Source organism: Leptonotus elevatus, chromosome 15 (assembly GCF_054856555.1).
Source record: "Leptonotus elevatus isolate MCC_2025b chromosome 15, RoL_Lele_1.0, whole genome shotgun sequence".
Classification (NCBI taxonomy): Eukaryota; Metazoa; Chordata; class Actinopteri; order Syngnathiformes; family Syngnathidae; genus Leptonotus; species Leptonotus elevatus.
The window spans coordinates 17,075,125-17,136,776 of record NC_141253.1 but is presented as its reverse complement, the minus strand read 5'-3'; the positions used below and the strand labels follow the sequence as shown (position 1 = coordinate 17,136,776).

The 61,652-nt window shown below is 38.0% G+C and overlaps 4 protein-coding genes across 8 annotated transcripts; 2 read left to right on the top strand and 2 right to left on the bottom strand.

The window, feature by feature from the left end:
- Positions 1 to 11,647: 11,647 nt before the first annotated feature.
- On the top strand, positions 11,648 to 15,571 carry ntmt1 (N-terminal Xaa-Pro-Lys N-methyltransferase 1). Its single transcript, XM_086097443.1, has 4 exons — positions 11,648 to 11,787; positions 12,452 to 12,611; positions 13,116 to 13,368; positions 14,888 to 15,571. Exons 1-4 carry the CDS (start codon positions 11,783 to 11,785, stop codon positions 15,142 to 15,144), a joined length of 675 nt encoding a protein of 224 aa, XP_085953569.1. The 5' UTR covers positions 11,648 to 11,782; the 3' UTR covers positions 15,145 to 15,571.
- A 133-nt stretch (positions 15,572 to 15,704) lies between these two features.
- On the bottom strand, positions 15,705 to 25,527 carry ndor1 (NADPH dependent diflavin oxidoreductase 1). 3 transcript variants are annotated; one of them, XM_086097437.1, is made up of 15 exons: positions 25,433 to 25,527; positions 24,197 to 24,336; positions 23,784 to 23,861; positions 22,187 to 22,284; positions 22,010 to 22,108; positions 21,819 to 21,920; positions 21,490 to 21,684; positions 21,036 to 21,163; positions 19,778 to 19,989; positions 19,538 to 19,645; positions 19,114 to 19,228; positions 17,865 to 18,011; positions 17,677 to 17,795; positions 17,416 to 17,510; positions 15,705 to 17,336 (listed from the first exon to the last, which is right to left on the bottom strand). In XM_086097437.1, the coding sequence occupies exons 2-15, from the start codon at positions 24,329 to 24,331 to the stop codon at positions 17,192 to 17,194; spliced, it is 1,776 nt and encodes a 591-aa protein (XP_085953563.1). In that variant the 5' UTR covers positions 24,332 to 24,336; positions 25,433 to 25,527; the 3' UTR covers positions 15,705 to 17,191. The 3 variants fall into 3 exon arrangements, with proteins under 3 accessions (XP_085953563.1, XP_085953562.1, XP_085953561.1); XM_086097436.1 differs by lacking the exon at positions 25,433 to 25,527 and adding an exon at positions 25,169 to 25,229; XM_086097435.1 differs by lacking the exon at positions 25,433 to 25,527 and adding an exon at positions 25,111 to 25,227.
- Positions 25,528 to 25,760: 233 nt separating this feature from the next.
- lrsam1 (leucine rich repeat and sterile alpha motif containing 1) lies at positions 25,761 to 44,607 on the bottom strand. 2 transcript variants are annotated; one of them, XR_015097302.1, is made up of 26 exons: positions 44,330 to 44,607; positions 43,345 to 43,526; positions 42,784 to 42,840; positions 41,332 to 41,376; positions 41,132 to 41,209; positions 40,663 to 40,731; positions 40,490 to 40,574; positions 40,281 to 40,402; positions 40,075 to 40,165; positions 39,095 to 39,204; positions 38,966 to 38,995; positions 38,434 to 38,556; positions 37,647 to 37,786; positions 35,991 to 36,035; positions 35,713 to 35,783; positions 34,610 to 34,709; positions 34,421 to 34,508; positions 33,199 to 33,273; positions 32,288 to 32,368; positions 31,689 to 31,784; positions 29,397 to 29,495; positions 29,184 to 29,315; positions 28,630 to 28,696; positions 27,749 to 27,948; positions 27,090 to 27,655; positions 25,761 to 26,956 (listed from the first exon to the last, which is right to left on the bottom strand). XR_015097302.1 is itself a non-coding variant. In XM_086097426.1 (25 exons), exons 2-25 carry the CDS (start codon positions 43,414 to 43,416, stop codon positions 27,533 to 27,535), a joined length of 2,199 nt encoding a protein of 732 aa, XP_085953552.1. In that variant the 5' UTR covers positions 43,417 to 43,526; positions 44,330 to 44,607; the 3' UTR covers positions 25,761 to 27,532. The 2 variants fall into 2 exon arrangements, 1 of the variants encoding a protein (XP_085953552.1); XM_086097426.1 differs by having other exon boundaries at positions 25,761 to 27,655.
- A 1,908-nt stretch (positions 44,608 to 46,515) lies between these two features.
- Positions 46,516 to 61,189, top strand: LOC147162274 (LIM domain transcription factor LMO4.1-like). Of its 2 annotated transcripts, none has more exons than XM_086097444.1 (5): positions 46,516 to 46,757; positions 52,410 to 52,647; positions 58,078 to 58,174; positions 58,311 to 58,469; positions 59,925 to 61,189. In XM_086097444.1, exons 2-5 carry the CDS (start codon positions 52,415 to 52,417, stop codon positions 59,931 to 59,933), a joined length of 498 nt encoding a protein of 165 aa, XP_085953570.1. In that variant the 5' UTR covers positions 46,516 to 46,757; positions 52,410 to 52,414; the 3' UTR covers positions 59,934 to 61,189. The 2 variants fall into 2 exon arrangements, with proteins under 2 accessions (XP_085953570.1, XP_085953571.1); XM_086097445.1 differs by lacking the exon at positions 46,516 to 46,757 and adding an exon at positions 47,527 to 47,599.
- The last annotated feature ends 463 nt before the right edge of the window (positions 61,190 to 61,652 follow it).

Sequence of the window (61,652 nt, the reverse complement as noted above, 5' to 3'; positions counted from 1 at the left end):
GTACTTGTCCTGTCTCTTAATGGTTCACGTTTTTCTTGTGACAGCAACACACAACTCGTTCGCAGGTTCGAAGGCAGTACAGGTCTCCTACAAGTTCACATATACACGGTTTAATGTCTATCGGGACTGGAAGGAGAAACAAAAGAAAAGTTGCGGTATTAAGTTTAAATTAAGCTGTATTCCACGTTATATAACCCGATTGGCCATGTGACCACATGGCAAGAAATACACTGAGTGGCCAACTAGGTATACACAACCAATTTGCTTCTGCTACAGGTAAATGGCGGAACCCTTTATGATGATGTAAGAACTTTAAAAATTTACAATATCTTTTGTTTTGCGCAATATGTCTTCAAGAACTACCAAAATGACAAAGTATTGTATTTGTATAATTAGATGATGAAATGACATGTCATCATGTGTTTAACTTTTGTCTGAAGACACCAGCCATAAAGAAAACATTTTAGCAAGTTTGACATCATGCCATCCAAACGTTTTTTTATGCTATAGTTTTTATAGAATGGAAGTGCCCGAACAATTTTCCAGTTTTGGTCACATGATAGTCTGCATATATCAAAATACTACGTTTTTTTAAATGTATTTATTTTTAACGCTGGACTGTTTTTTTATTTCTTGAGTTATATGAGGGGCCTGTGATAACTGCACTTTACATTAGTGTTTTGTTATGCTATTACATTATTTGTTTTACATTATTTATTCACGCATTAATTTCAAATGCCCAATTAAACATGTGTAGCTGTGTTTAACAATATGATGTGCATGTTTACAAAGGTCATTTTTGAGTAATACACATTTTTCATTGTTCAAAGAAAGAAAGAAAGAAAGAAAATTAACTAACAAGGACTGAAAGAAGCCGTCTATTTTAATAATCGAGTAATCGTTTGGAGAATTTATTTTCATTTAAAATGGTCCAAATCCTCTGATTTCAGTAACAGTAATTGTTCATTGATTTCTGTAGAAGACATGAACAACGCACACAGGGAAACATGACATAACAAGAAGCAAAACTAAATGTAATCTAAAACAAAAACAAAAGCTCATGATGAGAGTAATCATAGTCATGACTTGGCAACAATAGTAAAAAAGCGTTTAAGAATCAATGTTCTAGAGTAGGGATGGGCAACTTTGGTCCTTGAGGGCCACTATCCTGCATATAGGATAGTGGCCCTTGAGGATGAGAGTTGCCCACCCCTGTTCTAGAGTCTAGAGTCCGGTCCTCAAAGTCCGGAGTCCTGCAGATTTTAAATGTTTCCGACCACTAACACACCTGATTCATATAATCAGCTCATCAGCATGCCTGATAATGATCCTGATCTTTAGTATCAGGTGTGTTGGTTGGCGGAAACGTCTCAAACCTGCAGGACTCCGGACCTCGAGGACTGGAATTGGTGAACCCCGGTCTAGACCACTTATCTTGTTTACGGTTGTCAGACCCTACAGTAGTAGGCTCAAGGTGAATGATAAAATCCCAACGTAATCGAGAATGGGACATGAGGAATCCAGACCTTTGAATTTTAGCTATGTGCAAGCTTCACTAACGATATGTTACTGGATATGACTAGATTTTAAAATATCCTTTACTGAACTTTTTCAAACCAAAATCAGTTGCAGAATTGATTTTTACAACGGAGTATTTCCTGGATGCTTTTCTCTTGTCCTGCAGCAAGTAGGAGCTGGAAACAAAGGTGCATGAAGGAAACAAGTCCCAATAGAGAATATTTCCCTAGAGTGACAAATAAGAACGACTAAATGAAATAGAGGGAATCTCCACAAGTGGAGGACGGTCTCAAAACTAGTGAGTGTGGGTGGAGAATGAGATAGAGGGATCAATATCTAATTTCAGTGCTGGACTCACTGTGGACATTTTTCCAATAAGGCTCAGACAAAACAGCAAAGTTTGAATAGCAGTGTACAGCTTTGTCTGTCTCATTGTCTTTTCCTTTTCTCTCCATCTTCCTTTCTGCAGCCATCTGCATCCATACCTGCTCATACGTCTTCAGTCCTGGGTCAAAGAGATGCAAGAAATGCCAACATTAAGGCGTGCTCATAACATTTTTGTTTGCTCGTCATCCTTTTAATGTTTATATATATATATATAGAGAGAGAGAGAGAGAGAGAGAGAGAGAGAGAGAGAGAGAGAGAGAGAGAGAGAGAGAGAGAGAGAGAGAGAGAAATATACAACCAATTCATTTAGGGAGGGCTTAAGAACATTTTTAGGTAGGCTTGAGCCCTGTAAAATAGGTCTAACTACGCCATTGCCTCAAGCATTTATTTTCCTTCTAATTCAAACCTTGAAACTGTGGACCATGCATATGTGATGGAAAGTGGGGTACACACACAGTCAGGACAAATTTGAGCAAGCCCTCAGATATGCTAACAGTTAGCCTACCTACTTCTATTAATTTCTTCTGCCACTACTTTATTTGATTATTTTTTCTTTTTTTTTAAAGGGGAAATAAAAGTTTGCCACTACTCTTGAATTCAGGGAAGGTATTTAGGGAGGGTGACCTGGACTGAATCTGGATGATGGTTCAGCAAGAGAAGCCAGTTAGCTGGAGTTTCTGTTTTTGGGCAACTCTGGGAACTTTGTGAAATGTTCTTGTGTGGTGATAAGGCTTGTCAGATAGAATGGTGTTTGACTATCTAGAACCAGTGACAGATGAGTGGTGTCAGGTCGAAATAACTCATCAGGGGATTTCTCCAAATAGTCAGACAGTAGAAAAGTGGTATGTCGGGCAATTCATCTACATTATCTGGTATGTCCACTCAATGATTAACTCACTTTTGATTTCTGGTTGACTGGCATGCATAGTAGCCTCTTCTTCTTCTTCTTCTTCTTCTTCTTCTTCTTCTTCTTCTTCTCTTCCTTTCGGCTTTTTCCCTTGAGGGGTCGCCACAGCGAATCAGTTGCCTCCATCTAACCCAGTCCTCTGCATCGTCTGCTCTCACACCAACTACCTTCATGTCCTCTTTATCTATATCCATAAACCTCAAATTTGGTCTTCCTCTAGACCTTCTACCTGGCATTTGGAAACTCGACATCCTTCTGCCAATATACTCACTATCTCTCCTCTGGACATGTCCAAACCATCTCAGTCTGGCCTCTCTCACTTTATCTCCAAAGCCTCTAACATGTGCCATTCCTCTGATGTACTCATTCCTGATTCTATCCATCCTGGTCACTCCCAAAAAGAACCTCAGCATCTTCATTTCTGCCACCTCCAGCTCTGCCTCCTGTCTTTTCCTCAGTGGCACTGTCTCCATAGAGAACAAGAAGGGGCTCAGAGCTGATCCCTGATGTAGTCCCACTTCCACTTCGAACTCCTCCGTCACACCTAAAGCACACCTCAACACTGTCTTACAGTCCTCATACAAGTCCTGCACCACTTGAACATACTTCTCTGTCACTACAGACTTCTTCATACAAAACCACAGTTCCTCTCGAGGCACTCTGTCATAAGCTTTTTTCAGATCTACAAAGACGCAATGCAGCTCCTTCTGACCTTCTCTGTACTTCGCTATCAACATCCTAAAAGCAAATACTGCATCTGTGGTACTCTTTTTTTTGGCATGAAACCATACTTACTGCTGCTCATAAATGTTCACCTCTGCCCTCAGTCTAGCTTCAACTACTCTTTCCCATAGCTTCATTGTGTGGCTCATCATCATTATTCCCATGTAGTTGCCACAACTCTGCACGTCTCCCTTGTTCTTAAAAATGGGCACCAGCATACTCCATTCCTCAGGCATCTTCTCACTATCTACGATCCTGTTGAACAACCCAGTCCGAAATTCTACTGCTACCTCTCCTAGACACTTCCATACCCCCACAGGTATATCATCAGGTGCCTTTCCACTCTTCATCCTCTTCAATGCCCTTCTCTCTTCGTCCTTACTCATCTTTGCTACTTCCTGGTCCACAACAGTCACCTATTCTACTCTCCGTTCTCTCTCATTTTCCTCATTCATCAACTCTTCAAAGTACTCTTTCCATCTTCCCACCACACTACTGGCATCTGTCAACACACTTCCATCCCTATCTTTATTACCCTAACCTGTTGCACGTCCTTCCCATCTCTGTCTCTTTGCCGTGCCAACCTGTATAGATCAGTCTTTCCCTCCTTACTATCCAACCTAGCATACAAGTCATCGTAAGCCCCTCGTTTGACCTTTGCCACTTCTACTTTCACTTTACGCTGCATTTCCCTGTACTCCTGTCTACTTTCTTCAGTCATCCCAGTGTCCCACTTCTTCTTAGCTAACCTCTTTCTCTGGATCCACTTCTTCACCTCCTCATTCCACCACCAAGTCTCCTTATCTCCTTTCCTTCCAGATGACATACCAAAGACTATCCTACCTGTCTCCCTGATCACATTTGCTATAGTTGTCCAGTCATCTGGAAGCACCTCCTGACCATCCAGAGCCTTTCTCAACTCCTTCCTGAAAGTCATACAACACTCTTCCTTTTTCAGCTTCCACCATTTTGTCCTCTGCTCTGCCTTTGCCGTGTTTGTCTTCCTCACCACCAGAGTCATCTTACACACTACCATCCTATGCTGTCTGGCTACACTCTTACCTACCACTACTTTGCAGTCGCTGATCTCCTGCAGATTACACCGTCTACACAAGATGTAGTCTATCTGTGTATTCCTACCTCCACTCTTGTAGATCACCCTATGTTCCTGCCTCTTCTGAAAGAAAGTATTCACGACAGCCATTTCCATTCTTTTTGCAAAGTCAACCACCATCCGTCATTCTGCGTTCCTCTCCTGGATACCAAACTTGCCCATCACCTCTGTTTCCTGCACCAACGTGTCCATTGAAGTCTACACCAATGACAACTCTCTCACTTCAAGGGATGCTCTGCATCATTTCATCAAGGTTCAACCAAAAGTTGTCCTTCTCCTCCAGTTCACATCCTACCTGTGCCGCATACCCACTAACAACATTGATCATCACACCTTCGATTCCTAGCTTCAGGCTCATCACTCTATCTGACACTCTTTTTACCTCCAGGGCGTTCCTAACAAACTCCTCCTTCACGATAACTCATACTCCATTTCTCTTCCTATCTACACCATGATAGAACAACTTGAACCCTGCACCTAAACTTCTAGCTTTGCTCCCTTTCCACCTGGTCTCCTGAACACACAGTATGTCCACCTTCCTCCTCTGCATCATGTCAACCAGCTCTCTACCTTTTCCTGTCATAGTTCCAACATTCAAAGTCCCTACTCTCAGTCTTAGACTCTTGGTGTTCCTCTTCTCTTTCTTCCTACGAACACACCTTCCTCCTCTCCTTCTTCGACCAACACTAGTCCAGTTTCCACCGGCACCCATGGTGGTCGTTGTTAACCTGGGCCTCGACCAATCCGGTATGGAAGTCATATATTTGATTTGCATGTTGGATTTGGCCAAAGTTTTACGTTGGATGCCCTTCCTGACACAACAATCTGTATTTATCCGGGCTTGGGACCGGCACAAGAAGACACTGGCTTGTGCCCCCTTGCGGCTACATTATGTATAGTAGCCTCTATGTACCGTATTTTACGGACTATAATGTACTCTGCACTAGTCAAAAAAATGCAGCATGAATAAAAGAAGAAAATATATTGCTCCGGATTTATAAGTCAAATTTTGGGGTAAATGTATTTTACAAAAACTGATAACAAGAACAGTGAATCTTGGACTCCCGCCCAGGATCCCTGTTCCCTAATCCTGGGTATGTTCGGAAATATTAACTGAGTGTACACGGCTTCAATGGCAGGGGAGTGTGCTCCGCCTCTTCAAACACAGTGTGTGATAGGGCGTCAGAATTTCTGAACGCACCACATGTTGATGATCGCATCAAACAAATACTGGTTGGACGAAATTTCCACTTCCAACTATGGAAAAAATAATGTTTTGTTTAAAATGGCTTACCTGATCTATTATCCCAGATCGCATTGTGGTCAAAGGTAGAAGCCTGGTTGATTATTTCACCGTATAGTACTGTAAATCCTTGTTGTAGCGTAAGGAAGCCACATGCTAAACTAGCGATACGTCACTCATTAATTGCCTTGACTACTACTTCTTTTGCAGTGGGCAGATACTTTTGCTGCATTATCACCACCTTTTTAGCATGCTAAAGAAGATAGCCACCAGCGGTAATGCATGACTACTTTTCTTCTTTTTCTTCTTCTAACATTTCTTGTTCTTCTTCTACTACTATTTTCTTTTACCACCACCTTCTGGCCACCTGTGGTAATCAACACGATTAGAGAGTGGTGGTTTTGTGGGACCAGCCAAACTGAAAAAAAGAAGGGGAAGGGTTTGTGCACTGTGGGCGGGAACAATCAATCATGTCCAATCAAAGCGGCTCCTCTCATTCCCCTTAAAAGCAGCACATTGACAGTGTCAAACAAACTGTATGAAAACGCCGGACACCTTTGGTCCCTACCACAGGTGCTGAGCCCATGGGAAGGGGGACGCTCTTCGGACTGCCCATGGGTGCTAGGCAATGAGCCCCATCTCAAGGCCTGACTCCAGAGAGGGGCCCTTGTGACCCGCATCTAGGCAAGAGAAAACCAAGTATAATGTTTGAATTCCTCATTAGGGGTCTTCGAGCTGTGCTTTGTCTGGTCCCTCACCGAGGGCCTGTTTACCATGGGTGACCCTGCCAGCCAAAACACCAGACAACTTCGCTCCTAGGATCATAGGGACACAAACCCCTCTACATGATAAGGTGACAGCTCACTGAGCTCAAGGAAGGGGAAGAAGGGTTGTACAGGTTAAATCATTGAAATATAGATATTTGTTAAGGATATTTTGTTGATATTTTAAAACACATTTTACTGTATTTCGTACAGTTCGTTGCATCACGTAATATAGTCTGAAACTTTCTGGATAAATGGGCTATCACTTGTACTGTACTTTGTATAGTACTTTTCCACCTACAAGGTACTCAAAGCACTTCACACTGACTCCCCATTCACCTACTGATGACGCAGCATCAGGAGAACCTGGGAACCCAGGTTCAGTATCTTGAGTTGAATCCCTCTTGTTTTTTTTACAGGGTTTTTTTTCTCAATCATTTGTTGCACGCATGAAGACAGAGGGGCGAACGTTTGCGCAGCTAGCAAATGTTGATTTCTCGTCAAGGTTCGTCAGGCTTTGTTCAAAGTCGCAACATTCGTTCACCTAATGTTTTTTTTTTCTCGTCGCAAGGAAATTTTGACTGTGTTCAAATTTTCAAAATGTAAAACTGTTGGTGAACATCTAGCGAACGTTTAAAGACGAATTGAATCATTCAATTAGTCCAATAGGTTTAATTTAATCTATCTGAAATGGAAACTAACCAGTTCAGGGTGTACCCCGCCTACTGCCCGATGCCAGCTGGGATAGGTCCCAGTGCCCCCCGCGACCCTTGTGAGAACAAGCGGTGAAGAAAATGGATGGATGGATGAAATGGAAACTCATATATCACATTTTGCTTGACCACACTAGAAGCTATTTTGTATTCTATAAATGTATCTATAGAATGACCACTTGTTAATAATTATGACATTCATTATTTATTTGTTAATACAGTGCACTTTGTCATGTAAATTAATTCTTGCTCAGGGTGGTGGCCTGGACCCCCGGTTAATAAACTGATAGCTTTTTGAGGCGTCTTTTTTCACAATTCAAAAAAAAAAATTTATTCCGTCGAAAGAAGACTTTGTTGATCGCACGGACGTGTAATTGTATTCATGACTTGTGTGATATTGTGAAATAAACAAACAAACAACAAAGAAGGTTTAGCAAACACATTCGCAAGCTTCACAAACGTTCACCTCTCAGTGAGATACAACTTTAAACCCCCCTGCATTGCCAGTTCCAGGTTTGCCGCTGTACTATTTCGCAATTGTTTTTTTTTGTTCGGGTGCAACTAATTTTGTTCTTTATTATGTGTGTAATTACACTTTTGGTCACTAGGTGGAAGCACAAATCTCTCTGTCTCTCCTCTCTCTCTCTCTCTCTCTCTCTCTCTCGATATATTACATGTTTTTGAATGGGTTAATATTATTTTAAAGTGTGAAAATAACATGCCTATGTATTATATAAATAGGGTATTTCTATATCGCGGATTTCAACTATACCGCAGGGGTGAGGAGGGTTTACTGTATTAGCAGTTCAGGAACACCAAATTATCATACTGAGCTGAGTATACTGCTCTGGAGCTCCCCTCACTGGTGACAGATGACTGACATTTAGCTGATATCTCAGCTGTAAGCCACTGCACTCTAGAGAAAACTACAACACTTGATGCATTTATTTGAACGCAGGGCTACTTTTCATGCTTGTCAATTGATAATGTCTAAGCTAAATGCAAAGTGAAGCGCAAGATGCATCAACACTATACATCGTTACAGTTTGGTGAATGTAACATGCGTGTATTTGGTCTATTGGTATTCTCATGACAGACAGCACTGTTGCCTCAAAGCAAGAAGTTTCTGGGTTTGAATCTCTGCCTGGGGATTTCTGTATGGAGTACACATGCTCTACCTGTACTTGTTAGCTTTAGCTTGTTATCGAAGTTTTGATAAGATTGGATGGCGCACCAGTGACAAATCACTTTCATATATTTCATATATTGTCATTTGTCTTTATAGTTTACTGTTTTTACTTTTTACTTTGAACAATGTTTCACTATTTATTTATTTATTTATTTTACATTTGTATGGCCAAACTATACCATTATTTAATATGGGAAAAGTGGAGTGAAGCTATTATATGTTGTTCACTAAGGTACTCATGAACATCAAATAACCATAAAATATTTATATATTTTTTAAATGCATTAAATGAAAAAAAATATTTTGCATGAGGACGTAAGATTGATTAAAAAAAAAAAACTACACAGCAATAGGCATTTTGCCTCCATCTCTGATCAACGTAGTAGCAGTGTATGTGGCAGAATGTGCTTTCACTGTTGTGTGTGTGTTCTGCAGTTACCATGCCAACTGGCCGGGCTCCTTGGCATCAAAGCCGATGTATAGATTCTTCAATCCACCAAATGCTGATTCAGGTTCCTCAAAGTATGGTTTCAGAAGTGAGGTGGCTTGCTGGGAGGCTTTTAGATGTATGTGACCAGTTTGAAAGACCCCTGGGGGAAAAAAAACTTCCCTCTTTTTGTTTTTCTTTTTTAGAGACGCAAAACCAATTTAGAGGATTGGGCACCCTGTGTACCCTGTGACTTCCTGTAGCAAAGATACTGTGATGACCCGTCCTGTCAAGATGGGAAGATTTGACACGTTTCTGTGAGGATCAATCATGAAGCAAATCTTCTCATAGAAAGTAAAAATTAAAAGAATTCTACATACTGTGGAATCGAAATGGATATTGTTTCTTGGAGCACAAACTCTTATTTCATCATGCCAGTTGTCATGGAAACACAGTAAACTCTTCTTTTTTGTGATATAGCTGAAACATTTGTAATAAATAAACATTTGAGCTAAAAAGAAAAACTGCTTGCTTGTCCTACAATTATTAATGAAACAAACGTCTAGCAAGTGTTGGGACCCTCTGATAAAATGTATTACACCAGCTTACGTAATGATTTCTAAATGTGTTGTTCTTTTACAGTAGGCCTATTTGTTAATGCTGTTTGTTAATGGCAATTTCGTTACCTGCAATTTTTGGTAAAGTTGACCTACATGGTTGCTGATTGTTTTCAACCTACAGACATAATGAATGTCCTATCATCAAACTATAGGTGATACTGAAGTATTATTCGATTTATGTGACTCATGACCAGAAATAGGAATGACTTCAACTTTGCAAGCGGACCCACTGAGATTACGTCAGCGCCAGTGCAATGAGTCTTTTTCATGATCTTCGGTAGCTCTTTACTGCCCTCCAGTGGTTATGAGAGCAACTGTCGACACACGTTTGAAGGTTAGAATGGCCTTTCACCCCTCCCCCTGGGACGGACCCCAATTTACAGAATGACTTATAGAATGTGCTGCTACTGAAATTGAGGAAATAAAAGATTGAAATGCCTCTAAACTATTAATAGGAAAACTAATGTGGAAGGACAGAGGTAACTTGTGACCATTTTTTGGAGAGATGCTGACTTGCTTTGTAAGCACAGACGTGGCATGACATGAGAGCCCTTCTTTAGGGCTACAGTACAAGTATACACACACACACACACACACACTGCTTTTTAACATCTTATCTGACGACCCCCCCCCCACACACACACACACACAAACACTCACAGACACACAAAACACACGTTTAGTGTTACACTAACACAACTTATAAGTACTGTGATGTTCTATCAATACTGCCTCTTGAAATCATTATACCTTATTACTTTTCTGTTGCAGAAAAAGTCCAGTTCTTCAGAACCACTAATCCATTGAGAAATAAATGTTAAAATGGTAGTGGAAGAGGAATGAATCCTGACTTTAAAAAAAAAAAAAGTATGTATCTTTTTTCATACCTAATATGCAGGTTTGTAAATACAAATTAGCTTGTTAGCAAAAAAAACAAAAACATTTACAATTGTTTTTCTTTTTGTGTGTGCTGGGAAATGTGTTAATGAATGAGCCATCCTCTCTTTCATCCTCATAATGAATGAGTCATCCTCTCTGATATACTGTGTACATATATTTTACAAAAAAAGATTGCAGCAAAAATATAATAAAAATAATAATATCATCAACATAATGATAGAAAAATAAATAGTTCTGTTCCAGATGATTTGCCACAAGCCTCTTCCATTTGTAAATATTTAACTTTAGCTTGGTTTCAAGTTTTTGCATGACATTTTTTGTATTTGTATTAGGTTTTTGTTTACTTGAAGTTATTTTTTTTAAATATATATATTTAATTTGTTACATATTTTGTTATTGGACTTATCATTGTTGGTTATTGCGTAACTACATTTTTCACTTACTCATGCATGTGTGACCAGTAACTGATGATTAAAAAAATATATATATATATGAATATTTTTCACTGCTACCAGTAAGTTACTTCTCCTCCACTCTTCTGCCCATTCATCAGTAACACTGTGAAAATAAGTAGAAATGTGAATATTTACTTCGTAAGGTAGGTTAATTTGTGATTCACGTGTGCCCCTACTTTTTTTTTGTGTGTCGCTAAAATTTCAGGTTAGGTTCAAATCTGATCCTTGTATTTAAAAAAGAAAATCAGCCGTGACATTCAGCTTTATTGTTATTATTATCATTATTATTATAATATAATATTCAACATCCCACTTAGTGCTTTTTCAGTGTTTTGCAAATCTACTTTGGAAATCTTGGAGCTGAATGTGCATTAGTAGGTGTGTGAATGCTCGTTACTATAACCATTGGCAGAAATACAGGGCCACAGAATCGAATTTCATCGAGGGCCCCCATGAAGGCGTGGCAGACTCTGCATGAATACACACGCACACACACAACAATTTGACACACGGACACAAATGGGTTTGGATTAATGTATGGGATATTCATTCTATAGAATAAATGTTTCAAGACTTTGCACTTGTGACGTTTACAGAAATCAAGCAATGCATTTTGGTAAAGGACAAAGTGAAGGTGAATGGAGGCTTACTAAATACGGCCAGCAGGGGGCGCCCGTGTTGTCCCATGTTCTGTAGGACCCAAATAAGGAAATGACGTCCAGCAAATACAGCGATGGTTGCAAATAGAAAACTCAAGACCTGACACCGGCACGCGTGGACGACGGTTCGAGAGGGCTGGTTGGATTGTGGAGCTGACAGAGGATGAGGTAAATCTTGATTCCGTTAATGTGTTGAACGTTGTTCAGAGTTGATGTTTTACCGATGAAACGGTTTGCTATCGGCTAACGAGCTAGTTGCTAAAACCAATGGCACAAAAAGTACTGCAAGTACTACTTATCGTTACTTTATTTACGATAAGTCAGACAGTAATAGGTGTGCTTTGAGACTGTGATTTTAACTCGATCAAACGTATGCCTAAAAAGAATGTGCACCAGTGGTAGTTGTGTCGTTATTACCACGTGTGTGGAAATACTTTCCATGTTCCATCCCTACTTGAGTGTTCTTCCATTTTGATTTATATTAATTAGTTTGTGTAGATGTGGTGTCCTTGGCGATGCCATTGTTGTTGATAGACTTGTAACATTTTGTATTTGTTGCAAGTTGCAAGTGATGTGATCACAAAGATAATAGGGGGGAAATAACATTGCGAGTTGCGATGCACTTTTTCTTATACTGTATATATTAGAACATGTAGATTACTATTGTAGTACCGGCACACGATGCCGCCCTGTCAGCTACCCCGAAATTACAGTGGGAAGAAAACCTATGTCAGCCCTTTATAACTATGGCTGAATGAAAATGCAATTTCCAAATCGCAATTTTCATGATGTGTGAAGAATCCTAAACCAAGTTTATTTTGCCTTCTTCCAGTGGGATGGGTGACACATCAGGAGAGACACACTTCTACTCCAATGCTGAGGGCTACTGGAAAGAGGTTCCGCCCACTGTGGACGGCATGCTGGGAGGCTATGGGAAGATCTCCAGCATCGATATAAATGGATCCAAAGCTTTCCTTCGCAAATTCCTCGGAGTAAATTATTTTTTTAATTTATTCTCGTTGCACTGAAGACACATTGACATCCTGAGTCCGCTTACACACAATAGTTTGTGTGCCGGGTTGTCTTCTATATATTGTTATTGCAGTAGTAAAGTCATAATAGTATTTGTTTGAAAAACACTTCCAAACCATGAGCAGAATATTGTAATTTGTGACAATATAAGCAATCAAAATCGTATGTGAGGGGTTGATTTGACTTCGGGGTTGATTATTATTTCGGTGCGACTACATGGCTGTACAGAAGGATTGCCGAACAGTCATTTGGAAATTGTAGTTGTAATCTCAAACAAAGCATTTTCGAGTAAATAAAAAAAAAAACCTCCCTAGAAACTAATTTTAATGAGGTAAAATAAAGAAAAAAAAGTCAAAATACCAAACTATTAAGACCCCATTTCCTTTCCCTCAAAAAGTGGAAAAAAGACAAGCTTAGACAGATGATAGATGCTGAATCTTGCATCTTGCTTGTCACTGCTGCAGGAAGGAGAGGGCAAGACGAGCGCAGGCTGCGCTCTGGACTGCGGCGCTGGTATCGGGAGGATCTCCAAGCGTCTGCTGCTGCCACTCTTCAAGACGGTGGACCTCGTGGATGTGACGCAGGAGTTCCTGGACAAAGCTAAAACGTACCTGGGAGAGGATGGCGAGAGGGTGGGCAACTACTTCTGTAGTGGCCTGCAGGACTTTATACCAGAGACTGGACGCTATGATGTCATCTGGATACAGTGGGTCATTGGTGAGTGCGGTCATTGTGTGTTGATCAACAGACGCAGAGAAAAATTACAAACTTTGTGTTTCGACATCATGAAAGGCTAAAGACTTTTCTCAGTAAATACCTGTAGTAGGAGGTCTTTAAAATGTGATCTTGTCAAAAATGGGACCACGTTTGAAAGATAATTCAAAACGGCGGACTTCCTATTAGAATTAGCATATGGCTCCAAGAGAAATATTTGCAGGTTTTAGGCTCTTACATATGCCTCCAATGTTTCGTAAATTTTGTTGTAAGGTGCAGGGCAACAGTACAACAGCGCGTTGCCACGGCAAACAGATTTTAACTAATAATAACAAACTTCGTATTTCACCATCATGAAGGCCTGCACAGTATTCTGTGCAAATCTGAGGTGGATGTGGTTAACCCTACAAGGTTCCCCAATCTTCGCCCTCGAAAGTTTTAGATGTTTCCATCCTCCGACACACCTGATCCATATAATGAGCTTATCAACAAGCTCTGTAGAACATGATAATGATCCTGATCTTTAGCATCAGGGAGGACAGAAACATCTAAAAACTGCAGGACTCTGGCCCTCGAGGACCACGGCTGGGGAAGCCTGCTCTAGGGAAAATGCTACTTCATTTATAAAGCGCTTTTCGACCTCACAAGGCTCTCAAAGTGCTTTACATTCAAATACTCATTCACCTACTGATGATGCAGAATCTGGAGCAACTGGGGGTTCAGTATTTTGCTCAGGGATACTTCGATGTGGTCACAATGGCATGTGATTGAACCCACAACCTCTGTGTTGTAAAATGACCACTCTACCACTGAGCCATGCCACCCAAGACAAAAAAAAAAATCTAAAACATGTATTTCCTTTAGCGAGTAGATGATGCTATCACCAAATTAAAAAGTAAGTTTGTAGATGTCTTCAAGCCTGGACTCTCATCAAATATGCAACATTTTGACAAGATATAATCATTTGGGTCAAGTTGCAGCAGTTAATGTCACGCTGATGTCAAACTTGAAACAAAATTCAAAATGGTGGCCTAGGTTTAGGATATGGCTCCATGAGACTTTTTTTGTAGGTCATAGGCTGCTACATATACTTCAAATTTTGTAGATCTTGGTGAAACGTACAACTGGGGCTGCTTAGTTAAGAATTTGTCAGGAGCTGCAGAAAAAAAAGTTGTTTTTTAAACTTATTAAACTATTAACTTATTAAATTTTGACCGGCCTGATGTGTGTGTAAAGTTTCATGAGTTTTAGGGCATGCTCATGCCCTCAGCAACAGCGCTTCGTGAAGACTCACAAACTTAATTTCTTAACACCATGAAGGCCTAAACAATTCTGATGCATTGTTATAATTATTATTGTACATTTTCTTTCAAATCTGGCCTCATTTTTCACCTTTTCTGTCACTTCTTCAGGCGCTACGTTATTACGTACTGTTGCTCTATCAAAGCCAGTGAATTGCAATGTTCATCAAGACAGAAATGCCGATTTTGGAGTCCCTATGCAATCCAATGCTCCTCTGCAGGCCACCTGACCGACAACCACCTGGTGGAGTTCTTGCGGCGCTGCCAAAAAGCCTTGCGGCCCAACGGCTTCATCGTCATCAAGGACAATGTTTCATATGAAGGGGTGGTCCCGGATAAGGTGGACAGCAGCGTGTGTCGAGACCTGCAAATAGTCCGCAGTCTGGTGAGCACAGCAGGTCTAAGAGTCGTCTACGAGGAGCAACAAGTTAACTTTCCAAAGGAGATCTACCAAGTCCACAGTCTGGCTCTCCGCTAAGAAGTGCTCCTATGTTTGCAAAGTGCCATTTGTGATATTTAATGAGGTGTTTTTAGTCAACAGTCCTGAAATGAACCATGAGTGTTAGTGGTTTGCTTCATCTCGCCTTACCGCCGGTCTTATTTATTTTTTATTACACTTGTTTGTGCTTGTCTAAATCATCACTCAGATCATTTCAACTTGAAGCTGACCCTTTTCCAATAGGACTGGCCTGAGCCATTGCTACTATTTTGGAGCAGAAACCTTTATTGACCAATAACGTCTGTATCTTATATCTGAAAAATAAGAACTTGTATAATTCACTGTTCATGCAGGCCTCCCTCTTTCCAGTCAATGTTTGAATCATGCATTTCAGACCACTGAATGTTTTTTATCAACATATATACCAAGCTATCAGCTACATTAAAAAGCAGTCGGTTTCTCAGTACACCATTGTTTTTGTTTTTCTCTCTATGTTGCAGCTGAATTAGCAAACTAAACTATTTTTCACAAACATTGCAGCTGAAAAACACTACTATATCTATAGATTGTGGGAAGGAGCCAAGGCAGGAGATTAGAAACATTGTGCTCAACAATTGGCATGATCTTTTAATATGAAAAATATTATATATTATTTGATTAACTTTCCCCATGGGCAATTGAGGACGTACAACTTTACTATTGCACAACCAGTAGATGACATCGATGCCCCATTTTAGATATTTGTGAGTCCACTAGCATAAACAGCTGCATATTGTTTTTTCCATTTTTTCTGCTGTAGTTTATATAATAAAAAAGAACAGAAATTTACACACCATGGTTCAAATGGCATGCATCATAGCAGTGTTGAGGTCAAAATCACAGTAGCATGTTATCATATTTCCTATTCAAAACAACAGTTTAAATCACAGCGAAAGCAAATACCATTAAATAAGGTACATTTATTTTTGTTGCCCACTTGTTTTCCATGTAATTCAGGTATGCTTGCATGTAGGCTGTTGAATGGGTTCATTGACGTAAACACCGTGTGTCACTATGGGAGGATCTCCAAGCGATCTCCAAAACTACATGAAATAAACTTTGACTTAACTTTAGGTTTTGGTTCTTAGTTATAGTTGCAATGGTGGGTTTGAAATGTCCTTTCATCCTTTAAACCTTCTAATTTTAATAAAATGCATAGACATGATAGTTCAGGGGTCACCAATGTGGTCAGGCACCAGCTTGTTCTAAAAATAGCTCACCAGTGATGAGACAGATTTTCTATGAATGTTGTAGAAGTGGTTATTTGAAAATGTGAACACTGGCAGATTTATTAATTTAAAAAAAAGGAAAAAGTGTGGCTATTGATATTTATCAGTTTTATAATTATTGAGAGACACTTTTAAAGGGGGAGTCAGCCCGCCAAATAATTTCTTGACAATAATATGTTTTATGCAGCCCCACTAGTCTAAATATCTTATTCTGTTTAATATTGCGTTCGCGAAATATGAGTTAAGCAGCAAAATCCAGTCATTTTTATTCATCTCAAGGGGCGGCCATTTTGCCACTTGCTGTCGACTGAAGATGCTGTTTTCTGAAGTTGAGCTGTCATTGGTCGTTACCTGAGACCTGAGCAACTGTGATGTCATCATCAGTTGACAGCAAGTGGCAAAATGGCTGCCCCCTAAGACAGATGAAAACATCTGGATTTTGCTTAACTCATATTACACAAATTTAAAATTAATCAGAATGTGATGTTTAGACTTGCGAGGTCACATATTGTAAAGAAATGTTTAAGGTTGACTTCCACTTTAACATAATCAGTGTCTTCTCACAAATGAATATCATTAATTATTAATAATAACGTACAGTATAAAGGTAACACGATCAAATGTGTTACTTCAGAAGTGTGTACTATCAAACTGGTAGCCTTTCACATTAATCAGTACCCAAGAAGTATTGCTCCCTTTCAAAAATGTTGGTGACCCGTGGTAGATGCTCCCTTCCCCACAAGGATGTTGCAGACTGCAGGGCTTCATTCAGTCCTTGCGCAATACAGCAATGTGGAATGTGATTGGACACCACCTGATCAGGACCAGGTCTCACTCTGGAATTTTCCGGACTTCTCCATGTCAGCCAGCATCATCTCGGCATCCTCAGCGGAGATGCGTCCCTCCTGTTGGAACATCGCTTTCAATGCGTCACACACACCATTTGGCATGTCTTTAGCATTTCTGTATAGACAGACCAATCACAGTTAGAGAGCATTCATGTACATTACAAGTGTGACCAACAGAAGTTGTAAGTTCTCACCCAGCGATGTAGAAGTAGGCGCCTTTATTTGCAACCAGGTCCCAAATGAGCGACGCGTTCTCTCGCAAACGCTGCTGCACGTAAACCTTTTCCTCCTGGATTGACAAATATGTTTTACATGACACTGCATAGCTTTGAATTGTGGGTATGAATGAAGTTTACATGTTTGTTTGTTTTTTACATTGACTCTATCACGGAGTTTCACCAGCAAGAAACTGGGGTAGTATAAAATAAAAACTCAACAAAAAGTAATGTTGTGACCTGGTCACGAGAGAAGGCGGTGAAGAGGGTCAACTGTCCAGTGTTTGTCATCTCCTTCCACTCAGACCGAAAGTAGAAGTCTTTGGACTCCGATCGACAGCCGAAGAACAGGACATTGGCTGTACAGCGAAAACATCATTAAGAAGTCACATCGCAATATCGTAACTCCTCAGAGGTGAAGTACACACCATTTTTACCCTCCGCAGCCCTTTCCTGTAAAGCTGACCGAAAGGGTGCCACTCCTGTTCCTGGTCCAACCATTATCATTGGGGTGTTTTTGTCCATTGGAAACCGGAGAGTACCCTTTTTTACCCAGAGAGGCACGTAAACATCTTCTGTAAGATAATGGGGAAACACATAAGGCCTGTGTGAACATTTTTTTGTTTGTGGAATTTTTAGTTAATTTAAAGTTCTTAACACCACTAATTTTTTTAAACGTGCGATGACCGCCCCTTACGTGGATAGCCGGTACTGGAGGGATTTTAGTCGCAACACAGCAGACACGTCCATGTCAAAATTTGTCAGTAATACATTTAATATTAATGTATATATTTTTCGGAGACTGGGATAAAGTTGTATTTTACCATTTAAAAAATGTGCAGAATTTCACAAATTACTTCATGTTAAAGATTAGATAGCTCTTAATATGAAAAGAAAAATGCACTGAGCTGTCACAAATGTCTTCCAAATGCAATTATGCCATGTAAGGGCAAAACAATGACCTCAACACAAATCAATATCACACTCATTTTTTACAACACAGTACTTTTTAATTTAAACTCAATTTTATGAATTAGTATGAAATTACTGGATCATTGACTAAAACAGGCAGCCATATTTTTAGTTGACCTTTCTTTTCCACTTTTATGTTAACAAGAGTATGAAAACTTTTGTTTTAACAATTTATAATATTTTATTGTATATTTAGAACAGATATACAATTTGCAATTAATCGTGAGTTAACTATTGAAGTCATGAGATTAATTACAATTAAAAACTGTAATCGCCTGACACCCATAATTTTTAAAGGAGCTATAAATTCTGATATAAATTTACTGCTGAAACAATTCAGAGTAAAAGTGTGATTAGACTGTGCTGCAGACTTTCACCTTTAATTTGTGCGTATTTGCATCCATATCAGGTGAACGGTGAATTACAATTTGTATATAAAATGTACTTCCCACTTTTTAAGGTACCAAAAGTATTGGGACACTTGGCCGCTTAGCTGTTTCATGGTCGTGTGGGCATGTATGGCTACCATTGGAACTGATTTCCTTATATTTACCTATGGCCATACTGTAAAGCAAATGAATAAAATCGATGAAATGGGGATTCAACATTTTACAGACATACCATGACTGAGACACAACGCAACAAATTGAAAACTTTATATTCTTGATGAATGAGGTGTGAGTGCACTTAAATAAATCAAATTACCTTTTGTAGGGTCAAGGGAGGCCAACCAGGTGGAGCAGTGACCTCTTCGTGGTTTATACATATTGGTTTTATATTTGACTACGGCAACCAGGATTTGGAGCCTGTGTGGGTGAGCCTGTTTGTGGGACGGAATATGCTCGTCACTTCATGGAATCAAACAATACAGATTTTGCACTAATTTCTGGAAAGCACTCTTTGATGTTCCAATCAAGATCAGATTTACTGCCCACGTATATAAAAACACAAAATGAATTTGTCTTCAAAGTCACAACATGAAAAATAACAATGACCAACAGAGGGAGACGTGACGGGAAGCCTGGCGGTTCGCTAATTAGCATCCCAAGTTTCTTAGATGAATAAAAGGAGATATATAGAAGCAGGGAGGAAAAAATAAATCTTGGGAATCATTTGCTGTTGTGTGTACCCGAAGAGAGGAGGCGATGGAAAACGAACGGGGCTGGATCTCAGGGAAAAGATCCAGCAGGTAGTCGACTTTAAGTTGTGCTGTTGTGTGGGGGAAATCCGCCAAGACCTGAAGCACAAGAGTACATTCAGTTAGTGGATCCCGGACAGGCACAAATCATAACATCATAAATAGTATAATACACTTCAAAAAGGTAAGACAGTAAACATAAAACATCTTATTATCATGGCAAGCCGTCACCTCCAGTGCGGTGCGCCGTGGTCGGTTGCAGTAGGTGTGCACTTCCTCCTGGCCCTCTGCTGAGCTGAACTCAGTCAGCTTTTCACGCTCCAACTCGTCATTGGAGAAGGTGCTGAGCAGTTCAAAAAAGGAGCGGCGAGGAACGGCTGCAATGTCCAGGTAGCTCTCCACCAGGTATTGCAACGTGCACGGCTGACGAAGCTTCGCAGGAACTGAGCACAAGGCACTTTTAGTTAGTAGCGTTAGCCACAGTGAGCAGTTAATTCTGTAACAACCATGCTATTGAGTAAAAAATGTTCATGGTGAACAATGATAAGAGATTTAACAGCACCAAATGGCCTTTACAAATTGAATGGGTTAAAGAATTTTATAAATATAACAATAGTAAGAATACTGGCAAGTGACATAAGAGATTTAACAGCACCAAATGGCCTTTACAAATTGAATGGGTTAAAGAATTTTATAAATATAACAATAGTAAGAATACTGGCAAGTGACATACTGGTAGTTGAGTTAATTGTCATTGGATAATATATATATATATGCACATTTTAGTTAGCTGACTGGTCAAATTCAGATAAAAGCATACATTTCCATACGAAACTAATTGCATGTCTTTGGGATATACATAATGCATAGGCTAATATCACGATATTGGTATTTTTTTAGATATATATTGTGCAGCCCTATAGCAGTACCTTTGGCTGGGTGGAAAATGTTTTGAAATGATTTATCTTGGTCTCATTTGTTTTAAATCACAAAAAAAGAGTGTGTAAACTGGGAAACTATTTTTTATTTTTTTATTCAGGTCTTAAAAAGCAGCTTATGATAAAGGGGAAAGCAATCAATGGCAATTTACAGGTGCTGGTCAGAAAATTAGAATATCGAGGACTAGTCCATTTAGTTCCAATAATTTGTTTCAAAAAATGAAACTTGCACATTACATTAGTTCACCATACACAGAGTGAAACATTTCAAGCCTTTGTTTCAATTTTGATGATTATGGCAGGAAGACACAAGCATAACAAATCTAGCGTTTCACAAAACTAGAATATTGTGACAAAGCTTAACACTGGAGACTCCCTGTGTCCCACTCTTGATACAACACAACTGCGGAGGTTTTCCTTTAGCATTTAAATGATCTCGGTCTGCTTTAGTAAGCTTCAGAATCATGGGGAAGACTGCTGACTTGACGGTTGTGCAGAAATAAGGAGAAAAGCTCTATCTGAATGGACACATTGAATACACACATGCCTACCTGCAGAGCCATCTGTTGCTGTGAGCGAGAATCTGGCCTTTGGATCTAATCTCAATAGTTGACAGAATTCTTTAACATCTTCAGTTGCGTTGCAAGAATGCATCACAACAACGTCACCAGCAGTAAAACTACACAGAGCACACACCAACAAAAGGAAAGTGAACTGAATTAACCCTATCAAACCAAGCGTATCATATTAAATACAAGACATTTTGAGCCCTCTATTTCATTTCATTTCTAAATTTTCTCTCATATATTTCATGGATCAGGTAAGGTTTTATATTTTTTAAAAATCAACATGAGCACTCAGTTGGTCTGAAGAAGTAAATAAGGCATGAGGAAAAATGTGGTGCTATGATTTCAACCTGTAGCAAACTGAAGCAGTCTATAAGGGGACCATTATTCATACAATTTCCTGACAAATGTATACACATAATGGCAAGGTCAGACTTACTCTATGTTGGATCCCATGATGTCAAACTCAATGTGCCTCACGTCTTGAAAATGCTTCGGGTGCGTTACTCTCTTATTGGACAGCAGTTTGGCAGGAAAGGGATGTGATTGGGAGAGGCCCGTTTGTTTTGTAGGAATTATTTGACCTTTCTCATTTATATCATCCAGGAAATTAAAAGTGTACTTTGGAGGAAGCCTGGTGAGAAATCAGAACAAATGTATATATTTTAGGGTGAAAAAATAGGACTTGAAGGTCTTTTGAAAATTTAACTCATGTAAAAATAAATACACTAAATTAGAATATGTGCATTGAAACAAGAGAGTACTCACGGTTCATCTTCCCTCAGTGGGATCTTATCTGCAAAACATGGGTACAAAGCAAAAGCTTTTTCCCAAAATGACGTTAGCCACACATCAACCACTGCATCGGGCCTGTTTGATAAACACACTTTAATGTAAAACATAGACTATATGAATAACTGCAGCCCAACATAAGCATACATCACATTTGCTACCCTTACCCTAGATCATGTTGGTCATCTGCTAACCCGACAGGCAGCAGCAGAGTGGCGCCCAACTGGGCAAGCCGTTTGTGGAGCTTCTTGGCCACAAAATTGAACCTACAAACAAGCAGGGTACACTTGCTAAAGGAGATAATGATGAGCCACTCTGAATGAGCTCTATAAAGAGAATCTTACTTTGGGTAAGAAGAGTCGCCCAGGCCCAGTATGGCACAATGCAGCTGACACAGAGAACCAACTGGTAAAGATTTTCTGAAGAGGAACCTCCAGAAGTTCTTTGGAGAGAAACGTAAATGAGAAGTTAGTGAATTGTACGTTTGACTTTTATAGTGTTTTTTCCCCCAATTAATTTCCACGCTGTCAAAAGATCTTTCTTTCGGGAGAACTTCCTGGATGAACGAAAAATTAAGTTCACCTGTAAAAGGCATATACAAAAACCCCAGGTTAAAGGTCTAGTGGCACATCTATTTATTTAATTCTTATTCACAACCAACAACCAATCACAGCTCAGCTTCAGAAAACAGGTGAGCTGTGATTGGTCGTTGCCTGAGCCCTGCGCAACTCTGATGTCATCGTCAGTTGACAGCAAGTGGCAAAATGGCCGCCCCCCTGAGATGGATAAAAACGGCTGGATTTTGCTTCATAACTCATATTCCACAAATGTAATATTAATCAGAATGTCATGTTTAGACTAGTAAGGTCACATATAACATATTATTGTCAAGAAATGTTTAAGTTAACTTCCACTTTAACTCATTCACTGCCATTGACGGTTATAGATGTCAAATATTCATTTTAACTATTTCTATTAGTTTAACATTTTTCTCCACTTTTGTTAACAACAGTATGAAAACCTAGAATTTTTTTTATTGTACATTTAGAACAGATATAAAATTTGTGATTAATCGTGAGTTATTTCATGAAGTCATGCGATTAATTCCGATTAAAAATTTTAATCGCCTGACGCTCCTAATTTTTAAATAGTCTTTTCTTTTTTTAAATCGCATTAGGCGATTAATTTTCTTAAATTGTAATTAATCGCATGACTTCAATAGTTAACTCACGATTAATCATAAATTTATATCTGTTCTAAATGTACAATAAAAAATTATACTCTTGTTAACAAAAATGGAAACAATATTAAACTAATAGAAATAGTTCAAATGAATTTTTGACATCAATAGCCGTCAATGGCAGTGAATGAGTTAAAAATGGTTTGCTGTGATTGAAAGCATGCTATATTTCGTCATTGATCATCGATTATATTTCTTGACAGAGTGTGCATGAGCAAGATAGAGACAGAGTGAGTGTGTGTGTATAATGCATGGCTATCTTGGTTCACAGTTAGGTACAACCGAATGCTGGAAACTTAGGCTACTCGCTCACCATTCTCCACGTCTGCTTTTCCCCCCCAAACAGTCCTAGTAGTGGTAGCAGGTGTTCTCAAGATTAAGGTGCCACAAACAGTGACAATCGTTTTTAGTTTTGTATTCTAGTTGTTGATGTGTGTTTTGTTAAGAGATGGCGTTTGATGGTTTCATGCATTCATTGCTAAGCACTTGGCCCCTTCCTCTCTCCCGGTTCAAATAAAACCAAATTTTAGAGCTACAATTTCTTACTGGCATGTGCCATTTGTTCGCTGTTGCGTACACCTGCCTGAGACGATCTGCGGATTGTAAAACATATACAAGTGCGTATGTCCTGATTACCAGGCCTGAAATTTGCACATCAGCTAGTTAATCATATAATCGTGATGTGCTGATTGACGCAGTACCTTCATGTTGTCAGGGGGGTCTCCTTGGCCAGTGGTTGAGCAGACAAAAACAACCAGCGACTCTGAGATCAAGTTAGCCTGTTATATGAGAGGAAACACAACAGGAAACAGCCATTTAGCACAGTTTTGTCAACACAATGTTGTAAATATCAGGCAGATAACTGAAACTCATTTATAAATGTGTTGGCTCTGTTCTCCAGTAGTTGTAAAAAAAAAAAAGAAAGTAAATGTGTATATTGTGAGAGATTAATATTTTGCAAAGCAAACATTCAAAATCACGAGTGGAGGTTCAACACATTATTACTGGACATTTGTATTTGAATCTCAGGTGATACAGACAGCGGTAAGCGTTAACTGTACCATTAGTCCTATTTCTTAAGTTAAGATAGTAACAAAAATTTAACAAAACTTACAACAATGTAGTCATCAAGTGACGATAAATGCACTCGCAGACGTCTTCTGATCGCCTGCCTCGAAATCCTCTGGGCTGTGTCCTGGGCCGTCCCAGTCTGGCTCCCATAGAGGATGAGCAAAGCAGGGCCTGACATTGTGACTAAAAGAGTATGGTGAATATCAGTTGACTTGAAATAGTTCAGCCAGGTAAAACACAACACAAGCGGATTAACATCTGTGCGTAGCAATATGTCCCAAATTCAACATGTTACTGCCAACTAAACCACAAAATAGACCGTCGTATACTACAGTAGATATCGAATACAGGTGGGTAGTACTACATTTACTCCCATTACAAGTAGTTAAGTAACTTTTTCGGATAAAATAGATTTGTGAAAGTAGCTTTAATTTGACATACACATTACTTTTACTTGAGTGTTTTTGTTCAGAAGGAACACTAATTTTACTCCTTTACCAAGAGCTAGTGTATGCAGTATGCGTACAGTTATATAGAGATTATGTACTGCACAGACTGTATACAGCAGGGGTCTCCAGGTCTGGTCCTCAATAGGCCTCACAAGGACCTGAGTTGGAGACCTCTGGTATATACTGTATATTATTTTAAACTTTAAAACGATATATGTCATTTTATGTCAACTTTAAAAACATGTTAATGTTATATTGTTGGTCCATATTTGAATTTCATTTACATGTTTCTTTAAAATGTTGTCTGCGCAGTTATTCTAACACACGTTTACTGAACTGTGCATAGCCGTCCGCTTTAAATGCCTGACATTCATACTAACTAAATGGTCAACAGTATTGCTAGCAACTAGCCTGACAGCAAGATAATACGAATTGTATTTAACATATCTATTTTCCTTCTCCGTTAACACATTTATATCGTTGTATCCAAAATATGCCAGACACTTACAGTACTGGGCACCACCAATAAATGAGAATCGAAAAAAAGAAAAAATCAAGACAATTACGTAGGATGAAGCTCAGATATCATGGTGGACGACCGTCACACTTTACGGCAAAAAAAAAAAAATCGCGCTGTGGTTGGTCAGTGAAGTGATGCTACGTTCAATGCTCTTGAAAAAGGATCGGAATTTGCTTTTTACTCACACCTTGAAAAATATTTTGAAAATAATTTGATATGCGAAGGGTGCTTATTTATTTATTTTTACACACTTAGTGGGACATCATAAAAGCAGGTTTATCGTAGTATCCAAAATACGCCAGACACTTACAGTACTTGGCACCACCAATAAATGAGAATCGCTAAAAAATTAAAAAATATATCAAGAAAATTACGTAGGATGAAGCTCAGATATCATTGTGGACGACCGTCACACTTTACGGCAAAACATTTTTAATCGCGCTGTGGTTGGTCAGTGAAGTGATGCTACGTTCAATGCTCTTGAAAAAGGATCGGAATTTGCTTTTTACTCACACCTTGAAAAATATTTTGAAAATAATTTGATATGCGAAGGGTGCTTATTTATTTATTTTTACACTTAGTGGGACATCATAAAAACAGGTTATTACTCCACCCACATAAATAAGAAAACAAGGAGCCATCGTTGATATTTTATTTGTGATAATTAATTTCCAAATGTAGTGTATTACCATATACTTTTGTTACACAACAGCAGCAACATCAATATATACATCGATTATACGTAGAGTAAAGGAAGTGGTATACATTTTATATGTACATTATATTTTGACATATGTGAACAGTATGTAAGAGCACTTGAGAAAATTTAACAGTTAGTGATGGCTGCAGAACAGGATTTGTTCATCCATAATAGTGCATCACACATACCATACAATCCGAATAGAAGCGACAATTGTCCAAAACATACGGATAAGGCTGGAGGGCCATGCCGGCAGAATTTATATAAAGTCCTTACGCCTATAGGGGACTCTATACAACATCAGTTTAACCACTAGTTGGTTGGTTCACTATTTACGTTGTGTGTTGTTTTACAATAATGCATACACTGGTCACTAAAGCACTACACACCAGCAAGCATAACTACTCTTTTAAGGTGCTTTCAAAATATTTCCCTGCTCAGATTTTATTGAAAATAAAAGAAAGGCTAAGAATAACAGGTTACAACCACTGAGAGTCAGCAATGACAAAAAATATATATATAAGTAGAAATGTTGTTGAAATGTATTTTTTTCCAAATTGAATAATTATAAACAAATAAACGTATGGAAAACTATATTTTGCTTACTACATCATGTGGGGGGGGGGGGGGAACACCCTCCCAAATTTTGTATATTCAACCAATTTAAGACATTCCCTTATACTGTATGAAAGCAATTCACAGTTGATGACAGCATTAGTGGCAACTAAAGGGCTCAGTTTCTTCCTTACAGGGGAACTGATCATTTCAAGCAAGCAATCATTTCAGCTGTTCTAAGTGGGAATCAAAACCCTGACCTTCCACATGCCAGTCATTTGCTTTAACGACTGCACTACTCTGGATATAGCTGGATTCAGCTGTTCTCTCTACCTGTAATGTATTGTAGACATGTCCACAGTAAAATTGAGGCAATGAGGTGATTTGGTCACTCGGATCATAACAGGGAAGGCCATAATGTACAGCACCAATAACGAACCACAGCATTATGACCACTTGCATATGATGCTCTTCAATAAAAGGGCTGCATCAAATATTGTGCTATTACAGTTACTGTATGTAATATTCAGTTCTGATGGACAACCTCAAAGACATATTCATTTACTCGAAGTGTGTTCACTATTGTGGTTGTAGTTTGCCATGGTGGTGTACTACAAATGAGAGCTGATATTTTGATGAATCAATTAATTAGTAAGTCATAAATATTTGGTACAGTTCTACACAACTGCATACTAGAACCACAATAATGGACATATTGTTATTAACATTGAAGACATAATGGTCTTTGTAAAAGTAAAAATTTGATACATCTCTTTTATTGGATATTATATTGTGCAAGTGGTCATAATGTTGTGGCTAGTCAGAATTAAGTGCATCCACATAAGCTTGGTATGCAGTTATTATGATTTATAGAAACAAAATGGTACTGTTTGGGAGCAAATATTGTTTTTAGAAAAAGGCACATATGCATTGTGTACAAAGGTAAAAAGTCAATTTAAACAATTATTAAATGAATTAAACATAAAATTAAAATATAACAATTTGCTCAATAATGCACTATAAACATTTTGGTTAATACAGGAAAGTGGCTCAGCATTTCGAAAACATACTCAAAGCGTGTCTATATGTGAACTCGCAGCAGTAGCATTGTCATCATGCACAGTTAATGAAAAAGTCACTAAGCCAAGGTTGCTTCTAAGTGTGGTAAAGGCGTATGCGCTGTGATATGGCGCCTCGACACAGAGGGCAGTTCTGCATGGCGTCACTACAGACTTGACAACAGCAAACATGGCCACACGGCAGAAAGATAACTTGAGCCTGGAGAGGAGTACAGTAAAACATTAATTCATTAGACAACGTGCAAAACCTCGTCCAGCTTTTCATGACTATGCGACAAGATTTATTTTTTACCCCTGTCTCCATGCAGACCACACACTCAGAGCTTCCTGGTCCCTCCACTGGACTCGGGGCTGATGGCGTAATGGGGGTACCGGGAGTGAGAGGCGGGCTTGGGGTGAAGGTGCTGGAGGGGTTGGGAATTGATGGAAAGAAGGAGGAGGATGGCTCTGGAAGGGGAACTTCTTCACTCTGCTCCACCACCTTACATGCGCCTAGTAAAGGAGGCGGTATATATGCAAATATAACACAAACAAACTGGATCCACTGACAGTGTTGGTGCCTTAGAAGTATGAGACGTCAAGCTAAAAGGGAATGTTCAATTAGGTTTTCTTTTCAACATCACAATCAAGTTTGACAAGGTCAAGAACCATAGAAATAAAGCAAAGTTATTTAGTTACAACTGTGTTCCTGTAAACACCTGCAAGTAAAAATATCCTTTTCAAATCCGAATTTCACTCTATTGGTCAATGTCTAGGAACAAATTGTGTGGTCGCATAGGCCATATATTATATACTATGCTAAAAACAAACAAACAAAAAATTGGAGAAACCAGATTTTCTGTCGTGCCTGTGAGGCGGCCAAGACGCCAGATCGTCAGTCTTTGATTATGTCACCATACACGAGGCAACAATGCTTGTTTCACAAATATTCCGTAGGAAAATATAACTGCATTAAAAAAACTAACCACCAGAGGGTGCTAGAACTGCACAAATAGAAATCAACTTGACATTTTAACAGATGTGCTACTTTTAATATTGTGACATGACAACAACGATATTTTGGCAGTTTTAATATCGCGATATCAAGATATTGCCGTTATTGTTACATCCTTACAAATCATTATGCTAAATATATAAGACAAGGGTCATGTAAGGTGTGTGTGCGTGTTTTACCTTCAGGCTTACATTCTCGAGCCCAGTTCAGAAGAGATTTTTGGATGCCAATTTCAGCAATGCCAAGCTACAAACACAAGGTGGGAAATTAGAGACCAAGAGATGTGTTTTTCCTATAAAAAAAATTGAAAACAAATTCTAACAAAAAAAGGAATGATGACTTGATGAAATGGCAGTTTGGACTGTTTGAACCCTTTACAGCCTAAATGGTATATGCAGGGCTTGACAACTTTATTAGACCACCACACAATTGCAACGATACCACAGATGCCCAAAATTATTATTAAAACCCAAATCGTCACATTTGTACATGTCCATGCTAAAATTAAAATGTTCATTATTTTTATCTTTGCAGTTCTTGTATATGGCATGAGCACATATGAAGTCATGATTTTTACAAGTTTAATGGAACTTGTATCCAAGACAAAAAATACCCTCACTGGAGTATTGCATAATTTGACAGTTCTTTTGCATGCAAGGTGAGGCGATTCTAGATGTTGAAACTTCATTCTACAAGAAATCAAACCTATTTCTAAACAGTGTTGTATACAGACCTTCTTTAGGTCGGATGAGTTCATGTGGCGAAGAGCCTCAGTAGTCACACGATGGTGAGCCATAATGGGCAAGTAATGCTGTGCTGACAGTTTGCACAGTAGATTTACTAACTCTTTTTCCACACCAGCTTCCTGTGATGGGAACACATCAGTAAAGATAGTTTACAGATAGATGCTTCAGCAAATCAGATGTGTTCTTGTGTGGCACAGTACCTGCATGCGTAGCGACAATGGCTTGGCATCCAGCAGTCTCTGGTACTGAATCATCCAGTAGTTCTGCTGGGTGGACTCCGACTTTTGTTCCATTTCCGCCTAGAAATCCAAAAATAATGAGTGCTGTCATGAAACCAGTTTACCTCAGAAGAACAATGGAGGAAGTATGAGTGTTGCGTATTGTCTTGCACTTAATTTCAATACAATTTGTTTCACCTCAACTCAACTGCAACGACAAACAGTACAAGTCCCATAACAATCAAAGAACAGAAATATGACAAGTCTTCTGCAATAGAACCTGCAAAGTCACACGATCTGTTCCAGTCAATGGTTGACTTCAGGTTTTTTTTCTGCTTTTTTATAAACCAAATAATGAAAATATTTGGTTCATTCTCGTAACATTTTAACATTTTTGATTCATCCATCCATCCATCCTCTCAATAAATTTGAATATCGGGGTCAATTCAATTTATTTCATGTTCAATGCTAACATGCAACTCATATAGATTTAATGCACACAGATCAAAATATTGTTTTTAAATTATAATTTTGATACAGCCTACAGACAGCAAAAATCCCAATTCACCATCTCAAGGAAAAAAGAATATTACATACATTGATTAATGATTCTAATATGTTAGAAAATAGTACTGACAATGGTGAGTGCCCCTAAGGTCTAAATGAGTAGCCTGTGAGCCGGTTGTAAAAATTCCTGGGCTGATAGCAATGAGACATTGCGATTTCCTAGGATTGCTGTAAAATGTGATCATTTCAGTGTAGTGTAAATGCTTGCAAGGACCTATAAAAATAAAGTCAAGTCAAGTCCTCTTTATTTATATAACACTTTCAGATATTTATCTTTTTCCTACCTCGTTCAATCATTATTGATTTTTGGAGGGGAAAAATTATTAACATAACCAGTGTCTAACAACAACCATAATTAAAGGTAATTTGAGCAAATGTGTTATTTCAATACTACTGGTTGGCCTTCGCATTAATCAGTACCTAGGTAGCAGCTCTCAATTTGATGATGATCCTTGGTGTGCGCAATATTCTGACATTCTGAAAATATAGCAGGTGTAACTCTGAAATAGTGCATAGCTTTATAGGAATCTAGTTTCCCTAATTTTGGTGGAATTCCAACCTTAAGGGTGTTCAAATTCAAAGATTGTTCTGGATCTTAAACAAACACAATTTAGAACTGTTCAAAAGATTTATACAGCATGTACAGTGTTCCCTAGCTATAACGCGGTTCACGTTTCACGGTCTCGCTATTTCGTGGATTTATTTTTGTGCACTTTTGCATGCATAAAAAAAATATATACTGTATTTTTTTGCAGTAAAGTATGTATGTATTTTATAAAATTTATGGTTTGAACATTGATAATGTTTAAACAAGAGAGAAATGTGAGAAGATGAAAATGCCTCAATGAGAAAAGTGTATAAACTGTGTGGTGAGGGGTTTTAGAGCCTTAAACATTTATCATAAATGTAAAACATAACATGGATTTCATTTATTGTGGGTATTTTTTTAAACCTAACCCCAGCGGAAAACGAGGGAACACTGTACACATATAATCTCCCTGTCATGAGTGTGTACTTCTTAGGCTACGTTCACACTGCAGGGTGTGATGCCCAATTGGGATTTTTTGTTAAATCAGATCTTTTTATGTACTCGTTCACATTACAAAAACAAACAGCAACAGAAATCCGTCTGACTTATTTTTTCCATCTCATGTCGCCAGAGTAGCGAGGTTCGAAGAGGTAATGAGGGGACACTCCTCGACCTCCTCATTTCAATGAGACGTCTACGGAAGTTGACGTCACGTCATTGTCGTGCGTGATGAACCGTTTTGCAGGGCTGAATTTCTACTATCTACACACATGTTACCTTTATGCTTCACGTTTCAAGTGTGATTAAATTAAAGACAATTAAAAAGTTAACACTGTTACTCAAAACAGCTTTGAATATTCACCGAAGAATGTCAGCAATCTCCCTTGAAAGCACTCTCCTCCGCCCGCGCAGACCGCATATTAAGTTTTTGATGACGTATGAATCACATGCGTGCGGAAGAGCGTTCACTGTGCAGACGCATGGCATACATATCCAGTTTAAATCCACATACAAAAGAGGACCAGGTCGGTTTTGAAAAAAATCTGAATTGTACTGTTCACACCATGAAAGAATCAGATATGTGTCGCATATGGGCAAAAAAATCGTAATTGAGCTGCAGTGTGAACATAGCATACTGATTCATGAAAACGATGCAGCTAGCAGTTAAGTTTGCTCACCAGAACTTGCAACAGTTCTTGCTCTCTCTGGTGCTTCTGTTTCAGTAGTTGCTGCAACAAATCGCTGAGAGCTGTGCGCTGGTCCACTAGCACTTCCTGCGTAAACACACACACACGCATGCACAAGATTGACAAGGTACAATTGGCTGTGATTCAGCCATTCCTAATTTAAGACAACATTTTACTAACTAAGGCCTAATAAATCAAAACAAAGTCAACTCAACTTTAAATAAGGCCTGGTATCAGCTCAATACAGATACTTGGCATTGGTACTCGCCCCTCCTTCTTTAGTGCTATTTAATATTGGTGAACCCACCCTGACAACCCATTAGCACAAACAGCCGGGTAACATTATTGTTCAGAATTGTTTGCTGTGCTTGGACAAACCTTACAGCAAAAGCAACGCTGCACATTTAATCATGTCAAAGAACATAAACAGCTGATTACTATGATTTTTTTTATTCATTCATGCTATGCTGTATTGTAACCAAGGTAGCAAATCATGGAATAAAATAAAATTACACAATAGTCAAAAGAAAAAGACAACAAAAAATAAATGAGTGTGGGCAAATTAAAATGGGGGTGGGGGTGACACCTACCTGCAGGGTCTCTGCATCCAGATTTCGTCTTTTAACTTCAAGTTTTGTCAGTTGCATTAATTCACCCTCAATTAGCTTGATCTGGAACAGTGAAAAAGCAACATGAAACTAGCAGGGAGAAGCAGCATGCTGTGGACTGCAAAGGTTAGGATGAACAACCATGATGATTTCATGAAATGTGTTTTTAGCTACAAGTGTTGATGTATTAAATATCTTATAAGGACTACTGGAGGCTCTCGTGCCTTTTTTTTTTCATGGCAAATCCTCTAAATGGTCATCAAACTTTGGCACCATGCTGTGTACTGATTAGATGACATCGACAACGCACACAGTTTAGAGGGAACATTGGCTGAGGCCTCCTTAAAGGCGATCTACTTCTCAGAAGAATAATGATAAACAATGGTTCTAATTAAAGTTTAAAGCACTGTAGAAAAGCTATTTCTACCAACCCCCCACATGTTGAGAGGTGAAGTTTGCTTGACCAAAGCACAACTGCAGGTTTGTAGGATATGCCGGACCAATGACTGGGTATAGTTATGCAATGAGTGCTGATCTTTTTGAGTAGAATTACTTGAATTTCATGTTACATGGCCAATCATGAAAGGCTCCACTCATATCCTAGGGTGGGGGCTAAACACAAATACCAGCATTGTGTTTGGGGCTTGGATTCTTGGAGGATATACACTTTGGTCATACAATGCCTAAATGGCCAAAATCATGTCCAGAAACAGGACACCTTCAAAAAAAAAAATCAAAATGTGCTGTGTGTTTCGTTATATTTTGTAACGAAATTTTGCCAAATTAAGCTTAACCCCTCCAAAAGGTTGCTGGTATAATAACTAATAATAGATAAGAACCAAGGACAGGTTTGATGACCCTCACTCCACCCATCCGCATCTCTCCATACAGACCTGGTTGCGGATATAACCGTGGACAGAATCTTTCTGCAACTGCAGTGCTTGGAACGCTGCTTTCTGCATCTCCTCCTAGAAAGGGTCCAAACAGAAGTCATGAGTGTTCACTGAGCTTCAGAGGGTATTTTCTGTTTCAATTAAATGATGGACTATGCCAGTGGTTCGCAACCCTTTTTTCATTGATGTACCCCTATGAAATATTTTTTCAGCCAAGTACACCCTAACCAGCCCAAAGGATTTTTCGTTGAAAAACAGGAAAGACTTAATAATAATAATGCATTAGATTTATATAACTCTTTTTTGGACACTCAAAGACGCTTCACAGTGGTTGCATTATTCGTGCGCTCACACATTCACACTGTGGTGGAGGTAAGCTACCTAAGTAGCCACAGCTGCCCTGGGGCAGGCTGACGGAAGCGTGGCTGCCAGTGTGCGCCTACGGCCCCTCTGACCACCACCAAACATTCGCAACTTCCATACACCAGTGTGAGTAGCACTGGAGGCAATGTGTGTGAAGTGCCTTGCCCAAGGACACAACGACACATGACTTGAGGAGAGTGGGGATCAAACTGCCAACCTTCTGGTTACTGGGACGACCGGCTCTACACCCTGAGCCACGGCCGCCACAAAAACGTTTTGTGCCATCATTGTCTGCTTTATCAAACTTTGGATCTTCATCTGTATAGTGGTCTCTCAACCTTTTTTGGGGAAATAAAGAGATATAACTAAAAAAAATAGATATATATGAATAATTCTAAAAAATGTATACATTTGTGTACAGTGTACATTAACATTATCACCACTAACTAACTTCCTTTGCAGTCATAGGAAATATCTGTTCTCAAAAATAAATCACTAACTTAATTTTAAAACAAAGTTTTTAAATGATTGACAGGTGATAGTTGGCATATAACAGGTTGGGTCAAACCATTCTGTAATCGAGAGAATCAGGTATTTTAGGACAATGTAATTGAATAGCCCACTGAATATAACATTCATTTTAAGAACTTATATTTTTCTGAAACATTTACATAATTTAATTATTATTTTTAAAGGATTTTTGCATGGATGCTACTTTGGAAATGTATTTTAAAATCTCACGTACCCCCTGGAGTGCCTTCACGTACCCCAAGGGGTACATGTGCCCCCATTTGAGAACCACTGGACTATGCTATTGATTATAATATAAAGAACTGTTATCTGGTCACTGAAGACATACCTCTTGTAAAATGTGGGCAATGGCTTTAGATTTGTCCAAAACTTGAATGGATAGCATCTTCTCAAACTTTTTCTCCAGATTCTCCATACTGTTACACAACAAGTAGAAAAGAACATCAACCATCATACCACTTTGATTGATCAATTAAGACACACTGCAATATCATTTATGTCTGTGTGCATTTGAAACCTTTGGTAGGCCTCAGACACCAAGCTCTTTCTACGATAGTCACTTGCTTCTTGGAGGAGGCTCACAGCACAGCTGTCTGACAGCATCTTCTGCATGGCCGCTACAAATGACACAGAGGAAAGAGAAAAAAAGATTTTTTTAAATGAAATAAAATGTGGCATTCTTAAGAGGGAAGAGTGGGAAATTAAAAATACAACAGCAGCAGCAATTTGGGAAGAATGGGCATCATTCATTAATGTAGTTACATTTTCTTCTGAGGTCATTATCACCTTTTGATCCCAATCATTTGCTGTTGTGTTGGAAAATCCAAAAGCCATTTACTAGCCTTCTTTCATGTAGACAGTGTGGGTTAAATTCCTGGCTAGTCCTTTAATACTCAGCCACTGCTGGTCCCATGTCCGGAAAAAAAAAAAAAAAAAAGATTTGAAAGCGGCCCGAATGCAAACGTTAATGAAGTACGTTTGTTGGAGATCGAAATGCCGTTTGGCTCAGCGCAAAGGATTTTTTTTAATTAATTTTGTTTTGGTTTTGATGTTGTTTTTTTGCTGGCTCGAAGGAGCGGCGGCTCGGATTTAGGAGCGGAAACCTTGATGGGAGTTTGCTAAATCAGTCTGCATGGGTGTTGTGGACTTGGAGAAGGCGTTCAACCGTGTCCTTTAGGGAGCTCTGTGGAGGGATTTTCATTCCTACCCTCACCTATGGTCATGAACGAGATCCCAGATGCAAGCGGTGGAAATTAGTTTCCTCTGCAGAGCGTCCTGGCTCTCCCTTAGAGATAGGGTGAGAAGTTCGGTCATCCGGGAGAGACTCACTACTCTATTATTACTACTATTCCTACTATTGAGAGGAGACAGATGAAGTGGCTTGGGCATCTGGGTAGGATGCTTCCTAGACACCTCCCTGGTGAGGTGTTCTAGGCACGTCTCAGAGAGAAAACCAGGACACACTGGAGAGACTATATCTCCCGGTTGGTCTGGGAATGCCGCGGGATACCCTTAGATGAGCTGGATGAAGTGGCTGGGGAGAGGGAAGTTTGGGCTTCTCTGTTAAAGCTAGTGCCCCCCCCCCCCCTACTATTAATTGGACTGTAAAACGCTACATACCAGCCACCTCTTTCTTTCTCAAAGAGTTAGCTTCTTCCTGTGTGATGGCAGTCAGATGTTCCATACGGATCCTGGCAGAGAAACAAGCAATCAGTGAAATATATCGACTGATTTGATTCAAACAGCCAAAAGGTGGTAACATATTCATTAAATATATGGGGAAAATGTATGCATTACAATGCTTGAATTTGACAAAAGACACCCCTTTTTAAATTCTTAGTACCCAAGAGGATTACACATTTTGCTGCATCAGATTTGAATGATTATCTTCCACTCACCGATCTTCCTCCATGGCTTGGAGAAACTCTGCACTCTTTTTCTGCCTGCAGAGGTCAAAGCAAAGTCGTTCATTGATCAAGTGGGAAGTGAAACAAGCAGCTTCCCTGTGAAACACATCCTACAAACCTAATTCCCAAAAAGTTGGGACACTCTACAAATTGTGAATAAAAACTGAATGCAATTATGTGGAAGTGCCAAATTTCAATATTTTGTTCAGAATAGAACATAGTTGACAGGTCAAAAGTTTAAACTAAGAAAATGTATAATTTTAAGGGAAAATTATGTTAATTTTAAATTCCATGGTGTCAATAAATCTCAAAAAAGTTGAGACAAGGCCATTTTCACCACTGTGAGGCATCCCTTCTTCTTCTTACAACAGTCTGCAAACGTCTGGGGATCGAGGAGACAAGTTTCTCAAGTTTATAAATAGGAATGCTGTCCCATTCTTGTCTAACACGCGTCTCTCGAACTGTTCAACTGTCTTGGGCTTTCTTTGTTGCACCTTCCCCTTTATGATGCGCCAAGTGTGCTCTATGAGTGAAAGAAGTGGACTGCAGGCTGGCCATTTCAATACTTGGCCGGATCCTTTTCCTACGCAGCCATGATGTTGTAATTGGTGCTGCATGTGGTCTGGCATTATCGTGTTGAGAAATGCAAGATCTTCTCTGAAAGTGATGATGCCTGGATGGGAGCATATGTTGTTCTCGAATCTGAATATACCTTTCTGCATCGACGATGCCTTTCCAGATGTGGAAGCTGCCCATGCCACATGCACAACTTGGGTTGTCCTTGTCCTCTTTAGTCAGTATGATATAGCGCCCCAGTTTTCCACAAAGAACTTCGAATCGTGATTCGTCTGACCACAAAACAGGTTTCCACTTTGCCACACTCCATTTTAAATAACCCCTGGCCCAGAGAAACGCCTGCGCTTCTTCTTTGTACTGTAGAGTTTCATCTGGCAACAGCGGTTGGCACGGTGGATTGTGTTCGCCCACAATGTTTTCTGAAAGTATTGCTGAGCCCTTTCTGTGATTTCCCTTACAGTAAGCATTCCTGTTTGCGATGCAGTGCCGTGTAAGGGCCCGAAGATCATGGGCATCCAGTATGATTTTTCGGCCTTGACCCTTACACACAGAGATTGTTCCACATTCACTGAATCTTTGGATGATGTTATGCACTGTAGATGATGATTACTTCAACCTTTTTGCAATTTTTCGCTGGTAAACACCTTTCTGATATTTCTCCACTATCTTTCTGCGCAACATTGGAGGAATTAGTGATTCTCTACCCATCTTTGCTTCTGAGAGACACTGCCATTCCGAGAAGCTCTTTTTATGCTCCAATCAAGTTGCCAATGGACCTCATTAGTGGTAACTGGTCTTCCAGCTGTTTTTTTTTTTTATATGTGCAATTGACTTTTCCAGCCTCTTATTGCTACCTGTCCCGACTTTTTTTGTTGGCACCATGAAATTTACAATCAACATATTTTTCCCTTAAAATTATACATTTTCTGTTTAAACTTTTGACCTGTCAACTATGTTCTATTCTGAACAAAATATTGAAATTTGGCACTTCCACATAATTGCATTCAGTTTTTATTCACAATTTGTAGTGTCCCAACTTTTTTGGAATTGGATTTGTACATGTACCGGTACCTGTTGTTATCGAACAGCATGTTGCTGATGCGACTGCTGATGTTGTCTTCAGCATGCCTCACTTTTTCTAACAACAGCAACCTCTCAGACTCCTGCGCTCGCTGCTGCTGGGTGACACCCTGCTCCAGACGCTCCTGCTCCTAAACATCAGTGCAAAAGTGAGCAGTTAAAGGGGAAGTCAACCTCAAACATTTCTTGACAATACTATATTATATATGTGACTTCATTAGTCTAACTATGACATTCTGATTAATATTACATTTGTGGAATATGGGTTATGAAGCAACATCCAGCCATTTTTATCCATCTCAGGGGGCGGCCATTTTGCCACTTGCTGTTGACTAAACATGACATCACAGTTACTCAGGGCTCAGGCAACGACCAATCACAGCTCACGTGTTTTCTGAAGCTGAGCTGTGATTGGTTGTTACCTGAGACCTGTGCAACTGTGATGTCATTTTCACTCGACAGCAAGTGGCAAAATGGCCGCCTTCTGAGATGGATTAAAAACTGCTGGATTTTGCTGCTTAACTCATATTGCACTCATGCAGTATTATCCAGAATACTGTATTCAGACTAGTGGGGCTGCATAGAACATATTATTGTCAAGAAAGTTTTTTGGGGTTGATTTCCCCCTTAACTTATGATTTGACTACTTTTATATTGCAAAGGTGATCCAGAGTCAAAAACAAATGTTGACCAGTCAAAACATTTTCCTAATGTGTAGAGAGAGAGAAAAAATGTGGAATGACTGCACTCACTACAATAAGATTTAAGAACAGCTTACCTGACGAACTGAGTTGAGGATGTTGGCTTTACGAGAGTTGTTCATGAGTAGAAGCTGGGTGTGCTCGTTTTGTTTCCCCTCTCTGTGTCGCTCGAAGGCTAGTTTTTCTTCCTGCTTCTGAATCTGACAAAAAGGGATAATGAATATTTATTTTACTGATGCAAACGTTATATTTTCTCGTTCACCATTTTCAACAGTCTTCCATAATGTTTGAGCTTTATTTTGTTTCTTTGTTTTCTTTTGTTTTGTAATTTGAAACGGCTTTTGGAAAAGGTGGAAAGTTTGCAGTGTTGTGAGCAGAACGGAACAAAAGCTGTGTAAACAGTGACGACAATAATGCTTCTGCGTGATGGCAGACGAGTATTGAAAATGGTCTGGTAGGAAACCAAAATAGGAACAGTATTAAACAAAAATAGAATGAATGTTTGTAGTAGAATTAAAGTGTAGGGTTACTCCATGAACTGCTACTTCATTATACTTCAGTGAGCAAAAAACTTTAAATGAAACCCCATTTTTGAAGTTGAAGACCTACCTTCCTCTTCTGATAGTCACTGAATTTACTCTGCAACAAAAAGTGAAAAAACATTTAATATGCCAAGTGATTGAGATATACGAGTACATACATATAAACCTTTACAATACAGTAGAGGGAGTCATCTACCTGCCAGGCATCATCCAAGGCATCCACACAGTCAGAGTTTTGTTTGCCACCGTCACTTTCCAGCACAGGCAGGAGATACTGGGATGGTGGGCAGTACTCCTCTCCCAGCTCTGTGGGAAAAAAAACACTGATTTGTATTCAAAACCACAGTGAAACCTCTTAAGATGAACCCCTGAAGTCAGAAGTTGTAAACCGACCAAAATTTTCAAAAAATTACAATAAACATTAATTTTTTTTAATCTGTGCTTCTTATTTTAAGAAGCACATTTTTACTGACTAAGATAAGTTAAAAGTGTGGTTAATTTCCAGTATAGAAAGACAATAAATGTGAGGTACATCTGCCAGATAACATTTTTGCACATTGTGATCACATTTTGAGGTTTTAAAGTGATACACAAAGTGGTTAAACGACTTTTATATTTGAATGACCATTATGAGTCTTAAAATATCACATGCCTGCAATACCAAAGGTATTAAAATGGCAACAATTTAATCCAAGCACAGATCATTTTGAGTTCCGCAACTTTTCTGTGGGGAAAAACTGTTGCAAAAGCCATACAATTTAGAGGTTTGTATAAGGTCACGCCAAGCTTTGAGAATCCACAATTTTATGCCAAATAAATAAGTGAACTCATTGTTTATGGTTTTTAATCCTCTGACCTATAAATTAATTTAGGCTAGGCCAGAAAGGTAATGCACACAGCATTTAGAGACAATTATGTTTACTGTACTGACAAATGAACAAAACTTAACTGAACTCCTAAGTACATGATACCTCAGAGAAACTATGTTAGCATGTAACACAGACCCGATATAAACACTAACAGAATATAATTATACTATTCTCTGTGTCATCCTGTTACTATCCTCTCAAGTAAAATCTAAAAAATAATAATATATTGGACGAGTGGTACCAAGAGAAAAAGACAAGGAGTATGTGTAGTAATGAAATATTTTGTGGTTATTAAATACATCCTCACCAGAGCACAGGAAGTGCTGGATGCTTGCTGTACCTTCCACACACACAGATGCAGGCGGATAAGTCATTGTGGCTGCATCTAGGATGAGGTTCTGTCACAGCACATGTATACACATAGCAAACACACGCACATACACGCACAAAAAAATGTTTGTTTGTTTGCTTTTACATTATAGTGTGAACTGAATTTCCAAGGTGAACACGTACCTCTAGTGTGCGGATGTAAGCAAAGGTTTTGGGAATCTGGATGATGAGGTTATCACTCACATCCAGAGTGCGTAAACTGCACAGAGAGCTAATTGTCGGTGGGAATTCACTGAGACAGTTGCCTAAGACGACGGGGAAAATACCACATTAAACTCAAAGTGACGTGAAAATGAAATCAAAAACTCACAAAAACAGAGTAAGAATTTGACCTTTCAAATTGAGCGTCTGCAGGAGCTTTAGATCCCCAATGGATTCTGGAAGGCCCTTTAAACGATTCTTTTCCACATTCAAAATCTAATAATACACAAATGGCAACATAAGAAAATGAGTAACATTCATTAACTAAGTAATGTTTACTTTCAAGAGTTCAGAATAGCTCTACCTGGAGAGACGTCAGTTTTCCGATGTCTTCTGGGAGTGAATTAAGCTTATTATCATGCAAATCCAAAACCTGGATTGGAAGAGAGAGAGAGGAGAAATATTTTGCTTGGTCAAGAAACTTTAAAGACAAATTCATTTGATCATTTCATTAGTTACATTATTTAATAAAAACATAACACATGATTCAAAAATTTTTTTTAATGGTTTATTTTGTCAATTTCAAGTTACTTCAGCGACCATATGGATTTTTCTTTCATGAACAGAGGGGTACCAACAACTTGGTCCATGTGTTTTTGTCTTAATGATTACAGCAATCCCTCTTTCTGCGGAATGTATTTCAGTGTGTCAGACTCATTATATCCTATCCTAAAGGAATGTTCAGAGCAATGAACACAAATGTGCGAGAGTATTTTTGTTAAATGCTATAACACAATTTAAACAAGCATTATTATTTGTGTAAATAACTATACCTTTAGCGTACTAAGAGAGATGATGTCACTTCCTTTGGGAAGCAGTGACTTCAGCTCATTATTGTGTAGGATGAGTACCTATGGAAGACCAAAACAAAAAATGTCTGTTTAGATTATATTCAATAGTTAAATATTTGTGAGACACACAGAAAACACATTCTATGTATTCTATTATTTTCAGCTCTTTATTATATTCTTACCTTCTTCTGGAGAACTTTGCAAATCGAAAAGACACTCAAAGGAACCTGTGAAAATATTTAATGCAACCACTTGTAATGTATTACAAACACAGGTCCTTATAATACCTTTTCTTTTCATTACAGAAAATATTACAGTTCAGTTGGAAAATTTTGTTGGACACTGGGTCAGTGTAGTGGACCCCCAAATACTCGCAGTTCAGAACCCACAGATTCACATATTTGGGGATTTAATTGTATTTTTAAATATTTGGGGGTGGTGGGTTCTCCTCCCGCCATTTCCCCCCATTTCTCAGGAACAATAATGATATCTATTTTCTAAGAGTGAAACAGTCTTTAACATACTGCCAAATTTGAAAAGCTGTTTAATAAAGATGTGCTTAAAGTCATTTAAACAAAGTCAGGTGTACTTTTTATTACACAATAGTTTGACATTTCCGATAGTTCCAAATATTTAATGGTCTGCCATACATTATATAATATTTAATCTGCCTCTTGACCTTGACTACTAATAATCAGCATCAATATTACAACATGTTGGTCTATCTCTACTGTCAAATAAAAGCTGACATACATGCACTGTCTGTGGTGTTTCAAATGTCAGAATTTAAACGTATGCCAGGGTGAGAGAAAATAGAGCTAGAGCACTCTTCCCCAAAGAAAACAATTTTTAAGTGACTATCAGTTTAGAAATTCAATAAAAGGGCCAAAAACCTCTATCGATCGGTGTATTACCAATTATTGGGTTGGAATAATGCTAAATTTAAAGATTATACTGTGAGACAATGCAACACTGACTGCACAACTTCTACTACTTTTAATCCATGTGGAAATCTAGAATTTTTAATTTGACATATCACTATTGATATAAAGCCCTTCCAAATTTAACTGCTTTTTGACTTCTCTAGAATTATTAGTAACAATCAGTAGTAGAAATAACTATGTACCTGTAATAGTTACATTATGAACAATGTTCCCATTAATGGTCTTTCATTTAAGTCTATCATGAATACATGATGTATCCAGGGAGGCTTGCATTGGTAAAATTCCGTGGAATATAATCTTGGCCATTATCAACATATCACTTAAGAGCCTAATTTGCAATTGCGGTACCGGTTCTGTGCCCAGCAGCATAAAGTAAATGCACTTATGTCCTTTGCACATGTAACTTGGTGTACAGGCACAGCAACTCCAATAACAATTATAACTGGTGCCAGGACAGGACAGGACAATTTTTGCTGGGGACAACAATGAGAATTACTGATCAACTTGTTGTTCACCACCATCACTTGTTGGTCACCATCATCAGAGCAAAGAAGTCATAAAAGGATGTTAAGACTGTCAGGCATATGTTCTTCCACATAGTGATAAACTATCCCGACATCCTTGGCAAAAGGTTGCAGAGGAAAATTGGGGGATCAAATTGAACACAGAATGAACGCTAAACATTCTCACCTCTGACAGCTCGCAAGATGAGATGTCCAGGATGTCATCAGCACCTGCTTCCTTTGACTGAAGAATAGAAGTTAGCAAGTTTATCATGCATCTCAACATTGTTTTTTTCATGTAAAAATAACATTGTGTAAACATACCACACTTTGACACTGTACACGAATAAGGAAATTGTCAATACAGTTAAGTTCAGAAGTATTTTGTCAATGACAAGATTTTGCCTTAATATGCTACCACAACTTAATAACAAGTAGAAAAAATTTTTGGTTAGGGTCAATGAATCAGAATTCAAATATGTCTTAACCTCTTGAAATTGGGGTACTGACCATAAAATGGTTCTAAAGCAGCATTAAGACCAATTTTCATGAAGAATCTTCGATGTTTACTGTTCCATCCCATGTTGATAGATCTATTTCAAAACAAATGGCTGCCCATTGTTGTATGTAACTGTAAAATCATAAAATTTAAGTAATTGTCTGGGTCTAACTAACAGAGAGTATGTAATTTCATACATACTCTTAATTGCTGAAAACACCCATACACTCTAATCAACATGTTTTATACCCGACACAGCTGATATTCAAGTCTCTTCTGGGAGTCATCGCTGGGTTTCTTCTTTCTGAAGAACAGAGGCATCTTGTATCCTGCCTGTCAGTCAGGCCTACTGGGTTTCACAGAGTCCACTGCAATAAGAGCCACTCACTTGAAAGGCTGATGGGGAACGCACTCAAGACTCTTCCTGTACTCTAAAAAGAAGAGACGATGTACATTGGTTCTTGTACTTCAGAGCAAAAAAAAAAAAAAGGTTGACCCCAGTCATCATGGCACAAGGAAAGGCAAATCTGATTAGATTATTCCAACAAACCTAAAATATATATTCATATTTATCATTGTCAGTACCATCATGTTTGTTTGTACATTGATTCTGGTCCTTAAATTACATTTCAATTTATATATACATATATATCATATTTTTTTCTAAATTTCTCCCTGACATACTATACTGTTCCTATTGCACAAATTTGATAATGGAAGGGTGTGTCTGTACTTTAGATGAGCGCACATGGTGTTGCAAGCATCAACAAACAGCATCGTTGACTGCTATGAGGAATCATGTTTGTGGATACTTAAATTACATTAACTGGAATTAATAGATAACACTGTACAAATCATTTTCAATGAATTTCTGGAGGGGAGGGTGGGATAGAGACTGGAAGCAGACTGCGTATTGCGTAAATTTAGTTGAAGGTCAGAGCGCCGTCTACGATGTGAAGTGGGCGGGTTATTTACGGAAGCTAGCAAAGCAAATTCCCGTAAGGTCTGGACATAAATTATTAAATAATAAATACACTATAGTTAATTTAGTCACAATTAAAGCAAATGCGTGAACGTTAGTACATGTGCTCTCCCATTAACTTGGTTACTTAGCATCAGGGATAGAATAAAGGCATATTTACCTTATGATGATGTTCGTTAGCAAACACAGCTACCCTCAAACTATTGCGAAAAACAAGCATGGAACTGAAGTCGAATTATGTTTTATACTCACATAGTATGTTCCCACTATGGCCGGTAGATGTTTCTTGAATTAAAATAGAGATTGTTGTCTTGCTGTCAGTTTGCACCAACCAACATTTGAACGACCCAATTGTCAACAAACGATCGACCGCAGACGAGTTCTTAGGCATTATTCGCCTACTTCACAAAATCGAATAAATACATTCTAGTCATTAACACCAGTTCCTCAATAATCCCTTGATAAATTCCTCTTGGTCCTGACAGTAAGATGTTACTGTTAAAAACACACTGGGACCTGATACTTTTTCGTCCTAAATTTGGGTAGACCATACTTCAGAATGGCAAGTTGCTGCCGACTGCTGGTCAGAATGTGTGGAGGACACAATTGTTAACCGTTTTCCCATTTCATTACCAAAATACTCTTTCCCAGTTGTAATATCTGCATTTCACAAACCGATTGCAGACGTCTCAGACGAATTTAATTTAAACATAGTTGAAATTATTGACTTTGTGCCGTATTTATTGCCCTATCTGGCGGGACTGGATGCAACAGTTAAAACATTGCATATTTTAAATTACGACTATCTATAGTCTTAAATATACTTATAACTTCTAATGTGGCGCTCTGAAATATTTTTCATTCTACTGCGTCGACTAAATCCCAAAGGCACATATTACCGTTGCAGTCATTAAACTGCATTAGCTCAAACTTGTCAATAGTGCACTGTGGGATAATTAGAGTACTATCAATTGTTAGCTCTGTTTTTAAACACAACACTTTTTAAAACTCTAAAATGTCGAACACAATAATTTGCAAGAACCCCTGATTAATTACGTGTGTCGTGTCCCAAGACCTCACTTCAGTGGATCTGTCTTGTAGCTCACTATCCACTAGATGTCCCCCTCTACTCGTATTTAACCACAATCGATGTTTGTTGTCCCCTGAATGCTTTATTATGGGTCGATAATAATAATAATAATAATAATAATAATAATAATAATAATAATAATAATAAAAATAATAATAATAATAATAATAATAATAATAATAATAAAAATAATAATAATAATAATAATAATAATAATAATAAAGTAAACTCAACATCAGATCCAAATTATTATCATTTTAAATAAATGTTGACACAACTGACGGACAATCCATTCGACTTCTGTTGGTTGAGCCTGGACTCTGAACTCAATCGTTCAACTGATTCAACACTGGAAAACTCAAAATAGAAGCTGATAGTAACAGCATAAAAACAAAGCAGAGGAGGCAAAATTACTCAATCTCTGTTCTACTATTACTACAAGTACATATGTGAGGGGAAAACATACTCTGATAATAGAAGCACGTGTTAGATTAGTACTCATCTTTAGGCCTATTTCAGTAATTGAAAAATACAGACTGATACTCTGAAACGCAGGCCTACTTAAAGTCACTACTGTAGTTTTAATAACAGGCCCAAATAAATAAATAAAAACACCACACACAACAGTTTCCCTCTTTTACTAACTTTCATGCAATCAAAAATTTTCTCAAAACTTTGCCAACATATTGAACTGACCGAGTAATAAAAATTTGTTAATGATAACAATATAAAAATACACTGTACTTAGTGTATTTTATTTTTTTTCTGATTAAACAATGCGTTGGCCACAAATAAATATTAGAGCCAACAGCAAACTCCTCTTATAAAGGTAATGGTTGGGGAATATCTTGCTTCTCCAAATCTGATTCAAACTTAATTAATGCTGTCTGGTTCACGTTCATCACGTTCATTTCACTGCTGTCCCTGTTTATTTCCACCTCACTAAACTCGCTTGGTTGAAAAAGTAAGCATATTTACTGTATTTCGATAAAGAATAGAAAGTCTAGCACACAGTAGGCCAACTGTACATATGTTTGGAATAGAAGTCACAAGTTGTCAGTAAAATAAATGCTTGACACCTGAAGTTTTTGTAAGTAGTTACTTCCCACCGCTTTACCAGTGGAAGGGCATGCTCATACAATTTATCCCGCAATTTCATGTTGTTTGCAAACAGAGCATTATAATTAACAAAAAAAAAAAAGCAAAAATGCAAACACGGAACACCACGTTCGCTTTGTTAAAGAAAATTTGAATGAAATAATGACGGTATTTCATTTCGATTGACAAAAGCCACGCCCCTTTTCGACGTCTGGGCGAGTAGCGATGACGTTTTTAACAAGACAAGCACGCGCCTGCTTCAGCTTTGCTTCGCTGCCAAACAGTGGTTGTAAACAGACAAAAAGAAAGTGAAAGTGGCTGGCTGTCACCTGAGCTGTTTGTTGTCTATCACAGGGGAGCTCTTGCTGTTTTTATGACTATCGATCGTGGCGTGTGGATTGAAACCATTCTTTATTTCTTGGACTTCAAGTTAGAGCACAGAAACCTCGACCATTTGATCATTTTCTTCAGCGTCTTCCTGGGGCCAGTGGTGTAAGTTCAATGACTTACATGTGTTTACTATGTTTTTAATTTTCTACCTAATAAACAGCGCTGCGCTCTGTGACGATTTGTAAAGTTTAACTTTAATTATTGCCAATAATGTGTTATCTCCTTTTCTTTCTTTTTTCTTTTCTTTTCTTTCCTTTTTTCTTTTCTTTTCTTTTTCTTTTCTTTTTCCAGCGATGATAATAGATTCCCAGCTGAACAAAAATGACCAATTAAAATAGTAGGGAGAGTTTGTACTATATATCACAGAGTCTGTAGGCTCCATCAGTTTTGCCAACTGGATGTTAGTCACCAGTATGAGATGATGTGGAAAGCTTAACACCAAAACACAAAGTGTGACTTGTGACGTTTAATATTTCAGAATTAATGAATGGTTGGTCACATACTTAATTATATATTTAAATAACCTTTTAGTCATTAACAACATCTTGACTCATAACGCCCACAAAAAAGTACAATAACAACAGTGTTCTAGCTTGAGACAAACTGGTAAGATTATTTTTTTCATACTCGGGTTTTTCCATTTCACACAAACTGTAAAGAAATATAGATTATTGTTTAGATTCAACATTATGTAGAAAATAGTTTTTCCCTCTAATGACTCACAATTCTGTCAAATTTCATTGAACTTTTTATTGAACACGCCCTACAAAAATGTACACATGCTACATAAACAAGCATTTACAAGCTGTATTCAATGGAGTGATGTCATAAAGTGAAAGAGCTTGTGGAATTGGTGGTTCAGTGCGTTGCACGTGCACTGTACAATAGCTTGTCTCAAATACTATGTTTGAACCGGCACCCTCAAGTCCTCAAGACACATTAAAGTACGTTACAGCTATTGACAGGTTTATTCCAATGTATACTGTAAAAGGCATCTGTCGGATGGTTTTACTTTATACGGTTAGTCTGTTATCAGCACTGTTGATCAGCTGTAGTCCTGTGTGTACATAGAGAGAGAACATAAATTATTTGAATAGCAAATTTCCTTTACAGCCTTCTGTGTGTGCTTATAGATGTGAACATCTAGCTAGGGCTATAATTAATATCCTTTGTTCTTTTTTCCCCCCTTTGTTCCTTCTCCAAAAGTGCACAAAGTCCAATAAAGTACGTTACAGCTATTGACAGGTTTATTCCAATGTATACTGTAAAAGGCATCTGTCGGATGGTTTTACTTTATACAGTTAGTCCGTTATCAGCACTGTTGATCAGCTGTAGTCCTGTGTGTACATAGAGAGAGAACATAAATTATTTGAATAGCAAATTTCCTTTACAGCCTTCTGTGTGTGCTTATAGATGTGAACATCTAGCTAGGGCTATAATTAATATCCGTTGTTCTTTTTTCCCCCCTTTGTTCCTTCTCCAAAAGTGCACAAAGTCCAATAAAGTACATTACAGCTATTGACAGGTTTATTCCAATGTATACTGTAAAAGGCATCTGTCGGATGGTTTTACTTTATACAGTTAGTCCGTTATCAGCACTGTTGATCAGCTGTAGTCCTGTGTGTACATAGAGAGAGAACATAAATTATTTGAATAGCAAATTTCCTTTACAGCCTTCTGTGTGTGCTTATAGATGTGAACATCTAGCTAGGGCTATAATTAATATCCTCTGTTCTTCCCCCCCTTTTGTTCCTTCTCCAAAAGTGCACACAATCCAAAATGGAGGAATAGTTTGAGACAATTAAAATAGCTACTTATACTTAAGGTGAGGAATGTGAGCTCTGATTAACTAAATTAGTACTACACCATAACCATACCTCGAATTAATTTAGACATCTTTAAGTATGTCAAGGGATATTTGACTTAAACTGAAGTAATTGGCCACTTAAGTATGTCACATTCTACTTTAGAGAAGCAACTTTCTTGGCAACCTTCTTGCCCTATCTGGATTTAGCAATTAGGTGCCATTTGCGGTATTACGTAATGATGTTTTTCACCACTGCAAACTTCAAATACATCAATAAGCATATTGGTAAAAAAAAAAAAATACTGCTAATACTATTAATGGCAGTTACAGAGGCTGCATTAGAGCTCACTCTATTGAGCAGGTGTAACTAATACTGTTGCTAGCATGTGTATTTCCTCAGGTAGAAATGCAGTCCAATATTACAGCAAAGGTGTTAAAAGAAAGTTATGTGGCATGTGAGGTGTGTGGGGATCGTGTGCTGAACACCAATTTGAAATAAACCTGATGGGCAATTAAAACAAATGATTTCAGCAGGACTTGTGTTGACCTTTGAAATCACGCTTTGATAGAAATATTCTAAGGAAATCGATACAGTTGATAAAGCCAAGCAAATGGAAAGCTGCTAAAGATGCATTGCGGATAGGCTTTACATGATAAGGAGTTTTGAAGCTCGATCGCCAATCAGAGAGTAAAAAAACTATCCGATCAGAAGATGAAGCAATATATCAGTTTAAATAACTTGTTTAGTTAGTGTAAATATAGTTACAAAAAAAAAAAGGTTTTATGCAGTCAAAAATTTTCGGGTCAAGAAAATGATACTCAATCTCCAATTCAATCAGAAGCTGTAAGAAATATACCCATTTAAATAACTTTTTAGTATACAGCCACACCCCTGCCATAGCGGAAAATCCACGTATAACTGTTGCCCATTGAAATGAATAGGAAATCAAATACACTGTGAAGGTTAAATAAATAAACATTAAATATGTAATGTTTATATGTTTACAACATCTTTTCTGACATTAATTTAAAAAAATGCATGAACATCGGCATTCATTCTGGTGGCCAGGTGTTTTTGCTAAAACTAATGCTACTATTGCTATCTTGGTCCAACAACTGTCAACAGGTCTCCACAATCTGTTCATGCTGCCGGCTCCTTTTTGGCTTGTACTGGAAGCTGGCTGTGTTACATTATCCACATTTTATCTGCTCATGACGTTGCGTGAAACCATTTGGTTTGGTTTCAGCAGAGATTCACCACTATTAATGCAAAGTTGCAAACTGTATTGACTTTCTAAGTAATCATGTTGCAAGAATAGTGGTAGGACCGTAGTTGATCTCGTATCCTCGTCTAGCAAAAGTTTAGCGCGTCTGTATTTCCGTGTTAGTTCAAAGCATTACACCTGTCTACTAGTTGCATCTGTGATTGGCTGAATGTGTGTGGCCGGAAGTTAACATTACTTAGGCTGAGTGATGAAAGCTATTTGGAATTAAAGAAATGTTAAGATTAAACAAATAACACATATACCATAGCGAGTTATTTTATTTGACATAAATAAAATGTTTTTCACCAGTCAACAAATAAATAAACACACATAGGCTTTTACTTTGTGATTGGATGGTCGAGGGCATGGAGGCGGAACTTCCCTCTATCTTGGGGGTGGGGATGGGTGAAGTGGTGGAGAGTGACGTCGGCTCGTCCCCACGGACATGTATTGTTGTTTTACGACACAACTCGGATAGAAAAGGGAAAAAAACAAAAATAGGCCGACTTTGAACAGCCCAAACTCCAGCTCAGACTCTAAGAAACTGAAAAACTAAGTTTTTTTCAAATGCACGTACTCACACGTGCACCATGCAGTTAGGCTTTAGGCCAGAGGTGCTTTTATTTTATTTTTTGTTCCAAACATCAATTCTGTAGACGTATACTACTAATCGATACTAAACTACAACTGCTTATAATTGTCAGCCAAGAATGATTTATTATTCTATTTGTAAGGATGCAGTTACTAATATTGTTCTTGTATTAGAGCTCATTTCATTGTGCAGGTGTATCTAATCATTGTGGTCAGAGCATCAAGGCATGTGCTTCCTCTTGTTAGATAGCTGTCGGTCCAATATCAACTGTTACTGAACTATGAATTAAAAAAATAAAATAAAAAATACTATCAATCAATAAGGAATGTGTAATGTAACAATGATTTGAGTAATGTGTACAACATTCTGTATTTCTCAAGTGTGACAATGCAGTCCAGGGTTTCCCCCAGAAAACTTGCCAAGCCCGGTGCACGGGGGCAAACGGGCAAAATTCTGCCCGAATGAATCATTGTGGAGGCGGGGGTTTGAGGACGACAAATTACATGCCCGAATCATACATCATGTTCGTCAAAGTAAGGGGTGGGTGTGGCAAAAAACATCTAGCGATTACTATTCGTGATTCAATGATGGGGAAATCAGTGTGCACAAGTTAAAATGATCATTTTACAGATACAATATAGAAGTCAAGTGTGTAAAGTGTCATTTGTTCACGCTGCCAGGATTCCCCTGCTGAAAAAAAAGTAGAAACCTAAAATTTGAGATTTAGTATTACCCTATCACTATGAACAAGTAGAGCAAGTTTCATTCAAATCAAAATCTGCTTGTTTAAACCCACTGACTGGCATGGAATGACCTTCCTCCTCAAAAAAATTAGGTTCTTGAGGGCAGTGTGCTTCACTGTAGTCAACCAGCTGCCGCAATGTCAGATTTGTGGAAAGGCTTGTTGGAAAATCCTTGTGAAAACAGCAGCTCTAGAAGATGGTTTGGCCTCTGTTACCCCATTTGGAAAATATATAACCATGCAGTTATTTTGTGTTGTTGTTGTTGATGCCGCTAATTATAAAGGAGGGAAGCAGCTCAAGTGGGAATACTGCTGATATAGCGCAAACTGTGCATCACGGTGTGATGCAAAAGCAATGCTACTCGCAGCTATGCATGAGTCAGCTCAGGTTTTTCAGCTGAAAACATGAAGGAAAATGGAACTTATGTAATTGCGTATGAGTATGAGACATATGAATGTGGCTCTATTTATGTATGTCACAAGTTTTACAGCCAAGATGGACCTAGTTAAGTATAGTCAAGTATACTGTGTGCCAAGTGTCACATTAGGAAGGGAAATATACTGTATGTCCCTTGTATTTTTTCTTGACTTGAAAATATAGTGTATTTTTATTTCAAGAATTTGCTCATGGTGGTAGTTGTTAAGTTTTGTTTTCAATTTTATGACTTTTGACTTCAGCTGCACACTAAAGTCAAAAGTGCCAATAATTTACTGGTCCATCTTATTCAAAGCCAGGACTAATTAATATTTTTGTGATGATAATTTGTGTTTTGGTTTCTAGGTCATGTTTTCTTTGTTATTTATTCTTGGCATGTTTGAACAAACCGTCTTGTCTTTTAGTATTAATAATTGGCACATTTTTTCAAACCTGGCTTGTGGAGGCATTGACAAACGAAGAATTCATTAAACTCTGATGTGAAAGCAGATAAAGCATTATTAATATTGTGAGGAAGGGCATTTTTGGCACCTCTTCAATTTCTTTGATTTGAAGCTATCCGATTTGTAGGAGTTATATGTACTTACAGATACATATAAATAAACAACCACACACCTATGGACAATGAACTTCAAGTAAACGTGTTTTGGAATGTGGAAGGGAGCCGAAGGGGCAAGACACAGGCAGACCTGAGCACAAATTCGAACCTTTAACCTCAGAAGCGTGAGGCGGATGTACTAACCCTTTACGCATTTTAAAGATCCTTATAAATTCTTAAAATGTGTGTAACGAACTATATCCTCGAGTTTAAGTGTGAAGTGAATGTCTGCAATGTGTTCATTTATTTATTTAAGAAAAAAAATGTTGTCATTTTCTTATTCAGCAATGTACATTGCTCTTGTCCTTCTCTAGTTGTGATGGTGAACAGCAGGTTGGAGGCACCCACAGTGCCGGCGATGGGGGCGACAGCAGGTCGCTCGTGCGCAGGATGTGGAGGTCGAATTGCAGACCGCTTCCTCCTCTTCTCCATGGAGCAGTACTGGCACACGCGCTGCCTCAAATGCTCCTGCTGCCACGCTCAGCTGGGCGAGTACAGCAGCACCTGCTACAGCAAAGGAGGCATGATCCTCTGCAAGAACGACTACATCAGGTGAGTGGGACACACATTCTTACCAGTACTTGTATTATGTACAACGTTTTTAAACTGAATGTGACGCCACTATGATAGCAGACATGGATACATGGGCAATATAAACATTTGATTAATTCTATGTGTATATTAATTTGTTAAAAAAAAAAAGTAAATTAATTTAATCAATTAATTAAAATAAAATTCCACAATACATGGTACTATATTTTTTTTATTGAACCACAAACACATGGCATAATTGTCAAGGAAAAAGTAGATTACCACAAAGAAAGGAAAGACCAAGGAAAGAGTGGGGATTTTTTAGAAACTGTTGGCAATGAAAGAGCTGCCAAGTGTAACGGATTCTCTGTATTTTGTTATGAAAATCACTGAACGCTTCTGCGTTTATTACAGATATTAAGTCATTCAATGCCATTGACAGCTATAGACATCAAAAATCAATTTGAACTAGGCTGGCAGTGAATGAATTATAAGGTGGTGGCTCATTCATGAGCAGTAGAAGCTACAAACTAGTGGACGCGTCCAACGTTAGCCGAAAGCTAACGTCTTGACTGAAGCTAACCCCGATCGCTGCTATTCATATCAGCGGCAAGGAATAATAGCAGTGTTGCCGGAATATTGGTAGTGTGTGATCTATGGTTTATGTGACATGGACACGAGGGATAGAATGCAGAAGAGAAGACAAGGGAGGAGTTATGAGGCGCGAGTGAGTGACTGACCTGCATTTTATTCCGCCAACAGAGTGTGTCCAATAATCCGCAGATAAGCTCTGTGTGCTAACTACAACTTTATTTATCATAGAATAACAAAGGTTATGACACTACACTGTGTGGATACTGTATACTTGTCATTACTGTAGTAAAAGCAGAGCTGTCAACGCTCCGTATTGAGCGTGAGACTCCCGCATTTCAGTCCTAATGCCTCGCTATGCTAATTTTTCATGCTTAGAAAAAGTAACACTGAAAGAAAAAAAAAGTTGTTGTCATTGTTAAGAAAGGGCTGTTGTTTTGGCGCTGAGTCAGGTGCCCAACACCCGCTTCCCTCATGCACACGCTAGCCCGCTAGCCTCTCACCGGAGCGCAACACACAATTTATGCTGTGATGTGAGCGCATGACTACGCCGCCAGTAATGTTGCAAATGTAAGGACGGATTAAGTTGTGTATGTAGGTGATGGACTGTGATGTGAAACGGTACCACTCAAAAAGATAACTGTCCGCAAATGCCAGCATAACAATCTCACAACGAATATTTAATTCCCTGCGCAATAATGCGGTACCTTCATCAATAGGGTAATTGTCAAAAGGACATGCCATGTTCGTGACAAAAGTGGACTTTACGCTATAGACTGTAGGCTATAGACTGTACGCAAAAATTTGCCGCAGCAGACTTTATGAATGAGGAAACCTTGAGGTTCATTGTGGAAAACCTGCAACCGACCAGGTTAGGTTCATGGACTCTGTTACTATGGTAACTGACCGAGAGCTTAAATTATCTCTTTTTATGAAACAGGCTAGAGTTATCGCTTTTTCTCTGGTTTCAGTGACCTCCCTTTCTGAAACGGAAGATGCAGAAGTAAAACTTGTTTTGTCTGCCCCTGATCAACTAAAAAAACAAAAAAACAAAACTATCGGTCAAGACGCTTTCAGTGTTACAACTAGATCATTCAAAATAATTCAATTGTGTGTCCTTTTGCTATATATATTTTTGCAGTAATTGTGCTTTTATGCTTAAAAAACCCCCAAATAGACTGAGAAGATTTTGTTTTGCAATCCAGATTGTTTACCACAGACTGACACCTTGAGTTGAAATACATCTTTCTTTTTGTTTTGTTCTATATTTAGGTTTGGAAAAAATGTCTGTTCCTCATAATTTGTACTCACTTTCCCTTTTTATGAATTTAGTTTGTATATTAACTGGTACAATTTCATGATGGACTTTGTACAATATTTTAAAGCGGTTTAATTCCATCAATTCATTAAATTTGAAAGTATTTAGTTGTATAAATAATGTATTAGTGTGGTCTCTGTATCCACAACCGCAAACAACAAGATTAGCAAGTTTCTGTAAAAGAAAGATGGATTCAGTGTAGGTTTTGTCTGCACACCCCCACACTTGAATGCAATAGGTCAGGTACGGAACAATCAATGAATTATATAACAATAACAAAGCATTCTTGTTCAATGATTCTTTGACCTTGTGTAACACGGCTAAGGTTTACCTTAGATTTGACATATTCTATATGCGCTTTCCATGTTAAATTATCATCAATAATGATACCTAGAAACTTAATTTCATTAGTACTTTCTATTTCTATGCCTTGCAGAGTCAGTGTTGCTTTGACATCTATATTTCTACAACTGAAAATCATAAATCTGTTTTTTCTTATATGTATAGATAGTCTGTAAGCATTGAACCACTTCATAATATTATTGAACTCATTCTCTATTACTTGTAATACATTGTATATATTTTTCCCAGCATAAAACAAGGTGGTGTCATCTGCAAACAAAATACATTTGAACAATTTCAAAAGGGTTGTAATATCATAATGATAAATAATAATAATAATATTATGATAAAGACAATACTGGATATATTTTGCACGTTAAGAAGAAAAAGTACTGGCCCAGAATTGATCCCTGGGGCACCCAACAATTTACATAACTGTGTTTTGATTGCCTACTATTGAATTCAACATATTGTTTTCTATTTTTTAAATAACTGGCAACCCATTGATGTGCAACACCTTGTATACCATATTTAAACAATTTATAAAATATTATTTCATGATCTAAGGTATCAAATGCTTTTTTTTCTGCTTTGTGCATGAATTGTAATCGTTCTACAATATTTATCATAGTTAGTTTTGTAAATGTAAAATGTAGTTTCAGTTAGTTTTCTTTTCTTTTTTTTTTTTTAATATAAACAAACACATTTGAATTTTATTTTGAGTTATTTGTTAACTTTTGTTAAAATTAAAATAACCATCAGGTTATTTTAATTATTTATTTTTAGTGATGCACCGAATATTCGGCCACCGAAAATAAAAATAAATAAAATTGGAGCTAAAAATGGGTGGAATTTTCTGCTTAATTCATATTCCACAAACTATTACCGTGTTTAGACTAGTGGAGACATAGAACATATTGCAAAGACAATTTTTGACTTCCACTTTAAGAACCTAACTAATGATGATGCAGAGCAGGTTGCACCGGAGGTGCTGCCTATTCACCTGACCAGGGAACTGGAAAAAACACAAACAGTTAAGCAGACACCATGGACTCATGAAATTATTAAGAAACAAACCTCTGAATTCACTTTAAAGGGTCTTTAAGTAATAATGATAAAGACAATACTGGATATATTTTGCAGCGACCACATCTGCGACGCAATGCTGTTCACTGGCTTTTGAGGCGAGGTTGAGTGCTATTAAAGGTGAGTCTAGCTGTTCTAATTGGAGCCGAGACTGGTGGTCTTCATTAGGGTGTATCTATTTGGTTAGGTATTGTAATTATTATTTAATTAATAGATGAGATAATTGTACAATGTAAACTGTGCAATCAATGTTTAAAGTAAACATTGAACATTTTCACTGTTGTATGTGCAAGTGTTTAAAAAAATAAATAAACAAGACAATAGACGCAAAAAATAAATTATTTGTGTGCTTTACCATATCTATACAATGCAGTGCTTCTCAATTATTTTCTCACGCGCCCAGAGGAAGAAGAATTTCGCACACCCCTCCCCCAACTCTCCACCACAGCTATAAATAATATTGTCTATTAAATTGCTTTAAGTACACCTCTGCCTAACATTGTATCTTTCTTTATTAACAATAAAGAAAACAAAAAAATAACTAAACTTAGATCAAAGAATAACTTTATCAACAAGGTTTTATAGTCTCTCTCCTTTTTTCTTAACACCCCAGTTAAATATTTTTCATGGTCTCTTAAGCCCGTATCCCACTGAGCAGTGAACATTTGCGACGGTAGCAAACGGTGATTTTTGTATTTATTTTTGTCAGGGTTTGTTCAAAGGTAGAAAAGATGTTCGCTAGCTGTTCGCTAGCAGTTTTTCTTGTTGCATGCAAATTTTCCATCTTCTCGCATATATGCGATAGGTAAATACTGTATGCCATGTATGTATGTTTTTGGGGGGGGGGGGGGGGTGATTTTTTGTTGTTGCTGACAAACTTCTGCTCCATACTCCACAAAGTAATGAATAACTCAGTAGTGAGTCTTTCTGAAAGTGGCTTATTTGCAGGAATAGTAAAATGTTGAAAGCTTTCCAATATGTTGGTGGCATGCCCATAGTCTCATAAAATTCAACTATTTAAATTGATCATGACAATCTAATCTTAATACCTTAATTGGCAATGTTCTCATTGGAGGGGATTTACTTGACCCTTAGGTTCCTGTCACTGAATATCATACATGCTTAGGGAAACATGAATCTTGTTTTTATGTTATTGATTGTTTTAACTGTCTTTGTTTTTGTATGTCTGATTTTTGCTCCATGTACAGCACAGCTGAGTTGTCAATCGACTGTAAACGAAGCCATTCAATTACGGTAGAAAGCATCACTTAAAAACAAGCTTGCGGCTGTCTTAATTAATTTAATCATTAGTCTTGCAATCTTCATTACAATGAAAACGTACTGGCTATGACACAAGACAAATGAAACAAGAGACTAAACTACTTGTTAGAATTCCAAACAAGCAAAAGCTGTTCCTTAACCTTCAAATCTCCCAAGTGTGCATCTGAAACCATTCAGGCGCTTTGCCAGAGCAGTTAATTGAATTACAGCTGATCAGCCAACAGCAAATTCCAACTTCTCTCTGTCCTTTTTTAACATGGAGTTCAAGAAGTTCATTGAACTTCTTGAATATTTAGTACAAAGAAGAAATAAGGTGGAAGCTTTTAGGACAGTGCTATGGACAACTGAAATGGAATACAGTGCAGTGGAACCTTGATTGAACACATTTTTTCCCGATTGTTTAAGTTGACCTACAATGACCCAACCATAACTGGCATGCATCAAGTGTGAAAGAAAGAAAGAAAGAAAGAAAGAAAGAGAGAAAGACTATAGCAGAACCGAATTAGGCTATGCTAAAATAAAAGAAAGCTACTCCTATTTTTCTTAAGTGTGATAGAAGGGTAGCATTTAAGGAAATGTAAAGGGAGTCTTCAAGGATGAGTCGACTTTTAACAGTCTTAATTATTATACAAAATGTTAAAAGAGTTAATATCTTTGCACTGCAAACAACTTTGAACAGTAACATTAGCATTAATGCTAATGCTACCACAAAATCAGAGGCGCGCTAGCTGTTAAATTATCTCTCTTCTCTTTATTTCTAGTCATAAAAATAGCATACTACATGTTGTAGCTTTTGATGGAAACAAACTAGTTTTGTTGATGCGTTTCCGCAGGCTGTTTGGAAACAGCGGTGCTTGCAGTGCATGTAGACTGGCTATCCCTGCTAGCGAGATGGTGATGCGGGCACAAGGAAACGTTTACCACCTGAAGGTGAGTTTGATTATGTAACTGATCACCTCACTGTAACATCAAACTGCGATTATTGTCCTTATTGTTATTGTTCCTCCTGGTAGAGTGTTGTATGATTGAAGACAAAATGTTAACAAGTCTTTCTTTCTTGTGTCAGTGTTTTATTTGTGCAACCTGTCGGAACCGCCTGGTCCCCGGTGATCGCTTTCATTACATCAACGGAACAATCTTCTGCGAACACGATCGGCCGGGAGGTGGACTACTCAGTGGACACCCAACACACATGCAAGCTAATGGCATGATGTCCGACCAGAAGGTGAGGCGTATTTCTGTGCTAGTGTTAATTTGCATATTAGAAATCATAATACACGCCTCCCTAACTTTCTAAGATCTGATGTTTAGCTTGTACAACAACAGCCACTGTGTTGAGGTTGGACAATTTGAACCAATATATATACTGATATATTTCTGCTTTATATATATATGTATATATTATATATATATATATATATATATATATATATATTCTTATTTTTTCTATCGCAAAAATAAGAGCAAATGTTCACTCAATGCCAAATATGACACGTACACAAGTACTGTAGTTTCATTGAAACTGGCCATTTCAGTGAAACAGTGGCAAAATCAAATGAAATCAAGTTTCTTCACCTTGTTCATGGAAAAATTATCAGTTGTTCAAATGAGAAAATGTAAACATAAATGCTGTATGACAGGAGTATCTTTTTAAAATTAAAGCTCCGTAAGGTGCACAGTTGAATAAAAATATACCATAAATAAAAATTGCCTATAAAATGAAATAGGTCAATCTTTTTTTTTTTTATCTATTCACGAGAGTAGTGCTTCCACCAACTTGTCTATCACGCTCCCTACATATAACCTGATTTTGTTGCTCATCTGATACTTTAAAAACCAAACTATCTCCAAATTACCGAGCCACAGCTTCTTCTTCTTTATTTTTTATTTTTTTACCGTTCCATTCAGCCATTGTTGCTTCCTCCATGCTTGTTGTTCCCTAAATAAAATCAATGGTCAATTTGCTAACAATACCTAATCAAATCACAAGGCTTCCATTCTCCAAGTTTTCCCAGTATTAAGGCTTGGGATATCAAAAATTACATATTCATTGAGAGTTTATACTGCCCAAAAGATAAAATATTTTGGTGCGATAAAACTGCTATACAGTAATGTATATAAATAAAATAATCAGTTGTGTATAAAAAAAAAGAAGATTTGTGTTATTTGTTCTAAGGTGTTTAAAAAATGTGTATTTCTTATTTTATCAAAAGTATTCCAATTAGTATCCTTATAGTAGTTCCTTTAATTAGTACAAATACAGCAAATTTGAAGTTGTTTACTGGTCAGCGATTATTTCTTTTTTACTGCTTTTTACTGTTGTTTTACTATACAAACTAATAGTGACTAATAGCGTAGTAACTGACAACATTCTCATAATAAGGGACATTTCTATAAGACTAGACAAACTATGAGTGGCTAAATCATCATTTATCATAAGGGACACATCAACTGTATATAAACTACAAAATAATAATGACTGGCAAAATAAGACAAATACTTCTCATCATATAGGACATTGTAATACATCAATTCAATAACCCCATCACTCAACCTAAAACACAGTCGTAATATAAAACATGTTTTTCAAACGATTAATTGATAAAATTATCGCCAGATTAATCAAAACTAAGCATTATTGCAGCCCTAGTATTTATATTTCTTGATTTATTATTTACAGGTCTGCTGAGAAACCAGATGGGAAAACTTGAGCGTCTTCTTCCTTCAACTCTTCCGTTTGCTCCTTCTTCACTTATCCTCCTCTTGTAAATCAGCTTGTCACTCTTTCCATGATTAGAGAAGGCTGAATTATTGCTACATTTGAGGGAGGAGGATGCTAAGGATGGCTGAACCGCCAGACTGCTATCTCTAATGAACTGTGGCGGCGATATTGCAAATATCAGGCATGGCTAAAAGGACTGAGACAGAGACGTTGACATTTCATAGCAGTGATTCCAGTGAAAACCCGGATGGCCCTTGCCCGCCCTTCCAAACATTGGATGGTGAATCTGGAGGGAACACTGCAGGCATTGCTTGAAGTGAACTCAACTCATACAGAATGTATGACACTAATAAGTTTAACTTTATCCCTACTGACCCCCACAGGCAGTGCTAAAAGCACCAAAAGAAACAATTTGGTTAACAATGTTATACGTTTTCTCACAAACAAACTGAAACACCGCCGCAGGTAGAAAGGGAAACTTTGCTGCTCCGGCCAACTCGGTCACAGGACTACCAGCAACGGATTGAAGATATCGATGGACAATTCTTTGTTCCTTCAGGGTAGAGTATCCAGTGGCATGTGAACGCAACTCCAGAAGAAAAGAGGGAACCAACCTCTAATGGAACTTATATCCATCCTGCGCCTCTGGCGTTCAATTGGGATTCATAGAACCATAGTTACATGTGTAACCTTTCATTTTATGGCATTCTTTGTGTTTGTGTTTTAAACAATGAAAACCCACAATTTTGTATTTTCTGTCTTGGTCAAGTATTCATCTTAATCATAGGAGAAAGTGGTGTATTTGTTTGTTTTTATACTTGTGTTCACATTACAGTACACACAGAATTAGCACCAAACCTTTTTATATCTCATTTTCCATATTGAATATTAGCTTTTTGTCTGGAACAGAATTTAAGCTTTTGAAGAATATTTTTGTTATTGTCGAGCCATTGACATTGTGCTCTCGTGATCTGATGTTGTACTTTACTGCAAGTTCCGTGAATGGCTGGAAACCAGTCAAGTGTGTACACCGCCTGTGGCCCAAAGTCAGCTAAGATGGGCAGACATGAGCTGTAGAAAATAGATGGATTGATTGTATGAACGTTTGGATGAATGACCATAGAAATTTAATTTGAATTGTAAATCATTTGCTCATCAGCCAGTGAATCCAATACTCAACATGATCTATACTGGAAAGCTAATCACACTTCTCTAAGCGTTCAACCAGCACAACACATGAAAGTGGGTTTGTTGTAATAAAATAAAATTTTTCACTTTCATTCACCTCTTTTTGGAGTGTTTTACTTAATAAAACTCGCTCAATGAAACACTAAAACACAAAGTGCCGCACACTCCCTTACAATGTTAAGTTTCTGCTGACATTTCTGCCAAACAAAGTCAACATACTGCAACTGACCAGGGACACCAAGATGTCACTATCACCATAGTCTTAGTCACCCGTTCATCTTTTGATATTAAAGATGGCTGGCCTAACCTATCGTAACTCCATACTACAGGTTGCTGGCTCATCCTTAGTGTTTTTTTTCCTTACTCAGCACAATGGCTCTGTCTCCACTTCAACCATGAAGTCACCATCCTGACCTACTGCATATCAAAGATACGTCTTTCAGTTCTCACAAGTGGTTGCAACATGCCGTTGCACAGGTCACGTGGAAAATCCACGGC

Excerpts from the sequence above, each read along its gene's own strand:
- LOC147162274 (XM_086097444.1), top strand. The coding sequence starts at position 52,415 with ATGGTGAACAGCAGGTTGGAGGCACCCACAGTGCCGGCGATGGGGGCG. Across the intron at positions 52,648-58,077 it reads TGCAAGAACGACTACATCAG|GCTGTTTGGAAACAGCGGTG; the intron begins GTGAGTGGGACA and ends GCGTTTCCGCAG. Across the intron at positions 58,175-58,310 it reads GAAACGTTTACCACCTGAAG|TGTTTTATTTGTGCAACCTG; the intron begins GTGAGTTTGATT and ends TTCTTGTGTCAG.
- lrsam1 (XM_086097426.1), bottom strand. The coding sequence starts at position 43,416 with ATGCCTCTGTTCTTCAGAAAGAAGAAACCCAGCGATGACTCCCAGAAG. Across the intron at positions 35,784-35,990 it reads CAAGCCATGGAGGAAGATCG|GATCCGTATGGAACATCTGA; the intron begins GTGAGTGGAAGA and ends TTTCTCTGCCAG. Across the intron at positions 27,949-28,629 it reads TCGAGAATGTAAGCCTGAAG|GCGCATGTAAGGTGGTGGAG; the intron begins GTAAAACACGCA and ends CTCCTTTACTAG.
- ndor1 (XM_086097437.1), bottom strand. The coding sequence starts at position 24,331 with ATGTCAGGCCCTGCTTTGCTCATCCTCTATGGGAGCCAGACTGGGACG. Across the intron at positions 21,685-21,818 it reads CCACTGAGGGAAGATGAACC|GCTTCCTCCAAAGTACACTT; the intron begins GTGAGTACTCTC and ends ATTTCTCACCAG. Across the intron at positions 17,796-17,864 it reads GGCTGCGGAGGGTAAAAATG|CCAATGTCCTGTTCTTCGGC; the intron begins GTGTGTACTTCA and ends TTCGCTGTACAG.
- ntmt1 (XM_086097443.1), top strand. Across the intron at positions 12,612-13,115 it reads TCCTTCGCAAATTCCTCGGA|GAAGGAGAGGGCAAGACGAG; the intron begins GTAAATTATTTT and ends TCACTGCTGCAG. Across the intron at positions 13,369-14,887 it reads CTGGATACAGTGGGTCATTG|GCCACCTGACCGACAACCAC; the intron begins GTGAGTGCGGTC and ends GCTCCTCTGCAG.